Source organism: Adiantum capillus-veneris, chromosome 8 (assembly GCF_014529385.1).
Source record: "Adiantum capillus-veneris isolate H3 chromosome 8, ASM1452938v2, whole genome shotgun sequence".
Classification (NCBI taxonomy): Eukaryota; Viridiplantae; Streptophyta; class Polypodiopsida; order Polypodiales; family Pteridaceae; genus Adiantum; species Adiantum capillus-veneris.
The window spans coordinates 38,326,157-38,398,245 of NC_140938.1; the positions used below are offsets into that span (position 1 = coordinate 38,326,157).

Below are 72,089 nucleotides of genomic sequence, written 5' to 3' on the forward strand. Positions count from 1 at the left end.
TGGTAGGAGTCTTGCCGAAGTACAAGAGATCGAACGCTATATGCAAGCAACAAGGGAGTGGGAAATTGAGAACCTACGAAGGCTAGAACAAAGTCGAACCCTGAAAGCAAAGGCTCCTATGAAAACAATCATGCTAGCCGAGCAACCGAGTGCTCCCAAGGTAGCAGTCACGGAGGGGCAAGCGATGGGGAGCAATAATGATTCCACTTCGAGGGAAACCTCTAGCACGCCAGGCCTAGATGGGATATTCCTAAACAAAAATTGGGAGTATAACCTACAAGCAGAAGCTTTAACTGATCGGTACACAGGACACACCTATCATGTGGGTTGGTTAGATGTTCTACAATCCACATCGGGTGCTACTAGCATAGATGAGCAACAACAGAAAGTCTGTGATGTCCTCCATAGGATTGTCGAGTTAGAAAGACAGAACACAGGGATCAACATGCTTTCAACAGGCCTAATGAGATTCTTGGATACGGGAAAGGCCAACCAACCAACCCTATCACAAATGGAGACTCCCTCATTGAGCCCCATTGATCCTCCATATGTTGTTTTGCCAGAGCCTCAGTACAATCTGAGCCCACAAGTGGCAGCTTTACCTTCCCAGATCTAGCTCATCTTTCTCTTAATGACACTACGGCTACCATGCATATCCCAGTGGTGAGCATGACAAGAAGTACACCATGGAGTTCATTTGTTAACACTGCGCCGATGCCTAGTAGCACAGTGCCCCCAACTATACCTACATGTATGTATCAATCATGTGCACCTGTCGTACCTCAACCTCATGTAGCTCCTACACCTCCGATTATTCCAAGAGCTTACAATCCACAATGGCATTATCCAAGCTCTTATACAATTGGAGCCATGCCATTTAATAATAACATGCCATATCAGGCACCCCCTATGCTTAGGGCCACGCCTGTAAACTTTCGACCACCGTCTAGTACACCACCATACGAAATATGGGACCCAAGAGCCACGCGTATGCCAAGGCCAAGGCCAACTCCCATCTCACATGTGGTTCCAGGAGCACATACACCCATTATACCTGCTCAAATAGGAGATTTGGCAGCATTTTCTCAAACTATCGGTCGCTCTATTGCGGAAAACATGCGTAGTGCACCTGATAGAGAGCCTAGGAGCAAGGCAGTTCAAGTACCTAAGCTCACACAGAAATTCAGTGGAGACGGAGATGCTAGAAAGCATATGGAAGTCTTTGAATATGTGTGCGATTCCTTGGAAGAGCACAATGAGCTACATAAGTGTAAGGCTTTGAGTTTGACCCTAAGTGGAAAGGCTGGAGATTGGTATAGAACCTTAAGAGTAGAAGAGAAAACGATCTACTCTACTCTTAGGAGACTGTTCTTAAAAGAATACATACGAGAGGGAGTACTTTGGGGTGTAGCCTCTCAGCTCCAGAAAGCCCAACGAGAAGAAGGTGAATCTGTGAGAGACTTCATTAGTAGCCTAAAGAATTTGAATTCTCGATGCAATCCAAACGAGCGATTCAACAACAACCAATTGCTCAATAGATTCATTAGGGGACTACGACATGAAAGTATCTATAATGTCCTAGTCATTAGAGGTATCACTACTTGGGAAGCAGTCACCATGAATGCAATCCAATTGGAGGATAATATAATGATTGCAAGAGAAAGAGTGTCCGCCGAGCCGAAGTCTAGTAGCTCGCAAGCGTCAGGGCATGAGCCAATGAAGATAAAGCCAATCGTGAAAGAGCAAACGATATCTAAGATGACTTTGGCAGATCTCACCAAGGCCATCCAAGAAAGCCTTAGGGGTAATCGTGCTCCACAAAATACTCATGTGTATCCAAGAAGGGAGCAACAATGGTGCTCAATTTGCTTGGGCCCACATACTACGAGTGAATGCCCTACTTTCAGAGTAAAGTTTAACGGGACTTGTAACGCGTGTGGTAGGTATGGCCATCAAGCGAAGAATTGCCTAATGCTTAAAAGCATCATGGAAAATAGACCGCCTATAGCTTGGGGAGACTCACCTCGAGTTCCTGCATTGATGCCTACCCCACCCATGGAGCAACAGTTTCCATTACAACACATGGTCCCTAGAACCCAAAATGTGGTCCAAACCACACCGTTGCCACCTCCAGCGCTAGGACCGCAACCCCCTCATCCAAGAGTTACACCTATGAACCAAATAGGTTGCGAGTCATCTAGTACTTATGTAGATTGCGAAGAGGACATAGACTCTAGTATCACCTATGGATTCGACATGCTTGAGGAGTGTCCCATGTACTATATGGAAGAACATTGGGGAAAAATCAAACCGGTATATCAAGCTATTGCGCTAGCAGCAAGAGGCCAAAACATTAATAGTTTTACCAGGAGACCACCTCTTCAGTGCTACGAATGTGGTGGACCACATCGAGTAGCTGAGTGCCCCATTAGAATGCAAAAGAATGTTGCACTAATGCAAACAAGTCAAGGGAGTGCATTGGCAATGCCAATACTCACTTGTAATCGTTGTGGCATAGATCATTTGATCGCACAGTGTCCTAACAATCCAAACGCACCGAAAATCACACCATTGAACTTAATAGAGATTGTTGATGGGACACCACCAACTATAAACATAGCACTAGTGAATGCACTCACACGGTCGATGCTCCAAAAGCAAAATTACATCCTCGAAGACAGAGATGCTGCATCTATTGGCCGAGCGAGAAAGAAGAAAACACGAAGAAAGAAATCCCTTAATGCTTCTAGCTCAAAACCTAGTTCAAAGATTAACATAGGGATAGGAGAGGATCCCGTGTATATGAATGACCGTGAGGATGACTCAGATTCGATAGAGACCACGGAGACCAAAACTGTTACTACAAAGGAAAAAGCCAGTGAGGAGGATCACGAAAGGGAATTACGACGAACACCAAAAGAGTATTCAAAGTTAAACCACCCAGTTGTGAACCCCCAAGATAAGCCACGAGAGACAAAAAATGAGGATTGCAAGAGAAAGATTGGAACCTATCCAAACCCAAGAGTGGAAATTGAACGAGTCCAACAACTGAGGGGTTTGGTGGAAGAAACTCAACGAACATTAGAACCTGAACCCAAACATATCCAGATGTCGGACACAGTGTTTCCCACAGAAGTTCAACCTCACAAGAACTACAGGCCGTTAGCTATACCCAGTATCATTCGGGAAGAGAGTGAGGGTAGGACATCTGAAAGTGGACACACACCTTTCCTACTAGAGAGAATGTTTGGTGAGGGAATGCCCGACCCCCTTGAGGAAGTGGAGATTCCATCTTCACCATTCTCTTGTCAGGGTCCTACGTCCCACAAGATGCCATTAAATGTTGCCAAATTGATGGATTTCATGTCTTCAGAAGTTAGAACCACCATCATGTCCAAACTATATAAAGACCCTGAGCTAGTCTCAACTCTTCGAGCCTTCCTCAATGGAGAATTACAGGCCGGATTAGCACAGTTTGCACATATGAACAAACCTGACTCGGTAATGAATGATGAGGAACATTTAGCACCACCATCTGACCTAGCGGGACATGAATCTGTAATTGAAATACCCGTTAACAAGTTGGGGCAATACTTTGAAGGTGATGAATCTAATGCTACTCTACCAATCACTACTAAAGGATTAACTATAAAGGGGGTCCTTGACGGTGGTGCGGGAGTCAGCATGGTGACAAAGAGTTGTTGGGAGTCTATGGGGAGACCTCACCTTGAAGCCACAAGCGTAGTGGTAAAAATGGCTAATGGATCTATTGTTACGCCTATTGGAATGCTAAAGGATCTCAGGATCAAGGTCTTGGGACACAAGGTAAGGCAGACTTTCATTGTTATGGATTTTTCCAAGCATCCTATGTCATTTGAGATGATCTTAGGGCGTCCATTCATGAGGGAAGCAAAAATGGTGCATGACTGGTCCAAAAACCACGTCTACTTACAATTCCAAGACTCTGTCATTTGAGTTGATCTTTTAAGTGGTCGAACGCATCCTCTAGGAAATAAATTCATCATTGATAATCGATCAGACACAACAATTCACTCAGCTCCATTACAGTATTGTTACACTTGTAACGAAGACACAGATATTGGGGAGAACTCTCCTTATATGGATATCCTACCCGGAATGGCTGAGTCAGACAATGTCGATTGGGTGCACCTAGCGGCAACTATAGATACATGAGGAGCTAGAGGAACAACCTGGGTAACACCAGATGGGGAAGATATACCACACATTGCACCTGTAAACATGTTAGGTGTAGCGCATGTAACATCCGATGATAAGAAAGAGGCACACCTACCTGAGAGTGAAACTGATGATTCCTCAAAGGCTTCAGGCCAATACACATCAGAAATGGAATCTCAGGGCGAAATGGATTCAGAACCTGAGGAAACATCGAGTGAACCAAGTATAGAAACTGAACACTCAAGGCCTAGTATGACCATCTATGGTAATTTATATGAGAGTGAAGAAGATACAAGCGAAGACCTATCAGGCGAGTCGAGTTCAAACATTTACCAAAATCAAAACCTTAACAAGAAACAAAGGTCATATAAGAGACGACGATATCGAGCAAATTTGAGAGCTAGGATAAACAAGGAAAGATCTACTGCAGAATGGCTTAGCTATCTAGGGGCATGTGATGCTCATCGAAAGCTAGTAGACAATTGGGGTGAACATCTCCAGAGTGTCATGTGGTGCAGCCCGCGACCCATTGACCTCGCTCAATTGGAGGTTACAGAGCCGAAATTGAGTCGAACTATAAGAAGACGTCAAAACCGAGAGTTAGCACAACAACAAAAGGAGGCAGAACTAAAAGAAAGGTCTCCGTCAGGACAAGAGCCTGCTGACTTACATACGGCTCCTGAACATTTTAAATCTTATACCACGGGGGAGCAAAAGGTTGTGTATGCTAAAGCCCAACGAATACCTACCAATGGAAGCAATGGAGTCTATGATGGTCCAGCGGTAGTTAAAGAGATAGAATTAGCAGAACCAGGTGAGGAGTCTAAACCAGTCTTTATTTCTCAAGACCTTATCGAAACTGAAGAGGCTGTACTTAAGGAGCTCCTCAAGGAATACAAGGATATCTTTGCTTGGACAAATCATGACATGAAGGGCGTTCCATCTCTGTGGTGCAACATACAATTCCCATGATCAACATTGCTAAACCCGTCTAGCAACGACCCTATCCAATGAATCCTAAGTACACCAAAATTGTACAAGAGGAGATTGAAAAACTTATCCAGTGTGGATTCATATACCCTATTGAGCACTCAGAATGGGTTTCTCCAATAGTCATTGTGCCAAAAAAGAATAGGAAACTAAGAGTGTGCGTGGACCTCAAGAAAGTTAATGCAGCTACTAGGAGAGATCATTATCCCTTGCCATATTCAGAACATGTGCTTGAAAGAGTTGCGGGCAAGGAAGCTTATAGCTTTTCAGATGGGTACTCTCGTTACAATCAAATCACAATTGCATTAGAGGACCAAGCTAAAACTGCTTTTATCACAGAGTTTGGAGTGTTTGCATTTCGTGTTATGGATTTTGGCTTAACAAATGCCCTTGCTACATTCCAACGATTAATAAACACTGCGTTTAAAGAATTTCTAAGGGAGTTTTGTGAAGCTTTCCTAGACGACCTTTGTGTTTATTCTTCTTGGGAGAAGCATTTGTTATATCTACGAAAAATATTTGAAAAGTGCAGATTTTATCGCATCTCATTGAACCCTTTCAAATGCCAATTTTGGGTTAAGCATGGAGTCATTCTAGGGCATATAGTGTCCAAGAACGGGATATCCACAGATGAGAGTAAGGTTAAAGCCATTGCCGATTTGCCACCACCTACTAACTATAAAGGAGTTCAAAGATTTATGGGCCATGTTGGTTATTATCGAAGGTTTATTTTAAACTTTGCCGAGATAGCGCGTCCATTGTACAAGCTTCTTATCGAGTTTCACTGGACGGAAGAATGTCATCAATCTTATGAGTGATTAAAGAAGTCCCTAACAAGTGCTCCAATCGTGCGAACACCTGATTGGAATGTACCTTTTCATGTGCATATTGATGCATCAAATTTTGCTATTGGGTGTGTTCTAACTCTACCAGGAGAACATAAATTGGACTACCCTATTAGCTTTGCAAGTCGCCAATTAAATGATGCCGAGATGAACTACACTACTACAGAGCGCGAAGGTCTAGCTATGATTTACGCAGTAAAGAAATTTCGCTATTACCTTCTTGCTACCAAGTTTGTGTTTTATGTTGATCATCAAGCATTGCTATATTTGGTAAACAAGCCGTGTTCCACAGGTCGAATTACACGATGGTTGTTAATTCTTCTTGAGTTTGACTTCACCGTTGTTGTGAGGCCTGGGAGGAAACATGTCATGGTGGATCATTTATCTCGTATCCCTAATGGAGAAGCTCCTACGGGGGTTGATGATGAATTGCCTGATACTCCTTTGTTCATTGTTGAGACAATGCCTGAATGGAGTGAAAAGATTTTTAACTTCTTAGTTAATGGTTTTCCACTCAAAGAGCTGCGAAAAGATATAGCTCGAAAATTAATCAAGGAATGCGAACCCTATTGCTTACTGGCTGGAACTCTCTATAAGAGAGGAAAAGATGATGTTCTTAGACGTTGTGCCCGCGAGGATGAGTAGTTATATATTCTACAAGAGGCAGACATGGGCGTAGCTGGTGGTCACTTTTCAGGAAAGTTTACTGCCCAAAAGATCTTACAGTCAGGCTATTGGTGGCCCACTCTGTTTAAGGATGCATCACTTTTTGCAAATGGATGTGATGAATGCCAATGCTTCAAGAAGGCACAAAGAGGGGATAGGATGCCTCTACATCCCATCAAGGTAACCCAACCATTTGAAAAGTGGGGCTACCATTTGAAAAGTGGGGCTTAGACTTTGTAGGACCGATTAGTCCGGCTGCACGTAACACGCAATCACGATATATCATTGTGGCTACCGACTATGTAACCAAGTGGGCTGAAGCAAAAGCAACACGAAAGGCGGATGCAAAAACAACAGCTAAGTTCCTCTTTGAGAACATTATCACACGTTTTGGATGCCCCTTTGAACTGGTGAGTGACAATGGAACTCATTTTATAAATGAAGTAATAAAAGAACTCACATCAAACTTCATGATATCTCACCACAAGTCTACACCCTATTATCCCCAAGAAAATGGCCAAGCTGAGAGTACCAACAAAACTCTCATCTCCATTTTGAAAAAGACAGTTGAGGCTCATCGCACTGATGGGGACCTAAAGCTTACATCAGCTTTATGGGCTTATCAAACTGCGTATAAAGTTGCTATTAATTGCACACCGTTTAAGATGGTGTATGGCCAAGAAGCAGTTATGCCATGGGAGTTTGTCATTCCTAGTCTTCGAGTAGCTTCTCAAGAAGGTTGGGATGGTAACCCCTTAGTTGAGCGATTATATATCCTGGAAAGGCTAGATGAAGAGAGGCAATTATCTGTGCGAAATGCTCTAGTGGAGAAGGATAGGAGAAGAAGTGGTTTGATAGCCATTTAAAGGATAAAGACATCAAGGTTGGTGATAAACGTCTTATGTACGGGGTACGTAATGAAAAGAAGAAATTGAAATACGCTGGTAAGGGACCATATCGAGTGTGTGAAATTACCCCTCAAGGTACCATTCGTGTGGAGACTCTAGATGGAGTTGAAACCATTGGATTCCTTAATGGGAGTAAATTCAAAAGATATTATGATCCTCTAAGCCAGGAAGAGTTGCAAGCCATCCATCAAAAGAAGGCTGCCAAGGAACAAGCAGAGCTTAAAAAAATCCAAGCAAGAGTTAAGGCTCGAGAACGACAACAACGTCTTAGACGCCAACGAGAGGCTAATCTGGGAATCACGCAAGCATTTTTCGAGGACACAGATGATGAATCATTAGAATCTGAGCCACCCCTACGATACCCAATTGAGCTAAATAGCCCCTATGGGAAAGTACTATACAATGCCTTATTAGATACGGGAGCTAAACACAATTTGTTGTCCTATGGAGTTTGGTGTCAATTAGGAAAACCGACCCTATCCCCGAGTACGATGCAAGTCAAGGGCATTAATAAAAAGAAAACTGCTATTCTTGGAGTCCTTTAGACCCCTGTTGTCTATGACAATGGAAGCATAGTGCAGAGGTTTCTAGTCATGCCCGTGGGAGCTATGGAAGGCAACGTAAACCTGGGACGCACGTGGATGTTGGCAACCAAATGCACTATTGATTGGGATACTGGTAGTGTCACGACGTGACCACCGACTCTTACCCCTATCATTCAAGCAAAGTCACCTACGTTGCAAACTCTAGCAAAGTTGAAGGATAGCCAACATTCACAAGCCAAGGTGGTTAACTCGTCTTTTTCGGCTACCCATGAACCTAGCACTTCAGCACTTGTAGTTGCAGAAGCAGTAATATTGCAAGTACTCAACCTGCATGACCTAAGAGTACATATCAATGTGTCCCCAAGGCCTTACTTCCAACTACCTCAACCCTCCCATCCATTCCAAGAAAAAATTTCCCTGCAAAACCAAGAGCGCGCTCTAGGAGGGTCAAGACCAAATCACGATGGATTCCAAAATGACTATTAGAAGCCCAAGGCTACTATGATGGAAATGAGCAAATCTTGGTACCTAAACGTAAAAGGTGTCCTTCCCTATCGACAACAAACCCATATGAGTCAAACAGTGTAACGCTAAAGCCAATGGCAGACCGTGGGAAGAGAAAGATCAAAGAATGCTACACACCTAGTCCAGAGCTAGTTTGGGCTCCAGGGAAAAACCAATTTATTCCACCTAGCTCAGGAAGGGGGGAGTTCCATGAAGCTTTTAGCTCCTCATGTAATACATCCATAGAGGTAAAAGCTTCTACACAGCCTCCACCTACAATAGTGAACCTCCATGACGCTACAAAGGAATCCACACCTTCCAGTGTTCAAGAATCACCTAATGAACCACTTCAAGTTCGATCCTGGGAGAGTACCTTACCACCCTTGCAACTCGACGAGGCACCTAAGGTAATAGAAAACTACTGGCAAAAATCTTCACCTATAACAACTTGGAACAACTGTTTTCAAAGGGTGACGACATCATTTCAAACGGTATGATCTACCCAAGGAAGGGGGGAGTGTTTGTGGACATCCATTATTCACTTGCTTCCCTCTCAACCTTTCTCCCTGACCTCTTAATCTCTAATATTAGGGAATGTATATATAAAGCCTTATACTCACAAAAACGAGATAAAAAAGTAAAAGAGCAAGAGCCATAACACAAAATCATAAAAACAAATTATGCACAAGAACACGACCCTTGTAATATTTGCACTCTAACCATCATCTATTTGCGTGTACAGATATGGCTAGTACGCTAGAGTCATCTACTCCTGCCTTGGGTGAGAGGTACCCTCGTTACTTTTCACAAATATTTCACATGGTCTTTCTAGTGCTTGCATGTGAATGGGATTTGATAGGTACACTAGCACGTGAGAAATTTTGAGGAGTTAGAATGGCTGATACGTCTCTTGACCACGTCTGATCCATACTTAGTAGAGAGCGTTTCTCCCATTGCACAAGCCTACCCTTTTGACCAAGATGACTATAGGCGTCTAATGACCTTCTTAGTAAACATGGGCACCTATGATGAAGAAGAAAATTTATAGGACTACACGGATGGCACATATGGTCTCATGGATGATGACTTTGTTTATCTCGACGACGAGGATAGGGGTTTAGCCTTAGGGTTTCCCCCCAACCTCTACAATATCCTATTCCCTTGACTCTCTAGGGGGAGTGCAAATAATTAGGTTAGGGTTCCTTATGTTTTTTGTTGTGTTCAATAAGTGTTGGTACCTTTTCCCACTAATGTGCCTCCTGGAGGTATTCCTTTTGTTGCCTAGTGTGTACAGGAGCGTGTTGCTATTGATAGGATTTGGAACTTCATGGAATCTTTATCTCGACTCACTCTTCAAATCAAGCGTGACCATCGACACAAGCAGGTGTTTCTTGTCCATTAGCATTGCCCCTTATCTTTTTTGCATCTATGATTGTCTGCTTTAATTGTGATTGGTAGCCTAATATTCACCGCATTTGCTTAGTATCAAACATTTAATTCAATGTAATTTTTTGTCATAATCACTTGTCTAGGTTTAAAAATCAAGCAGTCCGACTAAGCTAGTTTGACCAAGTTAAGTGTTAGAGATCTTCTCTTAATACCATTGGGAATGCCTTCCTAATAATCAATGGTTACTTAGGTTCTTAATCCGATTTAGGCAGCATTGTGTGAAATGTACTAGGGCTTTCTAGTGGGCTTGATCCTATTGACCTTTAGCTTAAGTATTATAAAGGGAGTTTACTAGTGTGATGAGCTTGGGGAGGTGTATTAGTGTTATATGACCCCCCAAAGTTACAAAATTAAAATGCTGAAAATGAACAAACAAAAAATCAAAGTGCCACAATGTAAAATCTTAAGCTGGAAGAGAAATCTCAGCTTGATTTGGTACTTCACTCACATGTATTGCCTATGGTACTAGAGCCCTAAAGGTTCCTAGTGTGGGCACTTTTCCTTGAAAAGCAAAAAACCCAAGGCATACAAAATAAGCACACACATCAAATTGAATCACTATGAAAAGACTTTGGGGGGTCAAAGAAAAGGTAATCAGTCAGGCGATGATTTCATGAGAAATTCCTTTTATCGTAGCTTAACTACAAGGTCCTCTAGGTATAGCCTCTAGTAGGCCCTCGAACATGAAATACTTGGCTCTCGCGAACAAACAACTTAATTAACCAGAGAAAATTAAGAAGCTTACCCATGGTATTAATAGTCGATCTCTAGTGCCTTTCGACCGTTAAATTAGTGACCCCAGACTTGTTTAATTTTTTACCTTTACATCTGTTTATGCATTTGATTACATTGCAATTTAATGCTTATTGCTGACAAATTGTTTAAAATTCTGTTACCAATCAATTGTCTGCGTAAAATTGCATATGCGTTTTAATCATTTATGAGAATGCAATTACTGTGCAATGTTGTTTGATTTTGCAATGACTAATGAAGGCTAAGGACATTCATCTCAAATGCTCTTCCACCTCAACCAACGAGCTTCAACTCAATAGCTTCCGAGGACGGAATCTACATCAGGAAGGGGGGCATGTTAACCCTCACGGCTCACGGACACCCTATCACCTACGAGACGGACGTTGTAACCTACGGTGGACATTATATTATTTATTTGGTAGAGTCAGGTACCGGGCTTGTCGGTCCAATAGGAAAAGGGTAAGAGTGATCGCCGATGAGAGGTGCACTCTAACTGGGACATTCAAGGGATTAGTTGGCTAAGCATGGGCGCCCAAGTGTGAATGGGGTGAGCTCATATAAAAGCCAACTAAACCTAAAATTCACTCATTCTCTCATTTGTGCAATAGAAGAGTGCTCTTGCTCCATCTCCATCTCCATCTTCTTCTTCTTCACCTCCTTGTGTGTGTGTGTATGTGAGAGAGAGAGAGAGAGAGAGAGAGAGAGAGAGAGAGAGAGAGAGAGAGAGAGAGAGAGAGAGAGAGAGAGAGTGCGATCGAGCATTGCGACGGCACGACGGCGGTGAAGCGGTTGAGCGCGACGTAGCGGCGTCTCCTTCTTCTTCGCGGTGAGGAATCCTCCACGACAGGAGCATAGAGCGGTGAATGACACACCATTGCCCTCTTTTGAGCTTACTAGTCAAGCTAGTTGTGTGCTTGGAGCCGTCTGTGGCTCGCACACAGTGTTAGGCAAGTCCCTTGCTTCGACAGTGCGGCAAGGAGCGCACAGAGCTTTTGAGCTCTCTCTCTCTCTCTCTCTCTCTCTCTCTCTCTCTCTCTCTCTCTCTCCACAGTCCCCTTCTCTCGCCTTTCCACAGTCCCCCCCTGGGCGAGGGGCAGCCCTGTGGGGGGGGGGGGTTAGCTCTGAGCTTTGCCTCGCTTTGCTCCAAGCCGATTCACAGCCCTTATCCAAGCATATTCAACTTGCCGACCTGTAGTGAACACTTTCAACCTGCCGACCTGCACTTCAATCCTGCGACATCTGCGTTTGCAGCCCTGCCCCCAAGCCGATTCAACACCTGCCTTCAACTCCACGGCAACCTACTATAAGCCGATTCAACACCTGCAGCTTCAACTCCACGGCAACCTACATTTGTAGCCCTGCCCCCAAGCCGTTTCAACTCGCATCTCCAAACCTGAACTGCCGACCTGCATCTCAAGAAGGGCGCCATTTGCAACATTGAGCTTGCAACAATTTTCAACTCTGGCCGATTCAACCCTGCACTGCCGGTTTTCGATCTGCTCGTTTCACAGAGAGCATTTGAGCATTTTAAAATCATTGATTTTCGACTTCAAGATCTAGTTCCTGCGCATGAGCATCTGAGCATGCTTTTGGGGCGTGGTTCGGCCCTGATTCTGGTTTTTTCTGGATTGGCTTGCCGACCCGTGCCTCAAACTCAAGCTCTAATCCCTGCGTGTGAGCATTTGAGCATTTGGAGAGAATGTTCTCACCAAATCCATCTTCAGTAAGTGAGAGGATGGCGACCAACAGCACAAAAGCATCGGGGAGAGACCGGGCTAGCTTTACCGCTGTCTTGGCAGCCCCGAGCAAAACAGATCGCATCGGACAATTGCAAGCTGCTCTCGACATGGTCATGGAAGAAAACCGCAACCTCAAAGCGTGCTTTAGCACGCTCGAGGCACGCTTTGACTCCATGGTTGGCCTCACAACAGACAAAGTGAAGGAAGTCGAAGAAAAAGTCACTCAAGCGCACACGATTGCACTTGCCAAAGTGGAAACTAGTGTGAAGACAGAACTGCGGGAACATCAACTTCAAGAAGAGAATGCCCTCAAGCTTCGCATTGGAGGACTGCCCCAAGCATGGGACGAGTGCAAACAAGATTTCTGCAAATTAATCGACCTCCTCAACGAAACTCTTAAACCGGTCCATGTCGACTACGATGTGGTAGAATGTATGGTCAACAAATTCAACACCAAGCGCACACCTAGTGGACATGCCATTCTTGAGTTCAAAGACAAAGAGGAACGGCTCCGACTACTCCAGCAATCGCGTCTCCTTAGAGACACCGAATTTTGGATCGCCGAAGAACTCACCCCAACACAAATCAAGCACAAAGACGAAGAGCTGAAAAAAGTGCGTGAAGCACGAGCCAAAGGCAAGTGGGCATTATACCGTAGAGGGAAGGCCATCATCCAGGAGTTTCGAACTCCTAAACCGGCCCCTGCTCGTGCCCCACAGGACCCCCCTTAGACTTTGCTTTTTCTTTTGCTGGACCCTCAGTCCTTAACTGATATGTATCCATTGCCCTCACTTAGAAGAATTGGTTGTAATGTTTGTTTTTGGTCCCATGGGTCATATCTGACCTCCGTGGACGATAATTCAATCTATCTATCTATCTCTCTCTCTCTCTCTCTCTCTCTCTCTCTCTCTCTCTCTCTCTCTCTCTCTCAAGTGGTGAGAGCAATGCTTGAAATTTTTTTCCCCAAAAGGCTTCCACAAAATTTTCTCTAAAGTTTGTAGGCTTTCTCACCTTCAAAAAAGTTGGAGGTAAATCTGAAAATTTGCTGATTACAATAAACCTAGGTTTTATTTGAGCACAGGGTAAGAGGCCTCTCTCTCTCTCTCTCTCTCTCTCTCTCTCTCTCACACACACACACACACACACACACACACACACACACACACACCAACAACGTGTGTGTGTTTATCTCTCTGACACACATGTTGATGGTCATACACACACACAATGCACACGTAACTTGCATACACACACACACAAACACACACACACACACAAGCTGTCAGGCGTACAATTTTGGGTACTATAGTTTGCACGTTGTTGAAAAATGGTGGATTTGCACAATCTCTCTCTCTCTCTCTCTCTCTCTCTCTCTCTCTCTCTCTCTCACACACACACACACACACACACACACACACACACACATACACACACACACACAGGTTAACACGATGTCAGGTGTACGATTTGACTATTTCAAGGCATTGGGAACGAATAGATTTGCATTGAATTTGGAGTACTTCATGTAATTTTTGAAGGCTCTTTAATGCATCTATAGCAAGGAAGACAACCAGCATAGGGACTCAACAACTCAATTTTGTTGTTGATCCAACATGCCATGCAAATCAACCAGAAGGCGACACGTGGAGACCCTCACCTTCCTATAATTTTTCAAGCTCCATTATAAAGAGTATAGATAATGGACTATTGAATAATAACAAAAAACTATTGTGTATGCAAGTGCACCACAAAAACCTAGGTTTAGTGTAATCCCACCTACAAATTTCCTTGACTATATCTAATACACCTTGGAGGCCCCGCCACATGACATAAGGAAAGGGCTTGGAGGGGATGGGAGTTGGAGACCAAGACAAAGCAAGAAAGAGAGTGGATTGGGCAAAGAAAAGGTTCTCTCTCTCTCTCTCTCTCTCTCTCTCTCTCCATCCATAGGATGGGCCACACACTCGTAAGATATAATTTGAAGGTTAGGACACCCACAACAAGTGGAGGAAAAAACCTAGTATAATCCGATTTACAAATTTTGAGATTTACCTCTAATTTTTTCAAAAACTTTGTTTTTACCAATACTCACTTATCACTTAGGGTGAGTTGTAATGAATTAGAAACATAATATATATACACACCCCCACCCCCCGTGCTCCAAAAAAAGCCATGGGTACAAAAAGGCTAACAACTTAACATCACAACTTTAAATATTAAATTCAAGGTGAGAATATTTCCAAAGCTCAAAGAACCTAAATTAAAGTTTCAAATTTTAAAATTTTATCTCTAAATTCTAGATTTGAAGGTAAGAAAACCTACAAAGTAGAGAAATTGAGTGTAATAGCCTTCAAATATAATAAAGGTTCCCCTAATTTTTCATATTTAAGTTTTTTGAGTTTTTGGGAGAAAGTATTGTGCCTCACCTCGATTTAGTGCAAGCCCCCTTACCTAGGCTTAGTGCAATCCCACCTATGAGTTTTGAGATTCACCTTCCAATTCTAAGTCAATCCAAGGCAAGAGCAAGAAATCTAGTATAAAGACATTCAAAAATCTTATTCTCCCCCCTCCCCCCTCTCTCTCTCTCTCTCTCTCTCTCTCTCTCTCACATACACACACACACACACACTCACTCACTCACTCACTCACACAGACAATGCGTGTAGGACATCCACAAAAAAACCATTGGACTCCTATTGTTGAATTATTGAGCTCGTTGCACTTCATTATTGCAATGCAAATGTGGAAGGCTTTCTTGCAACGCTCCAACACCTCAACAATGGCATGTCAACTCTGTCTCTCTCTCTCTCTCTCTCTCTCTCTCTCTCTCTCTCTCTCTCACACACACACACACACACACACACACACAGACAAAACACGAATACATGCGTGTAGCTATTGAGCTTTGAGCACTAAGGCTAGAGAGAGATCATTTATGGCATGGAAGGTCTGTGCAATCCTACAAAGAGAGGTTCATTAGGGCATGGCCACACAAAGCTTAGTTGTCTATAAGCCTCAATAGTTTTAATTAAGATAGACACGACAGTTCAAAACGTCACGGGTAGCAGCAAGTAGTGAGGAAGATTGAGACACAAACATTAGAGAGAGAGAAAGAGGACTGACTGACAAGAAAATGGCATAGTTTGAAAATTATGCTCTTTTAGGCATATTAAGCCTGTGAAAAGCTACACGCTATTGAAAATTTTTGGCTGATGTAACGAGCAACAAAGCTTCTTATGACCATAGCCTTAGATAACACATGGAGGGAAGTTCTTTATAGCCTTCAAAATGCAAAGTAAACCCACCCTTCAAATGGCTTTAAAAAGAAAATGTAGTAAGTGGCTGGCTGAAGTGAAATTCCATGGCCTTCCCAATAACTAAAACAAGTGAAAGGGTCACTCTGGCTTTTTAAAACAATAAGAAAGTGATAAAATCATTAGGTTGAGTTAATTTGGAATCAATGTTCGGGAAAGGATTGGCCCAGCTTAGTCTTGAGCCGGTTGAAAATTGAGACTAGCCAATTGCAAGCCATGGTAAAGGAAAGAAAAACTAGTGAAATAAGTGAGAAAGTAGTTCAAAAATGCTACAAAGGTAAAAAAATTTGCTTGTATTTCCGGTTTGCTTTTTTGCGAGGAGGAAAGTCGGTCGGCGGTTGCTTTATAAAAGAGACTTTCTCCAATAGAATCAAGCTACACAATGCAAGAAAAGTCAAGCCATGTGAGATCTGAGACTATGAAATGAAAGGTGAAATAAAAAGAACTAATTAATATGTGTGTATGTGTGTGTGTGTGTAGAATTTATTAGAATTATGCAAGGTGAAGCTTCACTTTAAGATTCTAAAAAAATAGAATGCAAGAAAAGTATGCATGTGTGTGTGTGTGTGTGTGTCTGTGTGTGGAATTTACTAGAATTATGCAAGGTCCAGCTTCACCTTAGCATTCTAAAACAATAAAATGCAAGAAAAGTAAAGACATGTCAGGATGTGAAATGAAAGGTGAAATTTAAAAGATCCATTTAATCAAAATAATATTAAAAATAAGTCTCAATCATCACAAAAAACATTGGAAGTATGTCTACTCAACACTCCTGTGATGGAATTGGCCTATTTAATTTGAGAGTAGCGGAAATTAATGAGAGTACTTTTGAGAAATGACTTTGTGAGCATAGCGGGTGAACATAATTGAAGATAGCAACATAATCATAGCAATTAGTTAACTTGGCATGAACAATACTTTTGCAAGAGAGAGAATTTAGAGAAAATGACAACAGTTGAGGATCGGATTTATGTGGAGCCGGTCCCCCCTCCAATAGGAATTTGTATTATGATTTCTCCCATTAAGAGAGATTTGTTACAATACAATCTTTGTCTTCCTTGTGACCTAGGTGATGCAATGAAGATGGAAAGCTTCATGCATCACAAACATAACATAAACTTGAAGAAAGCTTTAACTATCCCAAGCCTCAGTCCCAAGACCTCAAACACCTTCGAAGGTGGAGAGAGCTAGCAGGGAATGAGGGTAGGGAAGAGGAAGAAGAAACATTTCGTAGGAGAAAGAATTAGTTCCTCACTTATCATAACTCTTGTTGCTAGCATACATAGTAGCATAGTAATGAAGAAGAAGGAGATGGCAAGCTTAAGCATTGAAGCATGGCTCTTGGTTGGATTTGCACTCCATATCCAAGAGTGTTGGTGTAGGCTCTCAACCTCTACTTGCTTGGAGAAGGAGAGGGAGCTCTTGCACTTTGCATAGCACACAATGAGAGTTTTTGTGAGTGTGTGTGGGTGAGTATACCCCCTAAGCAACCCCCTAACTTGCTTGGGTCAACCCCCCCTTGTAGCTCATGCTTGAAGCTCATTGGACCCCTCCAGGCCTAGCCAATCACGAGCAGGAGGTATTACAAGCAGCAAGGGTAGACTTGAGACAAGTGTCCCCCTTTCCCCTTTGAGAGAGAGGGCTAGATAAATGCTAAATCAATTAATTAAATCTCCTAAATTATTATTGGACCCCTTGGGTGGCCAACCAATAGGCTTCAGGCTCACCATGAGGGCAACATGAGGAGGAACTTGACAAGTGTCCCTTTTGCTTTCTTTGTACCATGCATGCCTTGTGTGAGTGTGTGGGTGTTCTCTCTCATCCCCCCTCATGTAGGGCTCGCCCACTCCTTGTAGGGATTGAATATTTGACTTTTTGACACCTTAAGCCCCTCATGTATAGGCCCAGTTCCCACCACAAGCTTGGCTCATAAGCACTTTAATCTTGGGCTAGGTTCTCACCTCAAGTGCAACCCTAACATCTCAAGCATGTCAAGACCTCAAGCATATCAATAATTAAGCACCTCAAGCACCTTAGCCATCAAGCAGGACAAGCACCTCGAGCTGGGTCGGGTTCCCGCGCCTCAAGCTCAGCCCTAGCTTCCCATCTCAAGCACACAATTGATTATTGAGCCATATATCTATGGGAAACCCTCCTCCCACAAGACCTAAGTATAAAGGTCAAAATGAAGGGTTTTGTAGAGGGATTTTATGAGTTAAAAAAACTCTCTGTGCGGGCAACTTATCTTTTTTTTTTGTGCATCTTCTTTGATTGCTATCTTGTGCTGCACGAGTCACACTGCAGAACCGAGACCACAGGCGCGTTCAGCTCATCGAGCTCTTCGATCCAATGCCAACCATTCGCCACGAGACGCTACTTCACGATCATCGACCTACGGACTTACAGGTGAGTTTTAGGGAGTTTAGGGTAGGTTTCAGCGAAACCAACCATAGAGTAGGGTAGCTCTCCCTTAGACGCAGCTGTAGAGACCATCTGGGACCGTTTCCGACAACTTCCATTTTGCTGTCAGACAGTAACCGTGTTTTCTGCCAGGGTGCAAAATTCAGGTTTGAGGGTCTAGGTAGCTTGGGGACATGTAGGAAATTACCTACGGTGAGTTTCGTGTCAAACCGAGGTCATTAGCCCAAGGTTTAGCTTAGTTTCGTGACGTAGGAGATTCTTGGCAGATTTGGGTATTCCCGCACACACAGGACTTAGAGATCTTAGATGACCATTCCATAGGTATTCGACAAGAGGTGAACACCCTCTTGGCACGCCTCCATGCCCTAATCGGGTCAGTGACGTCCCTAGCTGACATCTTTATGTGTTGAGTAGGTTCTCCCTTGCTACGAGCGACACTCGAAAAACAACTGGCGCCGCTGCCGGGGACGAGCTACCTAGATTAGAGTGGATACCTTAGTGTGTGGTTATGGCTGTACGGAAAGAATCTTTCATTACTTTGCCAAAGTCGAGGTATCCTTGGCTTTGTTAGTCTAGGATAGGTGAGTTTCTTGCCGCTGTCATTGTTAGTTTAGAGTATCATTGTAGTTTAGTGTAAAAGTTGTGTTTTCAGCATTCACTAGCTTAAGAGTGTTTGGCTTAGTGTGTGCCAAAAGTGCATGTTAGGTCAAGCACAAAAACATCCCAAAAAAAAAAAAAAAAACCTAAAAACTGTTTTTTCTTAGGATTTAGATACCATTCAGTTTTTTCTTTGTTTTTTTAGGGTTTGAATAAGTAGGACACATGTGTGGAGTGTTCTGGATGTGAAAGGTTCAGTTTACTTTGGATTTGCCCAAGGTTTGTGTGTTTGGTGCTGTAAAGTGACTGAAGTGACCTAGAAAAGCCATCTTGGTGTACATAGTTGGTATTAGTGTCCAAAAGCACTTAAAATCACCTCTAGTAACCACAGCAAGTGTCAGGTACCAAAAAAGCTGCAATCTGCAAGTCCAGACAGTAAGCGCTCTTACTTTCTCCAGACCCAGATTTGGCCAACTGACCAAGCGAAAGCATGTACACATGTTGTAGGCTCAGTAACAAGCAAGTTTGTGTAGTTATAATCCAAATTTGATGTGTTTTGGTCTTGTCAAGTGCTTGGTATACACAACAAAATCTGCAAAAGTGACCATAACTCAAGCCAACAAGCCCACAACCCAGGTGAAGACTCCAGAAGGTGAGTATAAGCCCAGGTAAGAGGTTCCTATTGCTAGGAGTGTCAAAATACATCCTGTGAGCACAGAAAGTGCAATACTGTCCTTCAGACAGTAAGCGCCCTTACTGTCTCCAGTGCCCAAATTGTGATATTTGTCTTGCCACCTAATCTATACATTGAATGCATGTATATATATAGTTTCTATACTGAGAAATACTTCAAATAGATAGTAAAAGTGTGTAAACTGCTTGCAGGGTGTACCAGGAGCCTGAGAGCACAGCCAACTGGAAGTAAGGTAACTTTCCAGGTTAGTGCATCCAAGGTTAAGCACGTTTCATGTTTTTGAGGTCAGGAGCTGTAGTACCCTCAGGACATAGACCACTTAGGGACCAGGTGAGTCAAGTTTCTACGGAAGAGAGTGTCAATCAGACCACCCAGGTATCCTTAGGCCCAATCCCAGAGGATTACATCTCTGACACATCATCAGAAGATCTATACTAGCAGACCATGGCACGGGGACAACCATCAGTGAACTTCAAAGAGGGAGTTAACTTTATGGGAGAATCCTCCAAAGACCATGAGAGACCTCCAGCAATCTTGTTGTATGCCTATAACAATGGACAAGATGCCAGAATCTTCAAGGATTCTATGAACCATAGCTGTGTTCAGATTGGAGATAATCCAGTTGAATTACAGTATAGGGTCCTGGCCACTTATGATGGCAAAGGAGGTTATATGGATGAACAGGGTGCTTACTACACGATAGTCAAAAGCCCTGATGTCGCGGACAATGGGGACGAAATGCGTCCAAGACAAAAGCTGATGATGAGGTCAAGGAGAAACCGCCTCTAGAGGAAAACAACAATAGAACCATGTTCAGATCTTTCACCACTCGAAGGCTTATGTCCGACAATCCTCGATGGGAAATTTACAAAGCCTTTCCTGAAGAAACCGTTGCGTACTATGTCAATGAGGATGTAAACGAGAAAGAGGCTACTCCGGAAAAGACTTTGTATGTCTACCTCTTGAATGAAAGCAAATTCTTAATCATAGACAAGTTTGGTCAGGAGTACACGCCGACCTCTGCTACAAAGATGAGTAGGTATACATACTTAGGGTTACCCATTGTGTACCCTGAAGTAGCAAAGCCCGCAGCAAGTGCACCGCCTACAATCCCAGTAAGAAACTTAATGGACGATGACATCCTAAGACCAATCCAAGTAGAGAGGCAACCTATGCAGAATCCTGGTTAGACTAGTTTCTTTGAACCTATTCAAAAACAAGAATTCCACACGCAACAAGTGCAAAACATGAGTGGATATTCATTCCAAGCGGGAACAAGGAATCCACCACGCGATGAAGAACTCTCCGGAGGAATTCATCGACAAAATGAGACAAACAGAAACTCAGGTAGAGCTACTCAGACAAGGCAAAATGTAGCTAGGCCACAGCAGAGAACCACTACTGCACATACAGGGGACACTATACAAGTACTTGGGACACCAACTGTAGGATTCAGACCCCTAAGGCCGCATCAAGTCGCCAAATGCATGCCGTCTAAATATACAGGATCTGGGGATCCATATGCCCATGCTTCTGCCTTTAGACAAGTGCTGAGAGCAGAGGAAGTACATAACTTCCATACGCAATATGAGGGCTTTGGATTGACCTTAGATGGTACTACTATGACTTGGTTCCAGCCATTAAGTAAGAGCTCATTCTCTGACATAGAGGATCTCTTATCTGACTTTGTCCAAGAATTCACCAAACGTGGGATAAAGCATGACACAGTCTCACAAATATACTCTTTCAAACAACAAGAGAAAGAGAAAGTAAGGAAGCCGCCTTGAGATTGAAGCAATATGTGGAGAGATGTCCTCCCAGGGAGATCCCTCAACAAGAAAGGCTAGCGTTGCTCTTCATAGAAGGGTTACTAGACGAGAATCTCAAGAAGGATTTGCATATTCAAAGATGCCAAACATTAGACGAGGTTATCAAAGAAGCGGTATACCTGGTTGGCAATTGCAATATATATGGAGAATCCCGAAAGGATTCTGATACCAGGTCAAGCGACTCGAGGGTGACTACCAGTGTTGTGAACACGGGACCAACAACCTCTGTGCGAACCGCTGGAGAAACCGATGCCCTTATAGACAAACTCCTTGAGCGTTTCAACAATATTGCTTTGGCACCTCAACATGTGAGACAGCCACAATTACGCTTATGTAGCATCTGTGGAGGGAGTCATCCCACAACCCAGTGTCATGTGATGCAACCTCAGCCACGTGACCAACCTAGACTGCGGCAGCAAAAGTGGTGTGAAATAGAACAAAAGTGGACAAATCATTCGACGGAAGAATGCTACCACCAAAGGGGATATGTGAGAGAAAGGCAGTACCAGCAAAACCCTGTGTACCAGCCACAAAAAGGGCAAGCCATTCCTCCATATCATATGAATAGGGCACTACCACCACCACCTAGATATGCCACAGGACATCCGGATGTTCAACCAGGGCTGGAAAGAGCGAAACCTGTCCTTGGACATCAACCACCACTGCCAGGGGAAGCCCAGGTAGCAGTCAGGTATGTGTATACAGATCAGCCAATAGAGGAAAGAGCCTTAGTGCCTACACCGCCCTACCACACGGACGAGAACTATGGATGTGGTCAAACTGTAGAACTCAGTACAGGAGGGGGGGAGATGTATGATCCATGGATGTCGAATCCTACCACCAGTTACATTCCACAACCAGACACTTCCATGATGTCTAACAAGGGAGTGACTGTGGGTCAAGGAACTTTGATGTTCATAGCTAATCAGCAGGGAGGAATGAAGCCAAGATCTTATCCTCCAAGGCAAAATTTCACCCCGCAACCTCCTCAACAACCACCAAGACCATTGGGACCATGTTACCGGTGTGGTGGAGATCATTTGATGAACAGTTGTCCAGTGGGGGAACAGAGTATCAAACCTCAGTGTAATCAATGCGGAATCACCCACTTGTATACCGACTGTCCAAACAAAACCGACAATAAAGGAAAAGCGACCATAAGTAAGATTGGAGTGATACCTTCTTCGAGTGGATCGGAGACTGAAGCGACTGTACCTGTCAAGGCAGTTACACGAGCTCAAGCTAAGGGGAAAGAAGGTGAGAAAAAGGATGAAGGCCAAGAGAGAGCTAGTCAAGCTCCTAGTCGAAGGGTAGAAAGACGTAAAATCCTCTCTAAGGAGAGAGCTAGAAATCATCATAAATACAAGATTGTATCTGCTGAGCTTGCAAAAACTCAAGAGCAATTGCAACAGCATCTTTCTGGAGTAGCATTTGATTCTGGGGAAGCAGAACCAAACAAGATAGACAACACAAACAACCAGGAAAAGAAAGATAAGGAGAGCAGTAGCCTAAGTTCAGGTGGATCAGTCCTGGTTGAGAAGGTGTGTGAACCCTTAGATGCTATAATAAAAGCCTATGAAGCCAGGATAGAAACGTATCAAACTCAGGCAAATCAATGGTTGACTTATCCAAATGCGGAGCTGGAGAAACAGAGGTTCGAAATGTGCAAACAATTGATCCAAACAGCTCAGGCATTATTAGAAAAGCCTCCTGCGATGCCAATTGAGGAAAGGATAAGTCAACAACCTCCATTTGACCTAAAATCTGATATACCTGAGGAGGTGAATGTTCCAGAAGCTAGCTTCAAGGAACCAGAAGAGAAATCTGATCCACAAGTAAAGATTGAAGAATCGCGGGCTGAAGAAGAGAGCAAAAGACATGAAGAATTGCGGCCTGAAGAAGAGAGCAAAAGACAAGAGTTGGACCATAGAGTGGCGGAAAATAGCACAGACAAATCCATCTATAACGAACCACCCATGGCACCTGAAGTCAGAGATGATTGGCCTCATAGATTGTGGGAGCTAATCAGAAAAGCCAAAGATGGAAGCATGACACTCGAGTCAGCTCCTCTAGAGGAAGTTGATGTAGAACGCTAGATGCCCGATCTAGATGCTGGGTCGATGTATGGAGACATAGGGTCAGAAAGATCGACAAAGAGCATAGATGAAAGTCTTAAGAAACTCCCTACTTATCAAGGCGAATATGAAGCCAAGTCTGACATTATGATCCTTCCGTCTCAAAGAAAGTCGTTCAAGCCAACCTTAGACTCTAACGCGCTTCATGAGTTGCTGTCCATGCAAGTGAGATGCACTTTAACGTTTGCAGAGCTGCTCAAGATACGACCACATATGTGGAAAGAAGTGAGCACATGCTTAGAGAAATTGGGTCTAAAGGATTCACAAGAGACGCTTGAAGCAGAGTTGGGTGACGATCAAAAGACAAAAGCTAGTGTCAAACCTGTACCAGTAAACAAAGTTGGAGATTACTGTGAAGGTGAGGAAGGCAACACGATGCTACCACTGGAGTTCAATGACGTCAAAACCATGGCAATTTTGGATAGTGGAGCAGGTGTAGCCATAGTCACAAAAGATCTTTGGGAGAAATGGGGAAAACCAGCACTCCGAAAGACCAGAATGAAGCTACAATTAGCCAATGGTTATGTCAAAAGACCCTTGGGAATATTGGAAAAAATCATCGCAACGTCATGTGGTATAGAATATGAGCATACGTTCGCAGTAGTTGATTTCGGTGAGAGGAATAACTATGAAGTTATTCTTGGAAGACCCTTCATGCGCCAGCTCATGATGATACAAGACTGGGGCTACAACTACCTATATCTTCGCCACATGGACAACATCACAAGGATAAACCTCGAAGATTACTCTTATCGTGATGTGCAGCGAACACCTGTGGAGGATTTTGACTCAGCCACAACAGCTAATTCCGAAATTCAAGCATTTCTGGTCGAAAAACCTCAACTATGGATGTGCGGAGCTTCAGACAATGGAAGCTTGGATAGAAATGAGTGCAAACTGGAAAGAAGTGTAGTGGATGATGCATATATTGCAGAGCCATTTCCAGAAGAAGCCTTCAAGCCTTTGGAATGGATGCAGATCTTAGCTACACTTGATGTAAGCACTAACGAGACCACTCCCAAAAAGTTTTGTGACAGTGAAGGTTTGGACTTAGTCCCCCTACGCATGCTAAAAGCACTTCACACGATAGACAAAGGCAATGAGGAGACTACAATGGTCAATGAAGTCGATGAGATAGAGAAGCAAGTCCAATGCCTGACAATTCAAGACAAAATCTCTATCAGGGACTTAACTCCTTGCTCTTCAGCTCTAGAGACGATAGACGACACTGAGTCAAAAACGAAGGGATCCAACGAGAGTGCCTCTTCATAGAAGATGCAGATGACGAACACTCGAGTGGGAAGCATAGTGAGTCTGAGGATGAAATGAGGATTCCTTTGATGATACCTAGACCACCCCACTATAAATTGCAGCACTACAAGAGGAAGATTCAGAGAAGATACAAGAAAACCAACCCGATGCCGGAGCTAGAAAGCGAATTACAGTTCTTAATGCTAGTCAAGGCTGAAGACTGCATTAAAGATGGGGTAACGGGGATGTATTTCAGAGAAACAAAATGAAGAATGAAGAATCAGCCACCTAAAAAAGAACCTGAGGCTAAAAGCAATATTTTCGCTAAAAAAGCGCGACATGAACGACGACGAGAGAATTTAGCCAAGAAAAGCTTGCACACCAATGAAGAATGGACCACATAGCTATCAAATAGCACAGAAGGAAGCAGTTCAATGTAGGATGGAATCAGTGTTCCTTCCCACTACAAGAGATATACTATTCAGGATAGGCGTATATGTTTGGAACAGCCTGTTCGAGAGAAGAAACAAGTCGGGACATCATATGATGGTCCTGAAGAAGCTAAGAGAATTGATTTGGCAAACCCTGGAGAAGAGCCTAAACCTGCCTACATTGCCACGGATCTTACTCCAGAGGGATTAATTGATGCCCTTAAGGAGTATAGGGATGTTTTTGCTTGGTCTTACAAGGACTTGAAGGGTGTGGATCCTGTTATCTGTCAGCACACCATTCCCCTAAAAGCTGATGCAAAACCTAGCAGACAACGTCCATATACGTACAACAAAACCTTTGCTAGAAAGATAAATGAAGAGATAGACAAACTTATGGAAGCAGAATTCATCTATGAGATTGAACATACGGAATGGGTGTCACCTATTGTGGTTGTCCCCAAAAAGAATGGCAAGTTACGAGTATGTGTCAATCTTAAGAAAGTGAACGCTGCTACAATCAGGGATAACTATCCTCTTCCCATAACCGAACACGTGCTAGAGAGAGTAGCAGGCAAAAGAGTGTATAGTTTTCTGGATGGATTCTCTGGCTACAATCAACTGGGGATCAAGCCAGAAGATCAACACAAAACCGCTTTTGCTACAGAATGGGGCATATATGCGTATAGAGTGATGCCATTTGGGCTCACCAATGCACCAGCAACCTTCCAAAGACTGATGAGTCACGCATTCAAGGAGTATCTTCGAAATTTCTTGGAAATCTATATGGATGACCTGTGTGTTCATTCCCTTGCGAGAGATGAACATGTAGTTCACCTTAAGAAAGTCTTTGAGAAGTGTTGAACATATAGAATCTTCCTGAATCCTGAAAAATGCGTATTCATGGTTAGACAAGGGAAGATATTAGGGCACATAGTGTCAAAAAATGGGATATCCACACACATTGCACGAACTTTGTATGCCCTTATCACTGAATTCAAATGGACTGAAGAATGTGAGGAATCCTTTAGAAAGCTGAAGGAAGCGCTGATCACGGCTCCTATCCTCAAGGCTCCAGATTGGACGAAAGAATTCCATGTTCACATAGATGCTTCAGCTATAGCGATTGGGTGTATCTTAGCTCAACCTGGTGACGGTAATATGGATTTCTCAATATCTTATGCCAGTAGACAGCTGAATAGTGCTGAGAAGAATTATACCACCACTGAAAGAGAAGGTTTGGGAATGATATACGCTGTAAAGAAGTTCAGACACTATCTTCTAGCCAATCATTTCACCTTCTTTGTAGATCATGAAGCACTACTCTACTTGGTGAACAAACCATGCAATACGGGAAGAATCGTCAGATGGTTCATCATATTGCTAGAGTTTGACTTCACTATAGTAGTTAAAAAAGGTACAACCCACCAACGAGCTGATCATCTGTCTCGAATCTTAAGCAGAGAGCCACCAATGCGGATTGATGATGATCTGCCTGACGCTTACCTTTTCAATATAGAAATGATTCCTCGATGGAGTCACAAAATCGTCCAAATCCTGTCTATCAGACAAGTTTCAGTAGGGCCTGAACGACTGATGTCACCAGATGTGGTCTTTGAAAGCAAGAACTTCAAGCTGATTAGTGGAAGATTGTATTGTCAAAATGCTGACGGTATATTCCAATTATGCATTGAGCCAAATCAGATTCCACTATATCTGGCTGAAGCTCACACAGAGGTCATTGGAATACATCATGGATTCCACCAGACTTCCAGGAAGTTGAATCGACTTGGAGTGTATTGGCCGCGGATGAAGAAGGATGTGCACAAGTACATTCAAGAATGTGCACGATGCAGAGCCAAACCACTGGTGGACCATGCCACCTTATACCAAGTGACCATAGCACCTAAATGGAGTCAGTATATAGTCGATTATCTTAAGGGGACTCCATTTCCCGAGAAAATGAGCAAGACAAGGGAACGAGTGATAATAAAGGAAGCAGAAATGTATCAACTGATTGGCAATCAATTTTATAAACGAAACAAAGACAATCAGTTAAGGCTATGTGCATCGGAAAGAGAATACCTGCCAATCCTACAGTAAGCACATGCAGGGTAGGCTGGTGGCCATTTCTCAGCAGAACGCACTGCGCAATTGATTATGTTTGCAGGGATATGGTGGCCGACACTCCTTCAAGACGGGGAGATGTATGTCAAGCGATGTGACAACTGCCAACGTGCAAAAGTTCCTATGCGAAAGGACCATATGCCTCTTAGACCTATGCTAGGAACTAGAGCATTTTCCAAATGGGGAATTGATTTCGTGGGTCCGATCACACCGGCCTATAGGAGTCACACTGAATACATCATTGTGGCTACAGATTACTTAACGAAATGGGTCGAAGAAAAAGCCACAACTAAAAATGATGCACGCACCACCGCTCAGTTTCTATATGAAGAAATTTTCACCAGATATGGGCTACCCATAGAAATAGTCACTGACCGAGGAACCCACTTTGTCAATGAAGTGATTGAATACTTGCTTGACGAGTTCCTTGTCATACATAAGAAGTCAGCTCCATATCACCCGCAAGCCAATGGCTTAGTGGAGAGCACAAACAAAATCTTATGCACAGTGCTCACAAAAATAGTGAATAACAATAGGACTGATTGGGACCAGAAATTGCACGCTGCAATTTGGGCATATAGAGTGGCCTATAAGACTGTCCTAAATACAACACCATACAATATGGTGTATGGTCTTAATGCAATATTGCCAATGGAATTCCTAATTCCTACTTTAAGAGTGGCACAAGCACTCGAATGGACAAGTCATGAGCTCATACAACGCCTAGATGACCTAGAGAAACTTGATGAAACAAGAATGAAAGCTGTCATAGGCATCTACGCGCAAAAGCGCAGAATGAAGGAGTTCCATGACAAGCACCTGATAACGAAAGAATTTCAGAAAGGTGATTATGTGCTTGTCTACAAACTCAAACAAAAAACCAAGAAATTGAAGAAGCGAGGCATGGGACCCTATTTGATTACAGATATATCATCTAGCGGGGCCATCAAACTTGCCACATTAGAGGGAGAGGAGATGCCTAATTGGATTAGTGGATGCAGGTTAAAGAAATATCATCTCCCGCTAACTCCAGAAATGCTTGAGAGGGTGCATGCAGCTGGTTGTCGAAAAGCTACAGCCAAATTTATCAAAGAAGAAGCTCAAGAAGAAGCATGGCTTCGACAACTCAAACGAAAGCAGCAACAACAGGGATTCAACAAGCAAAAGTGGACTCGGATGTATCAGATTACTCCTTTTGATCTGGATGATGAAGATGTTGATCCTTGCATTCTGATTGAAGTGACCCTAGATAAAGTTCCAACCTATGCCTTAGTGGATTCAGGAGCTCATTACAACTACGTCACATACAGTTTCTTTAATCAGCTGACAGATGTTCAGTTAGTGCCGGAATTTCGTTGTTGTGAAGCCTTCAATAATGCAATTATCATAACCAAAGGCTGGGCGGAGATACCCTTGTATATCAATGGCCTGTTGTGCACTCATCAATTTCACGTGTGCGATGTTCAAGATGATTATTCCCCCATCGTATTTGGTACAACCTGGCAAAGGAGATACAACGCTTATTTGCATTGGTCAAGTAAGCAAATGTACTTTCAAGCAGAGGGAAAGGTCAGCAAAGTGTTGTTTGCAAGCGAGGAGGAGGTCCCTCATCAGCAACTACGAGAAAACAATCAGAAATTCCTTCCTCCACCACCTGCACCTGTTTCAGCAATTGTACAACCGTCAGCCAAAGGAAACTGTTGATGCTGCATGTCAGGTCAGCATTGAAGAACTAGTGTCACAACCTACACTTCCTCACACCAAAAAAAGGCCTCAACATAAATCCGGAATTCCACAGTTACCTCGCCCAACATACAAGCAAGTTTGGCGGCCAAAACAATCAAATCCACAATCTCCACCGCCAAAGCCTAGCCAACAACTTGTCTGGAGAGCAAAGCCACCACTAGTGCCCAACACATCGACAACATCCAGCAAATATAGGTGGACTCCAATCAAACCTACTAATGTCATTACTCCTATACAGAAAACCAAGCAAGTCTGGCGTCCCAAGCAACCCAAGCCAATAGTTGCTCAACCCCCGCTGCCAAAAGACAACCACACGGTAATCACAGCTACTCGACAATCCAAACAGTACACCCGAGCCCACCCACCGCCCAGGAAAATCAAACCCAAAAGTCATATTCACTACAAACAAGTTAGGGTTCCTAAACAGCCCACCAAAACTGCCGTCTCGTATAAATGGCAACCCAAACGAAAGATTCCAAACCCGAAACCGGCTACATCCAGGTTGCAATGGCAACCTAAAACACATCAACAGGTACTCAACACGTCAACATTGATCAAACCACCACCAGTTCTGACCATGTCCGAGAAACTTAGTCTCTTGAAAACATTCTACCACTTGGAAACCTCGCTAGCAGATGCCCTTAAGCAATCTGCTTAAGACCCTCATCTTGCATAGCATTAATTTTTCCATGCACTGACCGAGTATGCATGCATAGGGCTAATTACACAGCCTTGCATAGGCACCAATGTTTTACCCTTGCACAACACCACTAGTATGACACAATGATGTCCAGTAGGACTCCAGATAGGCGGGGGGGGAGGCATTCCAAATGCGGACCCAAAATGATGATAGGGCAGTGTATTCAAATGTTTTCCGACTTATTTTGTGTTTTATTGCGAATTTTCTTGACCAAGTTTACATTTTCTGCCCTGAATAGTGGTAACTAGTTTGCCTTGATTGACTCACTGTGCAGATGGTGAGAAGTAAAATAACGATAGTGGTGTGGATTTTACCGACTGGCATAGCTCGTGATGATGGCTCCATAGCATCTCTCCTCGAAGCTTTCGCCAAAAGCTCTATGACCTCGCATCACAAATGAGATTTTGCATGAAAAGATGTATGAATGTAAAGAGTTTCACATTATAATAAAAACAAAACGAGATGCATTTCGTGCATTTACGATGCTCGTGTCCATAAAAAAAGAAAAAACCATACATATGTATGGTGTGGAGTTGGCACCGTTCTCCACATTTATAATAATACCGTAGGGAACGTGCCCTTCCCCCGTCACTTTTATCCCCTTCAGTGTTGAAGGGGGACTTATGCTTCTCCTCCAGTGCTGGAGGGACTTTCTTATTGTAAAAATATTACAACTTTACAAGGAAGAACTCACTACCGATGTTTTATGAAGACATGTATTATTCCACATTGCCTTGCCGTGACGTATTGTCTATATGTTCCTTTGTTGGACATCACAAAAATTCTTCAGCATTTGTCACCTTCATCTACAATCTTTTTTAAAAAAAATGATGTAAATTTATTGCTTAAATGTGTACATGATTTAATCTAAGTACTTTTGAGATCACACAAAGGAAACCAAAATACGGAATATAAGTGTACCTTTGGCATTGGTCGTATGGATCAATTCACAATCTTGGATGGAGCCGCTTCTAGACCTTCCTTGCATTGTTCCGCCACCTTCCCACGAGTATACATTCTACCATCGTCATCCATTCTGTGACTTCTGCAAACATGTCGATTGATGTTGAGTCCGTCGTATCGTTCGTCGGTAGGGTCACATGCACACATACACAAATTCGTAGTCTTTGGGGCATCCCATTTGACATACATATTGATCAAAATACGGCCAAACATGACATCTTTCTCCAAGATTCCTTGCTTTGCATCTGCTGAAAACAGCCTAGAGCTTTTTGGCGGCGCTGCCCTTTTGGCGCAAATCTTGCAATCATGAGGGGGGCCATCACTTCGAATCTGCTAAAACCAGACCAGAGCTATCACTTCATATATGTTTAAAATAGACTACAGCTTTCTGGCTTGCCCCCTGTCGATAAATCCTGCAATCAGTGCGTTCCAGGAGTCCACACTCAAGATAGGAAGCTTTTCAACAAGTTCTGGTGCTCTCTGAAGTGTAAGTGTGGCTCTCTACTACATGAGCTGTAGGTTTTCTCTTTTGCTTCCTCATGTTGAATGTTGTTTTAGCCCAATGCTAGTGTAGCGGGGTGATCTGACAGGCATGCATATGCAACAAGTATGATGTTACGACTCCAGCAAGGCCCTCCTCCCTTCTGCTTACTACTTGCTAGCATGTCAACATATTTAAGGTTTTTGATAGCCTCGTTGATAGTACATATGGGATGAAGTTGGAGAAAGCCATGGAGAGAGAGACAAGATGTTGCTACAGATTGAACAAGAATGCCTCAAAGTATATCAGAAGAAAGTTGACCAAGCAAGACATTCCAGGGCTCCCCTGCATTAGTTGACTGAATGGTGAGAGATACACTCGCTTTGCATCCGCTGAAAACATCCTAGAGCTTTTTGTCCCTGCTCCTGTTGCGCATATCCCATAATCAGTGCGTTCCAAGAGACGACATTCCGGACAAGAAGCTCCTCAAGCACTTTTTATGCTTTCTGAAGCGTACCACATTTGACATACATATCAACCAAGGGAGTGCCAACCACGACCTCTATTTTCAAAAGCCTCAGACAAACAAAGAACTTGTAAATTTTTGTGCCCATATCAGCATCTTACATAGAGCCGCATGCCTTCAAGATGCATACGTAGTGATTGCATCTGGACAAAGGATCTCACTATGCATCTGCTGAAAACATCCTAGAGCTTTCTAGCCCTACTCCTGTTGTGCGTATCCCGCAATCAGTGCATTCCAAGAGATGTTGTTCCAAACAAAAAGCTCCTCGAGCACTAATTGTGCTTTCTGAAGTGCACCACATTTGGCATACACATCGACCAAGGGAGTGTCAGCATGGAATCTCTTTTCAATAGCATCTGAGTAACAATATCATCATGAATTTTTGTGTCCATGTCAGCATCTTGCATAGAGCTACATGCCTTTAAGATATACACGTAGGCAATTGCATCTGGAGATAGCTCTCACTTCACATCTGCTGAAAACAATCCACATGTCCTCTTATGCATTCCGAGGGATGCCACTCCGAACAGTAAGCTCCTCAAGAACTTTTTGTGCTTTCTGAAGTACACCACATTTGGTATACATGCCAAGACAGTGCCAAATACCTCATTATTTTCCGACAACCTCTGGCTAACAATATCATCGTGAATTCTTTTGCCCATATCAGCATCTGCATAATGCCACATGCCTTGAAGATACACCCGTAGGTGATTGCATTTAGGAGAGATGCCCTCTCTTTGCATCTGCTGAAAACAGCCCAGTGCTAGGACCCTGTTTGGCATATCTAGCATTCCACAAGATGACATCCCGCATAGTAAGCTCGTCAAAGACTTGTTGGGCATTGACAGGAGCATGATGCGAGATGCCTTCAACTCACACGTGTAGGTGATTGCATCCGGAGCTTGAGGCCCTCTCTTCGCATATGCTGAAAACAGTCCAGAGGTTCCTGGCCCTATCCCTGTTGGGCATATCCCACAATCAATGCACTCGAAGAGACAAGAGTTTGGAGAGGAAGCTAGTTCAACCATTACTGATATACTCTCTCTCCCCGGCTGCGGTGTGCTCTGACTAACAAGATCATCGTAAACTCTTTTGCCCATACCAACATCTAGCATGATGTGAGATGCCTTCAAGCTGCACGTGTAGGTGATTGCATCCGGAGCTGATGCAATCAAGCTGCAGAAGAAAACAGTCCAAAGCTTTGCGATCATCATGCAAGATGCCTTCAAGCTGCACATGTAGGTTATTGCATCCGGAGCTGGAGGCTTTCAAGCTACAACTGAAAATAGTCCAGAGCTTTGCGGTCTTGATTATCTCTCTCTTCCCGACTACGGTATGCATCTGAGTAACAATATCATCGTGAATTTTTGTGTCCATATCAGCATCTTGCGTAGAGCAACATGGCTTTAAGATATACACGTAGGAGATCGCGTATGGAGATAGCTCTCTGCTGAAAACAGTCCACAGCTAGCCCTGGTCCTCTTATGCATATCCTGCATTCAGTGCATTACAAGAGATGCCACTCCAAACAGTAAGCTTCTCAAGCACTTTTTGTGATTTCTTGAGTGCACCACATTTGGTATACATGCCAAGACAGTGCGAAGTACCTCGTTTTTTTTCGACAACCTCTGGCTAACAATATCATCATGAATTCTTTTGCCCATATCAGCATCTGCACAGTGCCACATGCCTTGAAGATACAAGCATATGCGATTGCATTTGGGAGAGCTTCCCTCTCTTTGCATCTACTGAAAACAGCCCAGCACTAGGACCCTGTTGGGCATATCTTACAATCAATGCATTCCACAAGACGACATCCCGCATAGTAAGCTCGTCAAAGACTTGTTGGGATGCCTTCAAGCTGCACGTGTAGGTGATTGCATCCGGAGCTTGAGACCCTCTCTTTGCATATGCTGAAAACAATCTAGAGCTTTGCTCTGTGTGTGTGTGTGTGTGTGTGTGTGTGTGTGTGTGTGTGTGTGTGTGTGTGTGTGTGTGTGTGTGTGTGCTCCGCGCACCTGATTCTCTCTCTCTTCTCGACTACGGTATGCATTTGAGTAACAATATCATCATGAATTTCTGTGTCCATATCAGCATCTTGCGTAGAAGTACATGCCTTTAAGATATACACGTAGGTGATTGCGTCTAGAGATAGCTTTTGCTTCACATCTGTTGAAAATAGTTCATAGCTTCATAGCCCTGGTCCTCTTGTGCATATCCTGCATTCAATGCATTCCAAGAGATGCCCCTCCGAACAATAAGATTCTCAAGCACTTTTTGTGCTTTCTCAAGTGCACCACATTTGGTATACATGCCAAGAGAGTGCCAAGTACCTTGTTTTTTTTTTACAACCTCTGGCTAGCAATATCATCGTGAATTATTTTGCCCATATCACCATCTGCATAATTCCACATGCAATACAAGCATAGGTGATTGCATTTGGGAGAGCTGTCCTCTCTATGCATCTGCTGAAAACAACCCAGCGCTAGGACCCTGTTGGGCATATCTTGCAATCACCTCATGCCACAAGACAGCATCCCGCATAGTAAGCTCGTCAAAGACTTGTTGGGCACTGACAGGAGCATGATGCGAGATGCCTTCAAGCTTCTTGAGTCCCTCTCTTCTCATATGCTGAAAACAATCCAGAGGTTCCTGACCCTAGCCCTATTGGGCGTATCCCACAATCAATGCACTCCAAGAGACAAGATTCTGTGTCCATATCAGCATCTTGTGTAGAACTACATGCCTTTAAGATATACACGTAGGTGATTGCGTCTAGAGATAGCTCTCGCTTCACATATGCTGAAAACAGTTCACAGCTTCCTAGCCCTGGTCCTCTTGTGCATATCCTACATTTAGTGCATTCCAAGAGATGCCGCTCCGAACATAATCTTCTCAAGCACTTTTTGTGCTTTCTCAAGTGCACCACATTTGGTATACATGCGAAGACAGTGCCAAGTACCTTGGTTTTTCCGAAAACCTCTGGCTAACAATATCATCGTGAATTCTTTTGCCCATATCAGCATATGCATAATTTTTGACAACCTCTGGCTAACAATAATATCATGAATTCTTTTGCCCATATCACCATCTACATAATGCCACATGCGATACAAGCGTAGGTGATTGCATTTGGGAGATCTGGTCCTCTCTTTGCATCTGCTGAAAACAACCAAGCGCTCAGACCCTGTTGGGATATCTTGCAATCACTGCATTCCACTAGACGACATCCCGCATAGTAAGCTCATCAAAGACTTGTTGGGCACTGATAGGAGCATGATACAAGATGCCTTCAAGCTTCACGTGTAGGTGATTGCATCCGAAGATAGCTCCTGCTTCACATCTGCTGAAAACAGTTCACAGCTTCCTAGCCCTGGTCCTCTTGTGCATATCCTACATTTAGTGAATTCCAAGAGATGCCCCTGCGAACAATAAGCTTCTCAAGCACTTTTAGTGCTTTCTCAAGTGCACCACATTTGGTATACATGCCAAGAGAGTGCCAAGTACCTTGTTATTTTCCGAAAACCTCTGGCTAACAATATCATCGTGAATTATTTTGCCCTTATCAGCACATGCATAATTTTCGACAACCTCTGGCTAACAATATCATCATGAATTCTTTTGCCCATATCACCATCTACATAATGCCACATGCGATACAAGCGTAGGAGATTGCATTTGGGAGAGCTGTCCTCTCTTTGCATCTGCTGAAAACAACCAAGCGCTAGGACCCTGTTGGGCATATCAAGCTTCACCTGTAGGTGATTGCATCCGGAGCTTGAGGCCCTCTCTTTGCATATGCTAAAACAATCCAGAGGTTCCTGACCCTAGCCCTATTGGGCGTATCCCACAATCAATGCACTTCAAGAGACAAGATTCCGGAGAGTCCGAGCGCTCGGTTGTTTTTTGGCCCATGCCTTGTTGGGCGTATCCCACAATCAATGCACTCCAAGAGACAAGATTCCGAAGAGTCCGAGCGCTTGGTTGTTTTTTGGCCCATACCAACATCTTGCATGATGTGAGATGTCTTCAAGCTGCACGTGTAGGTGATTGCATCCGAAGCTGGAGGCCTTCAAGCTGCACGTGTAGATGATTGCATCCGAAGAAGAAAACAATCCAGAGCTTCGCGCTCTCTCTCTGTCTCTCTCTCTCCTCCGTGCACCTCATTCTCTCTCTAAGATATGCTCCACTCGTTTTCCAACTGCCTTTCGCCCTTTTGCTTTCTTGACAATAATTATATCTCTCCAATGGGATTCTCTCTCTCCTCCGTGCACCTCATTCTCTCTCTCTTCGCGGCTATGATATGCTCCACTCGTTTTCCAACTGCCTTTCGCCCTTTCGCTTTTTTGACAATAATTATATCTCTCCAATGGGATTCTGCCAAGTGGCATAGGTATGCTTGCAACATTCTCAAATACAATATTACATAATCAAGGTAAAAAAGGGGAAACTACTAGATATATACCCCTAGGTGTGTGTAAATATGTTCAAAATTTAGTTTTTAGCTATCTTAAATAAATACAAGATATCGGAACATCCTATGATTTTTCGGATAATTTTTGGAGTGATTTGCTATTTTTTTGTTATTTCTTTGCTATTTTTCTCTTTTTATTTTCTAATAAATAGTAATAAGCCGCCAAAAATAAAACAGAGATACAAGAAATATTTCCTAATATTAGGAAACCCGCAAGAATTTTCAGAATGGATTTCCAATGTCAACAGGTCAGGTTGCGGAAAATGACGGAAACCATATTTTTAAAGCGAAAAGGCTCAAAGTGCAAAAGTGATGGAATTTGGCCATACGGTGTCCAAATCGCAAAATTTTTGATCCGTAGGTCATCTAACATGTGAGTTGGGACTAACCATGGGGGTGGTTGCACTTGCACATCCTAAGCCCCAGGTATGTATACCCCAAGCCCTCATTTCTAAGCTCATTTGCTACTTGTCCTTGTGAAAGAGAGCTTGAGAGAGCATATTGCTACCTGCTTCCACATGCCACCTGCTTCCACATTGCAGTCATGGCTACCATGAGGGGTAAGTACGAATACTTTTCAAGTCATTTAATGCTTGTTTGACTCATTTACAAGCACGTAACAAGCACACACAGTGCTGGGAAGGCACAATCCCGTAGAAAACACAGCAGACTCTAGAGACCTCAGAGATAGGTCTAATAACAATGCCACATAGGCATATGCTAACCCGGAAGGCCGAGACCAACACAGAGTCAGCAGATGGCTTTAGGAGTCTGGGAAGACACCACACCCAATGTGGATGTCAAAAATGACATCCACATTGGACTTCACAGAGACCTCAGAGATAGGTCTAATAACAATGCCACATAGGACTTCACAGAGACCTCAGAGATAGGTCTAATAACAATGCCACATAGGACTTCACAGAGACCTCAGAGATAGGTCTAATAACAATGCCACATAGGCATATGCTAACCCGGAAGGCCGAGACCAACACAGAGTCATCAGATGGCTTTAGGAGTCTGGGAAGACACCACACCCAATGTGGATGTCAAAAATGACAAGTGACCACACCAAAAGGGTGTATAGGGCCTAGCTACAATGTCCCAACACAAAACTCCAATTGCATGTCACTCCTTTGATCCCCCAGACAATAAGCACTCTTACTGTCTCTAAGGGATTTTTGGCCAATTTCTCAACTTTGAGCACATATGCACCTCAATATACATCAATATACATGCATTTGACCCACAAAATCACAAAAGCCCCATCCTTAGACCAAAATCCAAGCTCATTAGTCTGCCAACATCAATCCTGGTGAAGAAACCATGATACCCAATTCCAAGTTGAGAGCCAAGCTCCACAATTGCTTCTTAGAGCCTCTATGAGCCATCCATAAAGCTACATTCTCAAAAAGTTCAAAAAATGCTCAAGAGACAGTAAGCGCTCTTACTGTCTTCCATGTCTAGACTACTACCAGAGTTTCCAGATAGCTCCTATACATCACCATGATTACATTGGCTAAGCCTCCTACCAAGTAAAAATGCAAAAAACCATCACTTAGCCATTTCAGTCACACCAGCTAGACAACTCTGGACCTACTGTTGCCAAGGAGCATCACACTATCAAAGTCATCACATCAAAAATCATCAAATGATGCCTTCCAGCTAACCCTAGCATTACAGATAAAAAAAAACCAGCTCCATATCACTCTGGAGACAGTAAGCGCTCTTACTGTCTCAATGCCCAGAAGTTCACTTGCACCCCATCAAAAGATGTATCTAGCCTCATTGCACAACGTTTGTGAAACCACAAGCACTATGCATCAAAATTTCACTAAGTTACCTATTTATACAGCTCACCTACCATCTAGGGTTTGCCATATATCATGGTATATTGCTCCATATTACACCAAAATTGGGGAGTACACTCCACATGCATTGTATCACATGCCTATGCACTCATTGTCACCTCAAAGTGCCAAAAACACCTACTGGAGACAATAAACACGCTCACTGTCTGGTGTTGCTAAATTGTCAGTTTTAGTGTTTTGGGCTTGCAAGCATGCTTTATACATATATTTTGAGTGTTACTTGAATTTGATGATCATCAAAGATTCAGTTGAAGCTCCTATCCAGCACTCTGACTAGACACTGACAACTTTCAAGTTGGTGGTCTGTTTATAGGGAAAATGCAAGAAGAAAAGAGTCCAGCCAAGAGACCCAGAAGAAAGTCCATCAAGCAAGAATTAGAAGAGATGCCCCCTTATACTATCCTGAAGAGGACAATGAAGGAAGCAACCACCTACCTAAAGAGAGAGATTTTGGAAGCACACAGTGCAACCATATATGAGGGAATATTCATAACCCCAGACAACCAACTGGTGGATGTCCCCCTAACCCCAAGAGAAGTCTACGGGCTCACCAGCCAGCACCAAGATGACTTGGAAAAAGTGGATCTGCATAGGTATTTTGAAATGGAGCCGTGCGGAGTAGATTTACAGAGAGCTTATGAGCTTCTGCACACATTTCAAGTAGATGGCATTGCCCATATCACCAATATGGCCAATGAAAAATTCCAAGTACACATAAGCCAAGAAGTTATTGCAGCTGCATTGAACCTGTCAAACACGGGGATGCCAATGAGGGCTCGACATGAAAGAGAGCCAAATACATTTGTAAAGCGGGATTCAACCGCTACATTTGATAGCATTATCTGCCAGAGGGCTCGGTTCCCCACCCGGATTTATCAACACTTCTTCCATATTACAGATAAAAGACCGCCCCGCTTCACCACCCCCAACCATGCAGTGGCTACTACATTCTCATGGGCTTGCCGACAACATGCCCCTGTGGATATATATCATCCACAGTACATTCATTATAATCTCCTTCACCTCCGAAGAAAGGGCCCTGTCAAATATTTAGCTGCACCCGAAGTTCTGACAAGAATTGCATATGAGGCCATTGGGGCCACAACTCAGCTACCACATGCTCCCTCCCAACAAGATTGGTTACAAGATATTGATTCCTCTAACGACGAGCCACCCAAGCCGAAGGCTAAGCCAGTGAGGGCAGGATTAAGAAGGAGGTTAGTGACATTGCAAGAAGAGGAGGAGGAAGAAGAGGAAACACATCATGAAGCCTCGCAACCAGAAAGTGATTCCGAAGAGGAAGAACAAGCGGGAACCTCTTCTAAACCACAACCAACACAAGCATCAGAGCCGGAGACTGAGGGAGAGGAAGAAGAACACACCCCATTGATGACAAGGAAAAGGAAAATACCTCCCACAGCTCCAGTACAAGAGGATCCACTACAAAAGAAGGCTCGCCTTGAACACCTAAAAGAAGCATACAAGAAGCAACGGGTACTAGCCGGTGACCTTGAGGAGCAGTGGAATCCACGAGAACCACGCGTCAAAAAGCCCTCAGTCACCATGGCCGAAGAGGACCTCCTTCTCAAAGCATATCTAAAGGAAGAGGAGGAAAGACTTGCCAAAGAGAGGATGGAAAGAATGGGGGGCTCAACAGCATATGAACCACTTGTAACAGACCAACAGCCTCCATCTCCTCCTCCACAACCTGAAGAGCCACACATATCAGAAGCAAAACCTTGACAAGCAACACAAACAGAGCCTGAGATAGCTAAAGACGAAGCTCAGAAGCAAAAGCAAGATTCAACTCAATTGAGTGGAGAAATTGTGGCAAGAAAGGTATCTGTCTCTGTAACAAGAACTTACATGCTAAGTCAAAAATATGCAGGACTTGAAGGAGAGGGAGAGCTAGAGGTCCAAAGTGCTCCAATTATTGTCAACCTCGAAGATGATGAAGCGGCTCCGCCTCCAAAGGAAGAAACTGTCAAGCTTGCTATGCCAGAGAAGCAAAAAAAAGCTGAAAGTCTAGCTCACACACCAATAGCTGAATCATCAAAGGCACAAGAAGACACATCTGCAGTACCACTTATATTCCACACTCCGCCAGCAGTGGTCCCACCGCCGATGCAGACCTTCGGTCAAGGCTTGGACTTCTTTGCTTCTCAGATTACAATGATGACCGAAGGAATGAAGCATCAGGCCAGGCAGCTTGAGCAAGAAACAGCTACAAAGAGCTTGCAGCTTGAAAAGGCACTCCAAGAAGTAGCTCAACTGAAAGAACAGCTAGCCAACACTAATGATGAGCTAAGAAAACTACATACTCAGTTTACAGCAGAAAAGGAGCTGCATCAGAAAGCAAGACATGAGTATAGTGGACTCAAATTTATGTATGGTCTGGGCACGGATCACACCACTTCCTTAAAGGCCCAAGTCCAGCTTCAAAGTGAACTCATCAACAAGCTCAAAGGCTATGCAGCAGCTGAGGCCACCTCCTCCTCAGCTCAAATAGCTATGCAAGAAAAAGATGAGAAAATAGAAGAGCTCGAGAAGAAGCTGAGGATGGAAGCCTTCCAGAGAGAAGAGCTGGTAGCTCAATCTATGCTACAAAAAGACCAACTACTTCTAGAAAATGCAAATTTAAAGCAACAGTTGGCACTCTTAAAAGCTTCAAGTTCACGGCCAAATATAGCGCCTACATCTACCAGGCCTGAAGCCAGGCCACTAGAGATAGAAGGGACTATACAGCAAGAGATGCCTCCAGAGGAACCAATATCTGCACCTGCCTACAGAGCCAGAGCCTACTACAGCTGAAGTAGCAGACAAAGAGCTTACATTGAATGAATTGGCAGAGCTGCAGTTAAGAGAGCGCATGGAGACCCTCCATGAGAGGTATCATTGGAAGAGCCTAAGCTGGGAGCAGCGTATACTACACTCTGCAAATGTCGCTCACCTAACTCCCCATCAGATAAATGAAGCTTGGTATGTGCGCATGCTTCCCTTTCCACTGATGAAGTTTGAATCTCTTGATTTCAAGCAGAGTATATTAGATGAGCTTAAAAGGACGGCAGAGGAGCAGCAGATGCTGGAGAAAAGTCTTGAACCTACATGGCGACAGAGATGGCTTAAGAAGCATCCAGAATTTCTTATCCATCAAGTCCATGCACCTAGATACATTAAAGAAGATCCTACAGTCTGCCCCTGTCCGCGAGTATACACATGGCAAGAGTTTGAGCACCTTCAGAAGGAGCATCCCACTTGGATGAACTATCCACTACTGCCAGCTCCTAAGCCATGTGACTACCTTACAGAAGAATATATGATCAGATCATTGACTGAAGCTGAGGAAATGTACAGAGGTCTCCCAGACCTATCTACAGGCATGCTAAGGAAAATATGTCGGATGCTACTAACCTGTATACAGGTATACCACCAGACGGAGTTAACCGACACTCCCTGGTTGGGTTTTTTGGAGGGTACAAGAGGCCTATACTATGATTTATCCGGCCAACCAGATGAAGTCATTTTGCATGGATTTTTTGCTCGTCTAATGTTTTTTCCCAGCTACTACCTCCAAACATTCGAAGAGGCTTTCTACACCGGCTTCTTCTCCTATAATTCAAAGATCTTCAACATCGAAGTCGCAGACCTTAGAGCAAGATATGTAATTTATACAGCAATCGAGTTGAAGCATGGGATCCAGAATATCCCACTATCATCCATTGAAAAGGAGAAGAAGGCCCAGTTCAAAGCGGCCCTTAAGCTTATGGCAGGGCACAGATTAGAAAGATGTCCACTCAATTGGACAGATGAAATGCCAAGCGCTTAAACACACTCCACAACAACCCCATATCGAGGACGACTTGGTTTAGGAGGGGGGGACTGTTGCAGGTTAGCAACGGTGGATAGCGGCCACCACTACATCAAGTCAAATCCCCGCCTTTTTGTATTAATTTTCTGCTTTGAAGTCGGGCTCGTAATATTTTTGCTATTCAAATGTAAAGAGTTTATCTTTTGGGGCCATGGGCTTCCAAGTTGTATTGATTCCCAACTCAAGCACACAATTGATTATTGAGCCATGTATCTATGGGAAACCCTCCTCCCACAAGACCTAAGTATAAAGGTCAAAATGAAGGGTTTTGTAGGAGGGATTTTATGAGTTAAAAAAACTCTCTGTGCGGGCACCTTATCTTTTTTTTTTTTTTTGCATCTTCTTTGATTGCTATCTTGTGCTGCACGAGTCGCATTGCAGAACCGAGACCACAGGCGCGTTCAGCTCATCGAGCTCTTCGATTCAACGCCAACCATTCGCCACGAGATGCTACTTCACGAGCATCGACCTACGGACTTACAGGTGAGTTTTAGGGAGTTTAGGGTAGATTTCAGCGAAACCAACCATAGAGTAGGGTAGCTCTCCCTTAGACGCAGCTGTAGAGACCATCTGGGATCGTTTTCGACAACTTCCATTTTGCTGTCAAACAGTAAGCGTGTTTTCTGCCAGGGTGCAAAATTCACGTTTGAGGGTCTAGGTAGCTTGGGGACATGTAGGAAATTACCTACGGTGAGTTTCGTGTCAAACCGAGGTCATTAGCCCAAGGTTTAGCTTAGTTTCGTGACGTAGGAGGTTCTTGGAAGATTTGGGTATTCCCACACACACAGGACTTAGAGATCTTAGATGACCATTCCATAGGTATTCGACAAGAGGTTAACACCCTCTTGGCGCGCCTCCATTCCCTAATCGGGTCAGTGACGTCCCTAGTTGACATCTTTATGTGTTGAGTAGGTTCTCGCTTGCTACGAGCGACACTCAAAAAACAGGTTGGTTAGATATTAGATATTAGATTTTATGACATTACCTCTCTCTTGAAATCATAGTCGTCCTTGACTATGAGGTAGAAGAGATAAAGCCTTAGTCATTAGTCAATTTTACATAGCGGGTAGAGGATCCCTTTTTACCCTACGACATCTTTCCAAGATGGATGACTAATCCATTTGGTGCTTGGGAGACATAGCTGCCGCAAGCATGTCTGCTCTTTAGTCCATTTCATTCTCCCAAAGTAGAGTGACAAATTCTACTTGGTGTTTGAGAGACGTCATCATCACAAACATGATTCTAAGCATGCATACTAGTTAAATTTGTGCACAATTAAAAAGAGGACTAGTCTTATAAGACAAAAACATGAGTCATTTAAAAGAAATTTGTACATTTGCTTACTCTAATGTAGCATTGTAAGCATTGACAAGGTTCATACTATCCTTAAGCTGTATTCCTTGCATCCATCTAGTATCTTCAAAAGGATAATTTTTGAACTTAATAAGATACCGTCAGATACTCTTACCATGTCGTAGTACCTTGTCTTCATGCCGAAGGACAGCTTCGGGTTGTAGCACCTCTTCTTGGTCTTCAACTTCGGGAGGGTCTTCAATAATGGTTCAATTGGTGGCTCTCCTTTGTAGGACTTAAGTAGGCTTACATGAAAGGCATTGTGTATGAGCCAATGGTTGGGCAACTTGATTTGATAAGCCGTCTCATTGATGGGCTTCAAGATTTGGAAAGGACCATAGTATCTTTTTTCTAGTTTAGCATAATACTTTTGATGGCGCGTAGGATTTTTGCCCGTCGTTTGCCGTAACCGAGCCTTAGGAAACTTGAGTAAGACCCAATCATTTTCTTTGAACATTAAGGCTCTTCTGTGCTTATCAGCAGCAGCTTTTTTCCTTTGTTGAGAGATGGATATAGCCTCCTTAATCTTTTGAAAAGATTCTTGTAGGTCACGGCTATACTCATCGGCGCAGCGAAGATCTTCCCATGTACTTTGAGTAGCAAGGGACTTTTAGGTCTTCCCTCAATGATCTCAAAAGGTGCTTTTCCCGTAGAAGTATGTACAGTATTATTGTAGGCATACTCTACAAGAGGTAAGTACTTTTCCCATTGTGAGCGTTGATCTACTTCAGTAACATAATTCTTGAGTAGATCGAGTATCGTGAGATTGGCTATCTCACTTTGGCCATCCGTTTGTGGGTGATAGGCCAAAGAGAAATTCAATCTTGCTCCTAGATTTTCAAAGAGACCTTTCCAAAAATTACTGGTCATTCTACGATCTCTATCTGACACGATGGATGTGGGTAATCCATGGTGCTTGAAAAATTGAGATATGAAGAGAGTTGCCATTTGATGTGCCTTAATAGTCTTTTTGACAGGAATAAAATGTGCTTGCTTGCTAAACCTGTCAACTATTGTCCATATTCCTGTATTCCCATGGATAGACTTGGGTAATCCAAAGATGAAATCCATGGATATACTCTCCCATGGTGAATTTGAAATAGGCAATGGCTGGAGTAATCCAGGTTGCTTCCCTCTATCATACTTGGTCTTTTGGCATACTACATATTTTGAAACATACTCTTGTATGTCCACTTTCATGATAGGCCAATAGAAGTACGTCTCTACTTCTCAGAGAGTAGGTTGAATACCTCTATGCCCCGCATATGGAGGAGCATGGGATTCATACATAACTTTCTCACGAAGGGAATGGGTAACACATAGCCTATTGTCGTGGAGAAGATAACCATCCTGCAAGGTGAATGGTTCCTCTTTCTTCCCCAAAGCAAGGGCTGACATTATGTCTCTAAAGTCAGGGTCAGTAGCATACTCATCTATCATAGAGGATAGATCATTGTGAGTATCTATAGACACCGCATTAACTTTGGGTCATCGTGAAAGTGCATCGGCCACTTGATTGTGCTTACCAGCTATGTGAGCAATATGGAAATTAAATTGCGAAAGAAAATTTGCCCACCTCATTTGTTGTCGAAAATCTTGGTTTGCGTCATGAAATACTTGAGACTTTGGTGGTCGGTTCGTAGGATAAATGGAGCCCCAATAGGTAGTGCTTCCATGTGTCTAGGGCATGTAGAACAGCTAAAAACTCTTTCTCATAAATGCCCAAGACTCGTTCATCAATATTGAGCCTTCGGCTCTCATATGCTATGGCATGACCTTCTTGAAGCAAAACTGTTCCAAGGCAATCACCACAAGCATCACATTGGACCTCAAATGGCTTTGAGAGATCCGGAAGCACGAGAACTGGTTGGGAAGTAAGCTTCTCTTTGAGCTTTTCAAAAGCATTTTGCTACTTAGCAGTCCACACAACTTAACGTTCTTCTTAGTTAAGTCGTGTAGTGGTCTTGCTACTTGAGAGAATTTTGCTATGAAGCGTCTATAGTATGCACACATACCAACAAAGCTTCTTAGCTCATGTAGATTTCTTGGGTTAGGCCATGCTTTTATTACCTCTAACTTTGATGGATCCATTTGGATACCATCTTTAGAGATAATATGACCTAGGTATTGAATCTCTTGTAGGAAGAATTCGCTTTTCTTTTGGTTGAGAAAAAGCTTGTCTCCCTTAATGCTTGAAAAATCACTTGGAGATGTTGCTTATGTTCCTCCAAAGACTTGGAGTAGATGATGATATCATCAAAGAACACTCCAGTGAATTTGCGGTATGGTCTAAAAATTTTCTCCCCATCAAACGATTGAACGTAGCGGGTGCATTAGTCAAGCCAAAAGGCATGACTAGATATTCATAAAGACCAAACGTTGTGCGAAACGCGGTCTTTAAGATATCTTCATCCACTATCCTTATTTGATGATAGCCACTCTTAAGGTCAATCCTACTGAAGTAGGTAGAGCCTTGTAGCTTATCAAACAGATCTTCTACCCGAGGTACGGGATATCTATTTTTGATAGTGATATGGTTTAGTGCTCGATAGTCCACACACATACGGTATGTACCATATTTCTTTTGCACTAAAAGGACTGGAGAACAAAAGGGAGAGGAACTATGCCTCACCATCCCTTTGTCTACCAGCTCTTGTACTTGCCTCATGATCTCCTCTTGTTGAGCTTGTGAGACTCGATAAGGAGGCTTGTTAGGTGGTGAGCTTCCAGGAAGGAGCTCAATACGATGGTCATCATCCCCTTGTTTTGGAGGTAAGTCCATAGGGATATCATCGATGAACACATCTTGGAATCCTTTTAGAAAATTAGACAAGTCTAACTCTTCTTGATTCTTACCATTTACATTCGATGAAACATTAGTATCTTTTAGAGACTCTTTGACAAAAATCATGTACGCAGAAACTGAGCTCTTCATTGACTTATCAAAAGCAAGAGGATTTACAAGTGGGATAGTGCGACCACGCTCACTAGCATCTATATACATGTTCTTTCCCCTGTAGGTGAAGTAGATTCTCCTTTTAGGGAACTTCATGTTGGCAGCCATGCGATCAAACTATGGTGCCCCTAGGATAACATCCTCATGTTGGAGAGGAGAGATGAAGAAGTCTTCTTTGTCGACATAGCTTTGGACATGAAGCCTCAACTTCCCAATCAAGGGAGTAACAGAGGCTTGTTGTCCCTTGAAAGCTGCATCAGCCCCACTACTATATCTCCCATCTCAAAAGCTTGAATGCCCAACTTGGTGGCCAACTCCGTTGATATGAAGTTGAGAGTAGAGCCAGGGTCAAACAAGATGAATGCATCATGCTCTCTTACCTTTCCCCAAGCATAGGAAAGTGATGATCCTTTGCAATGAGCATTCTCTTTTGGAGCTTCGATGGTGGAAGCCCTAGGAGTCTCATTGCGAGTATTCTTCTTGGGGCAAGAACGATAGCTATGTCCTTGCTCCCCACACTTGAAACACTTATGGTCCTTGCGAAAAGCCTCAAGCTCTTCAGGGGAGAGTTTTTTTTTACCTTTGTAAACTCCCTTCTCCTTGGACCGATTGTTTTTGTTGTTGGAATTGACCTGGGAAGTATTTTGAACATTGTTTTTCCCTTTTGCATCATTTTTGTCTTTGTTTTTCATGGGCTTGACATTACGTCTAGCCCCTTGATGGAAATTGATGCGTAAAGCAACCATGGTGTGATGGATTACTTCGTTAATAGTACCAGGCCATTGAGAGTTGATGTATTCGGCCATCTCTTCAGGTAATCCCGCACAAAATTGCTGCCTTTGCTCGGCAAAGTCTATCTTTTGAAAGACAGTAGCCTTGAGATGTAAATCCCAAAACTTGTCTACATATTTGTGGATAGACTCATGGGAGAGGAGCTTCAAGCTGCGCCATTCGGTAAGCACTTTGTCCTTCGCATCGCTTGCAAGGAATTGCTTCATGATGGAAACTCGTAGAGTTTTCCATGTCTTTGGGGCTTCACCATTGCCACGAAGGCTAGCCCACCATTGACGAGCTGATTTTTGGAAGTGCATAGCTACATGGCGTAGCTTAGAGGACTCTGTGAAGCCCTCATCTCCAAAGGCTGCATCAAATTGCTGGATGAAGGCCAACACTTTGTCGGTAGCACCGAAGGTGCCATCATAGGTGAGAAAAGAGATACTCTTTCCTCCCTAACACTGCTTCAATTGGCTTCCAAAGGAAAAGTAAAGTGTGCCTAACAGGAAATATACAGTCAACCTACTTTTTTAACTTCAAAGGCTAACACTTTGAAGATTGAAAAGATTTATAGGCTCCAAACTTCACAAACAAGTGAAAGGGTCAAGGTGGCTTTCTAAAACAATAAGAAAGTGATGAAATCATCATGTTGAGCTCAATTGGAATCACTGTTTGGGAAAGGATTGCTTCAGCTTAGCCTTGGGCTAGTTGAAAAATAGATTAGCTGGTTGCAAACCATGGTAAAGGGAAGAAAAACAGGTAAGATATGCGAGGAAATAGTACAAAAATCTTGCAAATTTAAAAATTCGTGTTAGTATTTTTGGTCTTCTTCTTTGTGAGGAGGAAACTCGACTGGCAATGGCCGCTTAATAAACAAGGTGAGGAAACATGAAGGCCTGCTAATTTAAGGGGAGGATGAGATTTATGGTGAGTAAGTTTTAATGAGTGCTTAAAATCACATGGAATTTTTGTTGTGTTTTAATATACATAATCACAAATGGTTTACCAAATAGCCCTCTAATTTGTAAAAATTCTCAAAATACTCCTCAAATTTCAAAAATTCCAAAAATACCCCCAATATTTTGTCATAAATTTTTAAAATACCCTTCATATTTTCCAAAATTCCCAAAATACCCTTGGTTGTGAGATTAAATATCTCCAAAAGAGAAAAATTTGTAGCTTTGGAGATGATTGGCTTCATTAATTTTAGACATAATTGCCTTTTTGTGAGGTAATTTGTGACAAGTTATCAAGGACAAACCCGAGCAAGTGTTTGTACATGATATAGTAAATTTTATCGTCAACATAATATTTATCATTTGACCAATCAAGGACTTTTTTAATCAATTTACAAAAACAACAATCAAAATTTATAGAGTTCTATGCCTAAAATTTGCTAGAAAGCCATCGTCATAATTGAAAAAAGTTAGTTGTAAATAAATAAAATAATTAGGATCTTTTTACCATACAATGTGGCAACCTCGAAGCTTAGGGGAGCGAGTCTTCATATGAAGAGCTTCTTTCACAAAAGATTGAAGATGCTACTCCTTTCTATTTTGAATCATTGTTTGAAAAAGTATGGCACATGTCAGATATTAGGAAGGCCATAACATCCATTCACTCAATGGACAAGCACATTATAATTGGAATATGATTTACATCCTTGCTCATGTGAAATATTCATGTCACCACCAATTATAAGAGGTAAATTTTGCTTCAATCTATGAAGATCAAAGCCATGTCCTACTCCAAAAGGTAGTATTGGAGCCTTCTTCACATCTAGAATGATAGTTTCAACAAGAGGAGAAGCCGCTCTAGTGACTTTGCATATTAATTTTTTTGCAGCAAAATGCAATCTTTTTTGCGCAGCATATGCATCCTCCTACATTGTTAGCGTAATTGACTTGAAGATGTGCATGTGGAGGAGTGAGAGTTTGAGTCCAGCTTGCTAAGTTTTTGGTTGGACAACTTGCAAAGGGCTAACGTTGCACCCGTTGGAATCATGGCAAGATTGCAACAAATATAATAATGAACCTATTAGTATGTCGAACCGAGTAGTAGGCCAGTTGAAGGTAAGCGTAAAAGGAAAAATTCTACCCCAATATAGAGAAAAATAGTGTAAAGCCCCAAAAAATGAGCTTAATCTTCTTAAACTTTCTCTTGGCAATTTTCAAGGAAAGGAATTTGTATGTTTGAAAAAATGGTTTTTCCTAAATAGTTGAAGCGAGTAGGGGGTACCAGCTTTTAAAAAAATTGAGAATCTCAGATGATGCGAGCGGCTTCAATTTTATTCTGTGTAGCATCGTCGCCTCTAGTGGAGGCCTCAAACGTCAGGTGAGGGGGATACGGATCGTGAGCGGAGGCGTCAACATGGTGGATACTGTGCGTCGGGCCGTGTGCAAAATATAGAGGGAGTCCTACGTCAAGAAGATACGCCCTAAATACACACATGTAATATCTTCTTGTAGGCCTCAATTGCCGCTCTCTTCCCCCCGCCTTTCCCCCTCTCTCACACACACCGTCGACACTGCCGGCTTGGTAGGAGAGAGGAGTTGAGTATCTCTCTCTCTCTCTCTCTCTCTCTCTCTCTCTCTCTCTCTCTCTCTCTCTCTCTCTCTCTCTCTCTCTCTCTCTCTCTCTCTCTCTCTCTCTCTCTCTCTCTCTCATCCTCTCATCTGTGCGTCCTTCGGCGTAATCTCTCTTTGGCAAAAAAGAACGACGGAGAGTGGCTTTACTCTCTCTCTCTCTCTCTCTCTCTCTCTCTCTCTCTCTCTCTCTCTCTCTCTCTCTCTCTCTCTCTCTCTCTCTCTCTCTCTCTCTCTCTCTCTCTCTCTCAGTTTTTTTAAAAAAAGCTCTGCGCGCCGGCAAGAGCATTTTTAAAAAAACTCTTTGTGTGTGTGTGTGTGTGTGTGTGTGTGTGTGTGTGTGTGTGTGTGTGTGTGTGTGTGTGTGTGTGTGTGTGTGTGTCAGAGGAAGCTACTTAACTCAAAGTCAGTCGTTGCCAAGAGTGTGGAGGACACGCAGGCTTAAGGATATTGAGGTGTTGCTACTCATGCAAGGTTGAGTGTGCGCAGAGGTAGCACCTGGCACGACGGTACACACTTGCACCCTCATGCACACAAGAAGCAACACGTGGAATGAACCTGCTGTAAACACAAGAAAAAGCACCTGCTGTTAACCACTAATGCAGGCAGCGAACAATCCTCCCTCACATGCGTAGAGACCCCATCAACAGCGCAAAACACAGAGGGGATCAGGGGCAGCACGCTCAGAAGCTGTCGACAGCAACGAAACAGAAAGCAGCAGCGCAAGCAGAAACGGGAGAAAGAGAGAGAGAGAGAGAGAGAGAGAGAGAGAGTTTTTTTAAAAAACTCTCTGAAAGAGTGCGCGCCGGCGCGCGCTCTTTCAGAGAGTTTTTTTTTAACTAAAAGAGTACCCTCACGTGCACAGAGACCCCATCAGCAGCGCGAAACACAGAGGGGATCATGGGCAGCGCACTCAGAAGCTGTCGGCAGCAGCGAGAGCAGAAATAGAAGGCAGCAACGCAAGTAGAAGCAAGAGAGAGAGAGAGAGAGAGAGAGTTAAAAAAAAACTCTCTGAAAGCGCGCGCTCTTTCAAAGATTTTTTTTTAAAACTAAAAGAGTACACAATAGCAATAGTACGCAGTTCCAACATGGTAGAATAAGTCCTAAATAAGCATCTTCAGTGATTCCTGTGTCATGGCAGATAAAGTGCCGATTGCATGGCGTTGCAAGCATTTTAGTACGCTTTGCGGATGAAAGTTTGCTTCTTTTGGTTGATATCGCATCCATGAAAGCTCCCTCTCCCGGTTCATCTCTAGCCCTGTCGTGAAAGTCTGGAAAGCCTGCAAGACGTTGGCATGCGATGAGATTTCTAGTTAGGGGAGGAGGAAGGTGGGCGTCAGAGATAGAGAGTGGGATTTGGGGAAGGGCCAGGCATATGCGCATGAAGAAGCAGATGAGAGTGCTATCGTGGGCTTCGAGGGCTCTCTGAATGTACTAGGAATCTGTCAAACTAATGCATTTTATTGCCAGCACGTCCCTATGATTTTAAAGAGGGCTTCCAGTGCCCACATCTTCAAATTGGATCTCCAAGTGCATGTGCATGAATATGGTACCTTGGAAATCACTGGGGAGTTCAAGAATGTGGAAGAGAAAGGACCCGTGACATGGTATGCTGCAGAGAGATTGCTTGGCCATTTTGTTCGACAATTTCAACTGCCTGATAATGTCAAATTGGATGATGTGAAAGCTATAATTGAAGCTGGTGTGCTAACCGTCACTATCCCTAAGAGACACCAAGTGAAATCCGCCGCCAAAAATGTTCATGTTATAAGCAAGCTTTAACAAACCTAGCTCCTTATTCAATGTGCTAGTTGTTGTTGTTGCTTGCTTCATCAGAAAAAATGTAAAAAGGAAATGGTATAGTGGCCGTCAATGTGTGTCTTGCTTTGTCAGAAAAAATGGAAAAAGAAGATATGTATCGATTGCCAATCTGTGTCTTGTCTAAGCCTATCATAGATGAGTCACCCCTTTGTGGTCTTCCTACAAGGTTTACTGCATCAAGAGTGTTGGGTGCTCTCGATCAGTTTGCAAGAGTAGGTGGTATCTATTGCCATGGAAATAGCACGCCTATGTATTCTTTAGATCTTTGTAGAGTTGTTTTTTGAGACAGACTTGGGTCATATTTATCAGTTACTTTTTGAAACAATCGTGCCTCATGCATGGTTGCACGTATACCAGTTATTTGCCTTACATGCAACTATGCAACTCTTTTGGTAAGTATGCCAAAATGCTGATTTTTGCAGAGAGAGAGAGAGAGAGAGAGAGAGAGAGAGAGAGAGAGAGAGAGAGAGAGAGAGAGAGAGAGAGAGAGAGAGAGAGATCTAAGCCAGTCTCCATCACTGCCCTCTGCCAGTCCTCACTAGCAACTATGGACTCTCGACTCCCAGGAACGCTTGCTCTCCCTCCCATGCCTTGCTTTGTCCAGCATGTTCCCGATTCTTCATGCTTGTTGGTAATAACGATGGTGATGTTGTTGATACTCCATTTGCCACCTGTTGTGATGCCTCTCAATGATTTTCATTCAAGTACTACCCTCCCTTTGGCCCCACCTCCTCAACCTATCGCTTTCTGATCGCAATGTTGTGCCTCAATCCATGCGAGTAAGGGTCTTTTGTGCTGTATCCTCATTTTTTTAAAGGTGTACTAGTCTATCCACCTGCCCTTTGAAGAGAGAGAGAGAGAGAGAGAGAGAGAGAGAGAGAGAGAGAGAGAGAGAGAGAGAGAGAGAGAGAGAGAGAGAGAGAGAGAGAGAGAGAGAGAGAGAGAGAGACCTATAGAACATGGAGGGCTACTCTATCAAACAACCTATGGAGATGGTGTTGGCAGCCCAATACATTCTAGTAGGTAAAAGTTGTTGACCTCCAGGACACGACCCTGGAGCAGCTCTCCAGCTTTTTCTTACCCGTGTTGATGTTCTTGCCATCTGGCGATGCAAATTGTGCTCATGAGGCGGTCAATATTGGGCCTGCACATTATTAATAGTTAGGACTAAGACTCTGAGTTCCTAGGTGGTCGGCTTCAGCTTCTTCAAGATATCTTTTCAGCCTTCAACCTGGGCATCACCCTGTTGTTTGCGCCTTGATTGGCCAGTGTCAATGATGGGCTCTTACTGAGGGCCATTAATTGACTCAATCACTTGGTGGACATGGCCACGTTGGCTCGCCTGGAGCTACATTTGCAATGGCTGCAGCATGCCATGCTTCACCTTCTCCATGACTCCCTTTAATTTTGGGCCAGAGAGAATGGGCATACCCGATTTTCCTAGGAGGGCATCCCTCCATGTGGAAATACAGCTGCCTCCTGCACATGGCCCATTGGTGTGCTATCATGAGGTTCTTCCTCTTCTTGCCAAGGCCGGCTATGATATTGTCCATGTGCAAAGGATTATGTGCCGAATTCTTCCATGGCAGACGTACATCAATATAGTGCATGATGCATTAGGGAATTTTGACAACTTGGACCCCTGGTCCAATGTGATTTTCATAGAGAAGCAACTGCAGCAGGAGTAAATGGTGGATATGCAGCTAGACGGTGACAAAGAGAATGGCAGTAAGGAGTTTACGATGATTTTGGTCAGCCGCATGTCTGCATGGTTGGAGAGGTATGCATGCAACGTGCTGGTCGAGGATATGCCCGCAAAAATTTTGAAGAGTGTGTTGGCGTCGCTCATGCACATGTGTCCGTACCCACTCTTGTGCGAGGCAATTGTGACACAGCTTAAGAGGTAGATGTTGGAGGTCTTCCCGACTAGGCATGATGAGACAATACGCAGAAGGCAGTTTTCAAGGGAAGGGGGGGGGGGGAGAGAGAGAGAGAGAGAGAGAGAGAGAGAGAGAGAGAGAGAGAGAGAGAGAGAGAGAGAGAGAGAGAGAGCAACATATCACGCAAAAATCGGTGCAGATACCGACGAGACAAAGCTTCTTCTAAAATTAGCTAGAATAACCATCGAAATACACGCTGGTACGGTGTCATCGATATATGCATTGGTATATACATCGTCGAAAAAAACGTTGTTACATACGCTGGAACACATGCTGTTACATGCACCGGTATTGTTTTAACATACCGATGCCTGTTTCGAGGCCCCTACCGGTGCATGTACCGAATTCTATTCCGACGACCAAACTTGCAAATTTTTTTTTGGGCAAAGAGGGATGGGAACTGATGCTACATGTACTATCCTTTCCCTGCCAAATATTCTTCCTTCACTTTCCTCTTCGTTGCTTTTTCCTTCCATGCCGAAGCAATGACTACACCCCATTAAAAGGAAAAGGAGAGAGAGAGAGAGAGAGAGAGAGAGAGAGAGAGAGAGAGAGAGAGAGAGAGAGAGAGAGGCAGAGAGGCTATTCTTTCCCTCCCAAAGATTCTTCCTTCAATTTCCTCTTTGGTGCTATGCCGAATGGCAATGACTACACCCCATTAAAAGAAAGGAGAGAGAGAGAGAGAGAGAGAGAGAGAGAGAGAGAGAGAGAGAGAGAGAGAGAAAATGATGCCTATCCATTCTTGTGTAGCACAGATGAGGAGGGTGCCATTCTCATCAAGGGCAGGCTCAGTTTAAAGTCGACGTTTGGTATCTCTAAATGCTCGTGAAGAAAATAGAGAGAATCCTAGACACGGACCCACTTCCTGTTGCCATGTGGCAGTTTCAAAAGGTGCCTCTCTCCATTGTTATAGTTAGAGTTAGAAGTTGCCAAGAAATCCTTTCAGCAGAAGGGCATTGCACATTGGGTTAGTAATCTGGGTTGAGGCATGATGGACAAGTCAGCATACTAGGAATTCCAAGCAGTCTACGAACTTCGAGTAGTGCTCATATAAACATGGAAAATTTAAGAGAAGGTCATTCCACTAAATTTCTCTTAAAGGGTTTTGTCGGTCAAAAAATTGTGGTTGATTTACCATTAAAAATAGGTGCAATCTTGAATTAATTTCTTGTTTTTGTGCTTGAAGTCACCTAAGAAATCATGTTTGGTTTTTTTTTCGTATATGTGCCTTGCCCTATCTCTCTCGTTTTAGGGATTGCTCGAAAAATCTCGCTCGAGCTTTGAGATTCCTCATTGAGAATATCTACTTGATCTGATTCTTGTGGATCGTTATTTGTTGAGTTAGTTGTGGTTGGGGAGAGAATGTGTTGTTTTGTTAGTTTTTCTATAGGCATGCTATCCTTATTGAACTTTTTTTCGTTTGGTTTTATGATTTGTGAATATTCATCATGTGTTCCTCCATGAAGAAGATTCTTTTAGATGTTGCTCCTCAATTGTGATCCAAGGGAGGTATAACAAGCATTGTTCTTTGTAGTACTCTTCTGGGCTTTTGAAAATATTATATTTTACAAATCGTATGATCTTACCCTTACGTAGTGTTTTGTATGTTTTTCCATCTTGTTTCATTGTTGATGCGTATTCAGCCAAGCATAGATGGTGGAGACTTTCTGGTCTTTCAGAGTACTTATTAAAAATAATTTGAAAGAATATGTCTTTGCTAGATGGCTCAAGTGTTTGCAAGGAGGATTTTCTTTTAAGGACCAATATACGTTGATCGGAAGAGTTAGTGTTTATGTACATGAAGTCACGAGTTGCACTATGGAGTGGCAACGATAGTGTTATATAAACTGCTTGTTGCGATAAATTTGTTGAGTGTTTAAAATAGTGTTGCCTATCTTGCACAGTCTCTCAATAGTTGTTGCATTATTAGCCACGCATATGTCGAACTGGGATTTAATTGCTTGGATTAGTGTATTGTCCATTTTTGTCATGCATGATGTACAGTAGCTTGCTGCACCATGTGCATTCAAGACGAATTGAATGTTAGTATTTGCATCCCATATTGTTGAAATTGTAGCATTGAAACTGTTTGTGTACATGTCCTTTACATGTTGTTTGAAGAAGATTGTTGTAGTGCAGAGCGTATCACTTATTGCCAAAGTGTATTCTTCAAAAGATATTTGTAAGCTTTATAACCATTTATCGGAAGGGATGTCATTATTTGAACTAACAGTATCAAGGTTGTTTTTTATCTGTTTCAAAGCTCTTTGGCTGCTAGATTGGTTTTGTTGATCATTGGAAGTGGGTCTTAAAATAATTGTGAAATGCATGGGAAACCTTGGAAAACCAAAACGACAAGATTTCTCTTTTTTAAGGCAAGTTTATCTGTGTCAATGTCGTTGTATTTCTTGAAGCTCTAATGGGAGTTTAGAGCTATCTGTACTTATGTGTTTATCCACAAATGTAGTGATGGTGCTATCGGTGTCATGATTGAATAAAGGAGCCTCTTCAACCCATAGAAGTCCATGAAAATGTTGACTACCACGGCTTTGAAACTCTGTGACAAAGAAGTAGTCGATAATTTTTTCGCAGATAGTACTATCATTGAGTAGTAGTCTTTTCATGGATGTGAAGCGGTTAAGATAAAAGTGAGATGTTGTTATTGGATCTGTGCAGATTAGACGTCTGCGGAAGGAGCTATCACTTTCGTTGTGCTCTCGTTCAAGTGTGACTATTTGTTGCAATGCATTGAAGATGGGTTTCCACCTTTTTTCGGTTGAAGAGAATGTAAGGAAGAAAATTGGTGGACCTAATTGTCGAATCATAGCAGAAACATTCTTTTTTAATTTTTCTTTATAGTCAGGTGAAGTACGAAGCGCTTCAAAATCTCTATAGCCAACTCGTGATGATAGCAATTTTTCAATGTTTGTGTCTCGACAAACTTCCCCAGCGCACAATGTTGCTCTGTCAAGTTTTGCCTTGCGAAGACATATCCAAATGGAGGATATTATTTTTTGTGTCATGATTTTCATAAGTTTTCAATATTGAGAGCAAAACATATATCTTTGTCCCATTTAGCTATTTTTTGGTAATTTTTTAATGATGATACTTTCTAGGCTCTCCAAAGAAGATCGCAGGAAAGCTAAGCTCTTCACAAAACTCATCAGCAAATAAGCCAAGTGGGGTGTTGTCCTCCGATGGTGCAACATGTAGAATTTTATCGTTGTAATCAACTGCTTGTTCAACGGTAATGATGTTGTGTAGCATAACATCAGTGTAAATATTGTCCTCATCCTCAATCTCATGCATGTTCTTTTGCAAGGAAATTAAATTTTTTGAGATTTGTTGCAAGTGTGTATGCCATTTTATCATTTATCTTTATGCTCTCTTTTTTATATAGAGAGGTATTAAGAAGAGCATGTGTGGCCTTTAATGTCAATAATGGTCTCGCGAGTCCGAACAAGTAGCAATGCATAAACTCCAACTTGCATTTAATGCCTACCAACACTGAAGCCTCATCTTGGATAAACCGAGGTAGAACTCGTTATGCTTTTTCAATGTTTGCGAGAACACTAACAACACTCCCACGTAATCCATATTGGCCATCATATGGGATAGAGTTATGTTGTGTGACTGGTGGTAAAGGCTCATTAAAGCTTAACATCTGTAAGCTCTCAAACGGTAGCTTAGAATGGTTCTTTTTGCGGTTGCATGCACGGCAATAGTATTTAGAATAGTCTCTCTTGCGTTTTTTTACTTTTATTATGTGGGCATATTGGATGGCACATTTGTGTCACTTGTGAGCGAAAAAGCAAGCGTCCACATTTTTCGCACGGATAGATAGGCATGTCGTTTAGTGCCTTCATTATTTTTTTGATAGACTTAGATTTTTGATGTGGATGAACAAAAGGATCTTGGCTTAATGGGGCACTTTGCGAAGACTTTAAGTTTCTTAGTCATTTTAATTTTGTTGTAATCGCAGAGTGTGTATGTTGACAAAGTGGTTGCTTTTCAAGAAATAAATTTGCGATTTGACTTGTTGATTTATTTATGTTCTCTCTCCATAAGTGCATTAACGTATCACAATCTTCGGTTGTCCAATGAATGAGCTTACATTGTGAATGCAAAGTTGTGAAAGCATAATATATTAAACCCATAGTTGATGTATCTATAATTACAAGGCATTTTTAAAATGTGGAAGTTATTTCCCAACTGTTTTTTTATTTCTTTCTCCAGTCGTAGCATTATGAAGGATTACAATAAGTGCTTTTTTGAATTTGTGAGTAAGAATATTAATAACTTCCATTGTTAGATTCATTGATGTACTATAAGTTTTGTACAAAGCATTGAATGTCGCAATGCTTTTAGTTGATGAGTCTAGTCGTGTTGAAAAGAACAATGGGCCAATCGGTTTTGTTATGAAATTTGTCGAGTAGTTCTCAAGGGCTTCCAAAATCGAAGTTGTAAATGCCTCGAAACTTATGCCCATTTGCAATATATGATGCAGTACTAAAAATAGTTGTTGATTGAAAGGATTTGTTTGCATGAAGGCTATGTCAATGTTTATGTCACTTGGAATATTTAAATTAAGAGCATTTTTCATGATTATGAAAATCTCATGTTTGTGTATGTGTATGCATGATTGTTTGTATGTGCGTGCATGAGAGAGAGAGAGAGAGAAAGAATTTTCTTCCTCTTATGCATGTGTGTGAGTGTGTATGTGTGTATTTTATGTGTGCGAAACAAGAACAACATGTTAAATGCTTAACGCAAGTATTTGAAACAATTTTTATCAAAGGCATAGAGAGAGAGAGAGAGAGAGAGAGGAAATCATTTGTTGTTTTCAAGACGTTACAACTGTAAGGACACGGGTCCTGTACCCTAAGAACTAGGTTAGGCAAGGACTACCGTCAAGGGCCGGGCTAGGCAGTCTGGATAGGGGATCCGTCTAGGACAAGGGGCTAGGAGCCCACCTATAATGGGAGGTTGGGAGGAGGATCCAATAGAGCCTAGTTGCCTAGTTTCTTATATTAGTATCAGAGCTTCTGGCTATGGAGGTGGAGCACGGTTTCCACTTCTTCTTTGTCACGCATGGCAGGCATGAAGTCTCTCTCTCTCTCTCTCTCTCTCTCTCTCTCTCTCTCTCTCACAACGTATGGCTATGGAACGCTTTATCTTCGCACGTTTTCATGCTCGCGAGTCACGACTATCGTTTGTTGCCTGCAAGAAGAACAAAGAGAAGGACATCCTTAGTGTGCCTCAAAAAAAAAGTCATGCTTATTCGTGTGGCTCTTCTTGATTTCCTGTAGCGGCAAGCTTTGGCAGATGGTGCATGCCTACGATGATAAAACATTTGCATCAGTACGATGCCAGCCCATGGATGCACGATAATCAAATGGAGGCGTGGAAAAGCATCGCCATAGTATATACGAGAATCAGATGAAGGCCTAGAAAAGCTAAATTTGTTTTCTCTCAGGCTGCTCTTCGGGTGGACTTACCGTCAAAATCACCACAAGGTGAAGAAGAAAAACCTGATTTCCGCTCAAATCGGGCCACTGAGGCTGGATTTGCGATCTAGATCACCAGGAGGAGGACCAAAAAATCATGTCTTGCGCTCCATATCACCAGGCTGCCTAGCGATCTCGGTTTTGCTGCTCAGGCCAACAGAAGAGAGAGGGTGCTAGTGGCGTCCAGATTAAAGCTTACACAAGCCAAATTCGCTTGTGAGGCAAGGGCGCACTCATCAAGCCCAGAACTGCTGCGTTTTCTTCCCACAGAATTTAATTTCGGGCTTATATGTGTAGGCGGAGCTTCACGCACCAAAACTGCCGAATAATTGCAAGAAGCATGCAAAAATTTTCCTCTCGGCTGAGGCACTCCTTCCTAAATGAGCATCAGAGTATGCAGATCTTGGCTTGCAACCTCGGCTCATGACATGCAGTCAGCGTTTCAAGCTGGAGTGAATCCCAACTTGGTTTTGCACTCGCAATATCTGTTGAAGTAATACATTTTCGGGATGTCTATAAGATGATGCTTAATGGACACAAGCACATTGCGGGTTCTTGGCATGTGACACCGACATCTCCACCAAGTTATCTATCTTGGTATGCTCTTAATTTCATGCAGGAATCATTTTCTTTACGAGTTCTATTATGCATATCTTAGAGTAGGACTCTGTGTGTCAGGCATGTAAGACATGTCTAGACAACATGTACGACACGCCTTGGTGTACATGTGTACCTACAATTTTTCTATGGTAACCTACCTATAAGGAAGAAGCCCATTCCTAGGAGGATTATAGGCAACTTATGGCATGCACGGCATGTTCGTATGTTGATTGAGTTGATTAAGCAAGCTTTCACAAGGTGTGATCCATGCATACAAGGCATGTTTTTATGCTTCCAAGGGATTTGGACCTCATCAATAAGTGTCTACGGCATGGTTGTGAGTGTCCGTATGTTATGCTTGTGGCATCAGGTGCACTATTTGTTCGAGTCAGAGTAAACTATTGTATGTGGAAGGTTACTTCGACCTACTCTGTATGCATGGCGAGGACATGCCCTCACTGATTGGGCATAATCTTGTATCCTTGAGGCAAGTATTCATTTGGATTCATGATACGGGCATGTCCCTAGTTATTGCATGAGCCATGGTCTACTCGCTCATGCTCTTTATGAATTTTCCACGTGTGCCAATGAGCCATATATGCAAGGCATATACAAGCTCTTGATGGTATTCCCTTACAAGGTTGTACGGGTAAAGCAAGGCCGGTTTCTGAATCCATGAAGATTTCAGTGATATCCCAAGGTAACGCAAATCCTACTACCATGACGGCAAGGTCGGTCGTGATAGCATGCCGTAATCACATGCAGGTAAAGTCGCTTGTCAGAGCATGAAGGCTTGGCAAAGCTTAGCATGCATGGCATGCATGAGGGTCCGCAGTTAACCATCATGTCACTCACATGATATGGTTGAGACAGGGAATATGCAAGGCGTAATTCTAGTGGTTGTCCCATTGAGACTTTTTAATACTTTGGTGAGACACGCTTTCTCCTCTATGTGGGAAAAAAGAGTTGTGTTCAACTCTCTTGTCTTCGAGATAACCTCTCATCAAGCAAAGTTTGTCTGCTAGGTATACACCACATGTAAGGCATGTGGGGAGTTGTAAGATGCAACACTAGAGATGCTTGAGTTGTTGTTATTTCTCGACTTGTGCAAGACACAACTAGGATTTGGTAAGCAAGGCTTGTCCGACTTCAAGCTAGGCTAGGAGCCATGAACTTCTCTTGTGAACATCTAGTTGGTTCACTGCAGTGTTGGGATTTAAAGAATGTCTACCCTCATTATGCACAAAGTTGCAAGTGTAGTATACACTTGAGGTGTTTTGTCCTTACATGCAAGGCATGAGGATCAGTTCAGCAGATGGATGACACTTTGTCTTGGTGGTTCTTTTACCATAGTTTTGACTATGAGTTACATTGTGGTACGTCACTTGGATACGACTCTCATGCCTATGAGTCATTCCTGTTTTCTTGTGAGGTGTTTCTCTTCTCAATGCCTCAGAGATAGTGTCCTTTTTCTACAAGACAGATCAAGGTAGTCCTAGTCGGGAGATCTTGGTCACGACATCTTGTCTATAGCATTCTATAGCCTCAGGTGGTTATGATGCTTTGTGGTCACGGTACCACTGTTTTGGGGTAAGACCTGGCGGGTGATTGTTACATCACCCCATAGGCATTAAGGATCACAGTTGATCTCTCCAAGGAAAGAATTCCGTAATCTACCACACACGGTAGCGGATGGACACACTTTTCAAGTTCATTCCAATCATTATGTACACGGTTGACTGTGTTGGTTATCGTTATCTGCTAGTTGAGTAGTTTCTACAAAGAGTCTTACCAAGGGGTTTGACTACGTAGATTCTAATCCAAGGGCTTGGATTGCAAAGGCAACACCCAGGGTTTCCAGTGCAATGCTGTTTGTTTTTTTCAGGTAGGGGACGTGCTCCTCTCCATTCGAATACAGGTAATTACGTTCAAATCTCCAAGTACGCATCTATTGGTTTGGTATTATTCCACTTTTAGTATGCTTTGCTTGGTTTTTTCAAGACGTCTAAGTATGCTTGAATGTTACAGAGCCATGCCAAGGACATGACAGCACAAAGTATTTTGGGCCAAGTGTCCAATCTATCTTTCTGCTTTATGCTGTTACGAACCTACTTGTAGGGTTCAATTTGGCACATGTTGTCACATGGGACACAACATGGTCTAGGAACTCAAGGAGTTCGGTTTAGCTAGTGTGGAGCAATGAATGAGGGTCCCTCTCACTCTTGTCGTAAAGTGTTTAGAGCTACTCCACACACAAGTCCATCTTGTACTTGTAGGATGTTCTTTTTCAGACATCCTTAGTTGAGACATATTCCACATGTGGCGAATATGAGTCTCTGGATTGACACTGGCGCCATTATGTCAATTATGTGTCACGACAAAGTCCCTAGGTTGCTGGTCACATCTGTTTTCTACACCATTTTTAGCACGATGTATCAGGAGCATTTCATGGCCAGAAATTTTCGGATACTTAGAATGACTTGTTAAGATACAAGTACTGCTAAACAACATTACAGATGGTTGTTTATACATATAGCAAGGCTATAAGCTGTTAATGAAAAAGTTTCATTGACTGCATCTAGAAGTGATCAATGTTTCACCTTTTATTGTGATTCAGACGTTTCAGCAAGGCTTGCAAAAGATTGCAAACTAAAAGTATTTAGTTTCTTTTCAGAACTATTTACATTCTTTTTATTGCATGCTAGGCGTATCACATTTGCCATAAGTATTGGCAAGCATCATTATGGATATACAGGTTCGGTTAGTTTTTGCTAAATGCATGCACACTAGGTGTTATGGGCCTTAGTGTTTAGCAAGGGCTCATTTGGAACGGCATGCATATTCCACAGATTGTTGCTTATGAAGCATTTTGCACTCTATGTGCACTATCTCTCTGAGATTACTTTTGGATCCACTAAATCACCAATAGAGGTCATGGCTTGGTTTGGGCGTTTGTGGATTTTTTCAAGTTAACCACGATGGTTATTTCGGACATTGTTGATTCTTCACCAATGTTAAACACTACTGTGATTTCCCGTTTACCAGTCATCTGGGACGACTGTCTGTAAACCGTGAGGAAAACACACCTCAGTACTTTCAGTTATCCAAGGGGATAGGCAGATTACAAAGATTACAAAGAGTAATCTTGTGCTAAAGGATCTCCTAAGAGCATACGTTAACACAATGCATTTCTAAATAGATGATTTTCTCCCTATTTTAGAATTTTCTTAAGTACGATTTTTGACTTTGAACACCTCTTGTGGTGGGGTTGGAGATTGTGTCAATACTTTCATACGTCAAGGACTTACCAGGTGTGCTGACAGAGCATGTTGGCAAGTAACCTTCATTAGGGATGAACATGTAGCGGACTGTTCAAGATACTCAGGCGAGTAGGAAATCTGGCTCACAACTGCATGGAAAGTTACGCCAAGGTTTCCTTGCATTATTCTAGTACCTTCAGAAGATCTGAAAACTGGTTATGCCTTTGGACAACTCTTAGTTGTGGTTCCTCCTTTACAGTACTCAAGTGAGTTATAAATGGACTTACCATTTACACCCAAGTGACTCTTAGTTGTGGTTACTCCTTTACAGCACTCAAGTGAGTTATAAATGGAGTTATCATTTAGACCCAAGTGGTTGCAAACGGACAACAATGTTGAAAATCAAGATATTCATCTTGGTTTCATTGAACCTCCTCACTGCACCAATTATCGGTCATACAGACAACTGGCTCACTTATGGGACGTCAATAAAAGAGAACACCAGTATTCTTAAGAAGATGTTACTACTTGTTTTTTCGAGGACGAAAACTCTTCCTTAAGGGGGAAGTAATGTCAGGACACGGGTCCTGTACCCTAAGAACTAGGCTAGGCAAGGACTACGGCCAAGGGCCGGGCTAGGCAATGTGGACAGGGGATCCGTCTAGGGCAAGGGGCTAGGAGTCCACCTATAAAGGGAGGTTGGGAGGAGGATCCAGTAGAGCCTAGTTGCCTAGTTTCTTATAACAGCAGTATTCATGAATGTAGAAATAGTGTGTATTGTGTGTGCATGGCTTTAGATAAGAAGGTAGTCGTGTACTTAGAGATGAAGAGAGAGAGAGATATCGAGTGCAATTCTTTGAAATCTCAATTGCAAGTACAAAGATTACAATATTTAAACGCACGACCAAAAGTGTGCACATGTATGCAAGAAAGTAGTGAGCATGACAGGCACATAGGTCAGATTCAAACATATAGATATAACAAACATGCAAGTGAAGATAGCTGTAAATAATATGCGGTAATCCAAAACACTAAGGTCCAGGCTCATATGCCACTACGTGCCCACTTGCATTAATTTTGAAATGACCAACACGTGAGCTTGCCACCAGAGTATCTCGTGCCTCAGGAACGGAGTCGAGATAAATCTCGTTGAAGCTTCTATCCAATGCAAGTACCAAATCTACTGTTGCACCAACAAGTTGGACATCAAAAACTTTGTTGTCTTTATTTGTGATACGTGCTTCCAACTTTGCAGTCGTGATTATAGTGGTGGTGTTGTTACATAATCGACAACAAGGCCCTCCCCTAGTTGATGTTCACAAAGTGCAAGGTACTACAACCTAAACAAGTTCACTTTGTTAGAAAATGAGAGAAATGGTATGCAATGTATCACTTTTTTCAATGAAATGTCACCTCTCGGTTGTAGCCCAAGTTTTTGGTTTGAACTTCGAAGACACTAGCAAGCTCTTGCCTGAGCCGTGCACTACAAACCGACACCAAAATTGTAATATCCAATACAGACAGAGTGTTGGGTTTACCGAGAAATGGGCCAATATTCCTTGCAACGCACATTACAGGACCATTAATAACCATTTCCTCAAGCAATTCCTGATACTCATTCTTACGAGAGTTGACAAAACTTACCTGCAAGAGAGGATTCAAAATGTGGAGAAAATTAGAGGGAGCAACAAACAATCAAAAAAGGTTTCAACTCAATAACAAAACAAAATGAGAAGAAGCTACATAGACTCTTACAACTGCCCTATCCGATGGAATAGGACCATCACCAACCAAAAGATCACCAACAAATACAGCAAATCTTGAATGCGATTTGTGCTTTTGTAATATAACAAAAGCAAGAGTGGTTAGTTGAGGACGTCCACTAGAAGGCTGCTGCACACTTACATCATCAAGAAATACACGTAGAACGTAAGAGATATAGGGAAAGGTTCTGCAGGAGTCAACACAATTGTGGCATCAATGTACAATGAGTACAATGTAGAGCCTCCATCTGCCCTATTTCTCCGCTTGACAATTGGGCTATCAATAAGAACAAACAAACCTGGGTAAAGCTTATCAACATAGAGCTCTATGTATGGGTGATTTACAACCACTGTAATAGTGTCATTGCATTCTATGTCAACTAAGTCAACTTTCAAGAAGCGATTGTATCTTGATTGATCAAGTCCGATATTGTAGGTTCCATACACATTCAATACCTTGCCCTCTATACAAAATCGTGGACTTGAGTATGAGATATCAGCAAGAGTTGTGGAAGAATATTTTCACCAAATGGAACAATATCAAGATTGCTACTCTCTCTATCTAGATGAGATGGTTCACCCACTTCATATTGACTAGAAGGTTGGACCCTAGGCTCAATTTCAATGGGGCTTGGATCATTCGCAATGTTTAGAGGTATAATGTCAATATGATCCGGGAGTATTGTGCCTTGTTGTGGTAGAGAAGGCTCAATATGTATGGTTCTAGTCTCATTCACTACATGAAGTGGAATAGGCAATTCAATATTCATCTCCTTCTCGGCATTAATGGATTCTTCTACCACTCCCTTGGCTGTGAAACTCAAGCAAAAAACAATAAGCATATGCCTCTACAACTTCATGAAGCAAAACTCAAAACATAAAATGTAATGTCAACATCAATATCTCACTTGCAAAGTTCATGGACTTATCCAAGCTGAATAATTTGCGTGAGACAACCTTGGAAGGCTTGTGAAGTTGGTCCTTTGACATTTTTTTGTGATGAGCATGAAGCGAGAGAAATGGGAGAGTCAGCAACAGTCTTGCCACTTTGGTGTGGAGAGCCTTCCGTGATTCTTCGAAGCTCTGTAGGACAAAATGTGAGGATTGAGCTCTGAGAAGGTGACAAAACTGAAGCATAGAACAAAAAAACCACACCACAACTAACAACAATCTATAGAATAGCAACAACCCAAACCATGCTATGGTGCCGTCACCTCTTCAACAATAATCAAGTACGACATTGAGTCAACAAGGCCATGATAGCTTCAACCTCAACAATTTACTTTTGTTATGATTAGAGTAATCCTCAAATTTTGTCGGAGTTGACCAGTAGTAGTTACAATTCACATACTGACTTAATGAATAATAACTGAGAGAGAGAGAGAGAGAGAGAGAGAGAGAGAGAGAGAGAGAGATTCTCTATAAAATTTGGAAAGAACCTTGGAATTTGAATAATATAAACTTAAAACTGCTTAAGCAAATTGGAGAGAGAGAGAGAGAGAGAGCGATTTGAGCATGGGTCTCCTCAAGCTACACAAAAAACGCTATATGTACGTGTACGCGTGCAAACTGTGAATTTCAATTGAAGAGAGCGAAAGGGAGATAGAAAAAATTTGGAAAGAACCTTGGAGGTTGAATAATATAAACTTAAAACTGCTTAAGCAAATTGGAGAGAGAGAGAGAGAGAGAGAGAGAGAGAGAGAGAGAGAGAGAGAGAGAGAGAGAGAGAGATGAGCATATGGGTCTCTTCAAGCTACAAAAGAAAACTGCTATATGTACGTGCGCGCGCAAACCATAAATTTCAATTGAAGAGAGCAAAAGGAAGCTAGATTCTACAAGTTGAGAACTTGAGGACACTATGCATATGCAATAGAAAGTTGGAATTGATCTCAATCACACCTAAATGCTCACACGTGCAACCCAGAAGCACTGTTTGCAAAAGCAACGTCTGCAATAGTAGCAATAGTCCCAGCCATGCTACAATACTGGGTCGGCACAACAACATCCATCATAACATAGTTAGAATCAGTAGCTTCAGTTTTTGCCATAATAATCAATATCTAATTCTCCTAAATGATTTTCTCATGTTAAACTAATCATTTAATATGGAAAAGTGTCAAGGGAGAAAAAGCCAGAATATGGGAAAGTGTCAGGGGAGAAAAAGCTAGAATATTGGTTAAGCTAGCAGGCCCGCCACAATAGGGATCCAAAGGAGGGAAAATAGGGATCCAAAGGGGGGCCATCTGCAAAAGAGCTATGTGCAACAATGGGCTCAAAAGACCCTAAGGTTCAGCGCATTAAGACTTCCAAAATGCTAAGGTTCCAAAATTCAAAGGTTGTGTCCAAAGGTCAAACATTAGGGGAATTGGATGCTTTGAGTGTGTCCCAAAAAATCTTTGTCAAGCCCTACGTAGGAGGGGGCGAGCCCAAGAAGTAGGGATGAGAGAGACACACTCACATACACTCACAAGCTTCCTTTGTACACAAGGGGAAAGAGGGACACATGTCAGCTCCCTAGGCCATATGCCCACAAGGTGTACTCAAATCCTTTTGGATGGACTTGGAGGTGGACCAATGAGAATTAGCTAGAGTAAGTTTAGTTTAATTAATTTAAAAACACTTAATAAAAGAACCAATAAGAATTAAGCTCTCTAGAAGACTCTTGGGCAGTCTCCCAAGGGGTCCAATGAGCATTCAGTAGCCCAATTGCTTGCCTGATTCCTATTGGCCAACAGGCAAAGGGGTCCAATGAGAGTTTAGTTTCATTTATTAATTACCTAAAGCTCTCACAAAAGGGGAAAGGGGGACACATGTCAGAAGGCTATCACTTATGCTGCCTAATTTCCATTGGCTGAGGCTGGGGAGGTCCAATAGGGATGTAGCATGAGTAATTAGCAAGGGAGGACGACATGCTATGGTCTTAATAGTGGAGTCCTATGGGGCTTACCTACGGCTTAACCACTATTGAGCTATTAGAAGCTTGACAAGAGCCGGTGATGTTTTGGTGTTGAATGACCCTCTCTTCTATTCCTTGCAGTTAATGGTATTAGAGCCACGGGTACAGTAGCTTGAGTGCTTTTTCTAAAGGGGTAAAGAGGAATAGAAACTAGGGCTTGAAGTGCCAAAGTACACCTAAAAAGTTTACACCTAAAAGTTGTTAGAATGGCTGACAATAGTAAAGAGAGTGAAATTAATGTTGATAACTTTGATTTTGCTAATGAGCAAGTTACTAGTCATGCCCCGATGCTTGTTAACTATCTTGTTTCTAGGCTTCAACGAGCCATGGGCAATCCATCCCTCCAAAGTGAAGTGCAACTGCATCTTCGTGCTCATGGGATTCTTCAAGCTCCCCACCATGACAAGAGAACACCTAGGAAGCCTCCTTGCGAGACTTCCAAAAGAGGTCTCTTTCCAATTCGGGAAGAAGAAGAGGATCCCTATGAAGGGCTCAAAAATTTGCTCCTTCATGACGCATCTCCTTCTCAAAGGAGAACTCAAGAGATTCCACCGAAGGAACGAGAAAGAAGCAAGTCTCCCGCCACCTCGGCGGAGATGGATCCACGAAGAGACGGCGGGCTAAACGCTCTCCATCGCCTCCAAAACGGAGAAGATCATCGCATAATTCTCCACACCATACTTCAAAGAGGAATGACAAAAAGCAAGAGAAGAAAAAGGTGAGAAAGAGGACACCCTCTTCTCCATTTTCTTCATCCTCTTCCTCTTATGAAAGTGATGGTGAAGACAACGAAGATCAAGGCAAGAAAAAGGCAAGAAAGAGGTCACCCTCTTCTCCATCTTCCTCAAATTCTTCATCTTCTGAAGAAAGTGATGGTGCAACCTTTGAACCATCAAAAAGAAGAGTCCATAGGAAATCCTATGCCACGTGGAAGAGGTCATCCAAGCTCAAGAAGTTCAAAGAGAGAGGGAAGAGCATCTCTTTCCTTACCTACGATGGCACTTTTGGTGCTACAGACAAAATCTTGGCCTTTTTCCAACAATTTGATGCGGCGTTTGGAGATGAGGGCTCCACGGAGTCCTCTAAGCTATGCCATGTAGCTATGCACTTTCAAAAGTATGCCAGGCAATGGTGGTCTAGCCTACGGGCCAACGGTGAAGCTCCACGAACATGGAAAGCTTTAAGAGCTTCCATTATGAAGCAGTTTTTGGCCACTGATGCCAAAGACAAAGTACTCACCGAATGGAGAAGCTTAAAGCTCTCTCCTTACGAATACATTCACAAATATGTAGACAAGTTTTGGGACCTACAACTCACAGCCACTGTCTTCAAAACGTTGGATTTTGGAGAGCAAAAGCAACAATTTTGTGCGGGCTTAATTGAAGAAATGGCGAAGTATGTCAACTCCCAAAGGCCACTCACCATATCGGCTGTTATACACCATACTATGGTGGCTTCTCGAATAAATTTCCAAATGGGGGCTAAAAGAAATCCTAAGCCCATGAAAAACAAAGGTTCCAATGAGCCTAAGGGGAAGGACAATGTCCAAAAGTCTCCTAAGGGCAACTCCAACAAAGCTAAAGAGAAGGGAGTTTACAAAGGCAAAAATAAACTCTCTCCTGAAGATCTTGAGCGTTATCGCAAGGATAACCGTTGTTTGAAGTGCGACAAGCAAGGGCATGCGTACCGCACTTGTCCCCAAAAGAACACCCGCCATGAACCTCCTCGAGCTACCTTGGTCGAAATCCAAGAGGAGGAAATTCACCACAAAGGATCTCCTCTATGCCATGCTTGGGAAAAGGTAATAGAACATGATGCTTTTATTCTTTTTGACCCTGGTTCTACTCACAATTTTATATCTATAGAGTTGGCCACCAAGCTAGGCATACAAGCCTACGAGATGGGAGATGTCCTACCCGCCGCCGCAGACGGTGCTTTCAAGGGGCAAGAAGCTTCAGTCACTCCCTTAATCGGGAATTGAGGCTCCATGTCCAAAGCTATGTGGACAAAGAGGACTTCTTTATCTCTCCTCTCAAGCATGAGGATGTAATCCTAGGGGCACCATGGTTTGATCGCATGGCTACCAATGTTAAATTCCCTGAAAGGAGAATCTCCTTTAAGTTCAGGGAAAAAGATATGTATATAGATGCTAAGGAAATGGGTAACACTATACCCATTGTACATACACAAGCTTTCAACAAGTCAATAAAGAGCTCTATTTCCATGTACATGATTTTTCTTAAAGATTCTCAAAATGAACTTAATGTTTTAGCAAAAAAAAAAAAACACAATCAAAAGGAATTAGAGTTATCCAATTTTCTAAAGGGGTTTTAGGATGTCTTTATTGACGACATCCCTTGTGAGCTACCTCCTAAGCGAGGTAATGATGACCATGCAATTGAACTTCTTCCAAAAAGTTCACCGCCTAACAAACCTGCTTATAGAGTTTCTCAAGCTCAACAAGAGGAGATTATGCGGCAAGTGCATGAGTTAGTTGAGAAGGGCATTGTTAGGCCTAGCTCATCTCCATTTTGTTGGTCCTGTGCTACTAGTGCAAAAGAAAGACGGCACATATCGTATGTGTGTCGACTATAGAGCACTAAATATGATCACTATCAAAAATAGGTTTCCCGTTCCACAGGTAGAAGACCTATTTGATAAGCTACAAGGGTCCACCTACTTCAGTAAGATTGACCTAAAAAGTGGCTATCAGCAAATAAGGATAGTTGATCAAGACATTGTAAAGACCGCATTTCACACTATGTTTGGTCTTTACGAATACATTGTCATGCCTTTTGGCTTGACCAATGCACCAGCCACATTCAACCGCTTGATGGAGAAGCTATTCAGGTCTCACCGAACCTTTACTGGAGTGTTCTTTGATGATATCATCATCTACTCTAATTCATTAGACGAACACAAGCAACACCTCCAGGTAATATTTCAAGTTCTAAGAGAGAATAAACTTTATGTTAATTGAAAGAAAAGTGAATTTTTCTTACAAGAGATTCAGTATTTAGGTCACATTATCTCTCAAGATGGCATCCAAATGATCCATCAAACTTAGAGGTAATAAAAGGATGGCCTAAACCAAGAGATTCAGTATTTAGGTCACATTATCTCTCAAGATGGCATCCAAATGATCCATAAAACTTAGAGGTAATAAAAGGATGGCCTAAACCAAGGAATCTTCATGAATTAAGAAGCTTTATAGGTATATGTGCATACTATAGACACTTCATAGAAAAGTTCTCACTAATAGCAGGACCATTACATGACCTAACAAAGAAAAACGTTAGGTACACATGGTCTGCCAAGGAGAACAATGCTTTTGAAAATATTAAAGAAAATCTTATCTCTCAACCTGGGCTTACACTACCAGATATCTCAAAGCCATTTGAGGTCCAGTGTGACGCTTGTGGTGATTGCCTTGGAGCTATTTTGCTTCAAGAAGGGCACGCTATAGGCTATGAAAGTCGAAGGCTCGACCCTATTGAGCAAGCTCTAGGCATATATGAAAAGGAACTCCTTGCAATTCTACATGCCTTAGACTCATGGAAGCACTATTTATTGGGGACTCCTTTCATTCTGCAAACGGATCACTAAAGTCTTAAGTACTTCATGAACAAACCAAGCTCTCCGACAAAAAAATGAGGTGGGCAAATTTTCTTTTGCAATTTCATTTTCATATTGCTCACGTTGCTGGCAAGCATAATCAAGTAGACAATGCACTCTCAAGATGGCCGAGAGTGAATGCGGTTTCCATAGCAACTCACAATGATCTATCTTCTATGATAGATGAGTATGCTATTGATCCCGATTTTAGAGATGTGATTCCAACCCTTGCATTAGGGAAGAAAGAGGAACCATTTAGTCTACAAGATGGTTATCTTCTCTATGGCAATAGACTATGTGTTACTAACTCACTACATGAGAAAGTAATGTATGAATCTCATGCTCATCCTTATGCGGGGCATAGAGGGATTTAGTCTACCCTAAAAGGGATTGAAATATATTTCTATTAGCCTACCATGAAAGCAAACATACAAGAGTATGTTTCTAAATATGTGGTATGCCAAAAGACAAAGTTTGATAGAGGGAAGCAACTTGGATTGCTTCAACCTTTGCCAATCCCTAATTCACCATGGGAGAGCATATCCATGGATTTTATCTTTGGATTGCCTAAGTCTATCCATGGGAATACGGGAATATGGACGATAGAAGACAAGCTCAGTAAACAAACTCATTTTATACCTGTCAAAATACTATCAAAGCCCATCAAATGGCAACCCTCTTCATTTCACAAATCTTCAAGTACCATGGCTTGCCAATGTCCATAGTGTCTGATAGAGATCCTAGAATGACCAGTAATTTCTGGAAGGGTCTCTTTGAGAATTTAGGAACAAGGCTAAACTTCTCTTCGGCCTATCACCTGCAAACGGATGGCCAAAGTGAAATAGCTAACCTAACAATTCTCGATCTACTAAAAGCCTATGTGACGGAAGTAGATCAAAGATCCCAATGGGAGAAGTACTTACCCTTCGTGGAGTATG

General features: G+C 42.7%; 4 pseudogenes; 3 read left to right on the forward strand and 1 right to left on the reverse strand.

Annotated features, from left to right (window-relative positions):
- The first annotated feature begins 20,431 nt into the window (after positions 1-20,431).
- LOC147451989 (uncharacterized) lies at positions 20,432-20,999 on the forward strand (annotated as a pseudogene).
- Positions 21,000-28,568: 7,569 nt separating this feature from the next.
- On the forward strand, positions 28,569-29,299 carry LOC147451990 (uncharacterized; annotated as a pseudogene).
- A 1,905-nt stretch (positions 29,300-31,204) lies between these two features.
- LOC147451991 (uncharacterized) lies at positions 31,205-34,222 on the reverse strand (annotated as a pseudogene).
- Positions 34,223-39,716: 5,494 nt separating this feature from the next.
- LOC147451992 (uncharacterized) lies at positions 39,717-41,979 on the forward strand (annotated as a pseudogene).
- The last annotated feature ends 30,110 nt before the right edge of the window (positions 41,980-72,089 follow it).